Source organism: Euphorbia lathyris, chromosome 9, assembly GCF_963576675.1.
Source record: "Euphorbia lathyris chromosome 9, ddEupLath1.1, whole genome shotgun sequence".
NCBI lineage: Eukaryota > Viridiplantae > Streptophyta > Magnoliopsida > Malpighiales > Euphorbiaceae > Euphorbia > Euphorbia lathyris.
The window spans coordinates 7,866,483-7,938,571 of record NC_088918.1 but is presented as its reverse complement, the minus strand read 5'-3'; the positions used below and the strand labels follow the sequence as shown (position 1 = coordinate 7,938,571).

The window sequence follows — 72,089 nt, the reverse complement described above, 5'->3', positions numbered from 1 at the left end:
TTTTGTTTTTTAGTGTATAGTAGCCACTAAATTCTTGCTTGGTGGTCTATTTTTCATTATTTTGGTGTAACATAAAGATCACTACAAATTTGATACTTTTTTTTTATTATTTACAAAAATTACTATCATTAAATAATTTCAGTATTTATAGTATTTAATAATTAAAAAAATTAGTATTTATTTTGTATTTTGTTCATAAATTGAATATTTAAAGACTTATTAAAATAAAATAAAATTTTTATTATTCTTTGCCATCTAAATTATAAATTAAATAATACGCTTCAGAAATCAAATAAAAATTTGAAATAATTTAAATTGTAATTGGAACATTTTTTTGGGATTACCCAAATGTTTGCAACAGGAGCAATTTTACTACTAACATCTAAAGTAGTACAATTTTATTCCTAATATTGACACCCAAGAGCAATTTTACCCCCAACGTTGATAAGTTGGATCGATTTGAGAATAATTCATCAATCTGTTTTCTAGGTCATGAATCTCTTCTTAACATGTGTATCATTTTATCATTAATTAGTACCAGATCATAACGTGTTTAAAAAAAATTAAAAACTATACTTTATTTTGTACGAGTTGGACAAAAACAATTCAAATATTGCACCGAAATTAAAAATATTAACCTTCAATTGTATTATTAAGTCATAAAAAATATGAAGTCTTTTTTTTAGAACAAAATCATATGCAATTGGTGCAGAATAAGAAAAAAAATGTATCATTGGCGTTTGAAATTGATCTAATTTGCCAACGTTAGGGGTAAAATTGCTTTTGATTGTTAATCTTAGGGGGATAAAATTACAATATTTTAAACATTAAGAATAAAATTGATCTTGACATTAAATGTTTGACGTATACCTTATTATTTTTTTTTTTAATAATTGTAATTTGAAATATAAAACTATTATTTTATCTTATATAGGGTGAAAATTTTTATATTTATTTTTCTACATACAAGGAATCCTTACAAAATTTAAGTTGTACCCAAAATAGAAAAATGGGAGACATATCACCAACATCTAATTAATATTTTGTTAATTATTTTTAATAAATAAATAAGTATGGCGTAATTAAAAATAGGTAAAATGCATATTTGAGCCCTACTTACTTTATTTTTTATTAATTAAGTCCTTAATCTTTAAAATATATATATTAAGCACTTAATTATTTATTTTTAAACATATTAAACTATTAATCTTTTAAATGAATATACTACATCCTTGATAAATTAAATTTAACACATTAAATCTCTATTAATATCGTAAATTATGTGAATAATTCAAACTTTGTGTATCAATGTATAACTAGATCATTATTCTTCTTCTTCTAAATAAAGTAGTTATGTGAATAATTTAATTTTTTTAGCAATGTATAATTGTAAGAATAAAGTAAAATAGTTAATAAATTACCCGACTTAATAATCTATATGTCAATTGACATGTTAAAACAGTGACATACTAACCATTTTATTTACGTAAAATAAAGTTTGAATCACACACATAACTAGATTGTTTAAGAGGTTTTAATATATTAAAAAAATCTTTGGAGGGTTAAATATGCATTTTTCCTTACAAATAAAAAGATAAATAATTTATTAGTCCCTATATTTTTATTTAATACATAGTTTGATCCTTGTATTTTAATAATATATTGTTTAGTCATCAACTTTGATATATTTAATAGTTTAATCCCTCAAATATTTGAATTATTAAACAGTTCAATCCCTTTATAAGGGACTAAACTCTTGAATATAATAAAAATAAGATAAAGTACTAAAATAGGTCTAAGATTTTTGGGAAGTATCAATTTAGGCTCTACATATAAAATAACACAAATGTAGGCTTAAATGTTTATAAAAGAGCATCGATTTAGGTATCGATAACAGAACGTGACACATCATAGACTTAACACTCATTTTGATCCTTAAACTAAAACTTCAAAGCCAATTAAGACTTTAAATTATCAAAATCATCAATTAAATCCATAAACTAGAAAAACCAGAAATTTTGACTATTTGACATGAACTATAATGATATCTGCATTGGCTCAAAATATATTCGGGGAAAGACTTTGAAGCCTCAATTGATGATTTTTGCTTAAAATGAGGATTTAATTGATGATTTTTGCTTAGTTCAGAGATCTGATTGAAGATTTTGATAGTTTAAATTCCTAATTGACATTGAAGCTTTAGTTTAGAGATCCAAATAGGTATCATTCCTAAAAAAAATATAGGAATTAATAAATTATTTACTTAAAATAAAGACATTATACCCATTTGGATCCTCAAACTAAAGTTTCAAAGTCAATTACAACTCTAAACTATCAAAACCACCAATTAGACTCCTGAACTGAGCAAAAATCATTAATTAAGTCTATATCTTATCCTAAAATCAGAAAATGTAACTATTTGATATAAACTATAATATAACATGTGTTGGTTCAAAATGAGTTTGGGAAAAATGGTCTGAAACTGTTCAACCGAATGATTTTTTTTTATCAAACCTCAATTAATGATTTTTGTTTAGAATGAAGACTCAATTCATGATTTTTTATTAATTCAGAAATCTGATTAATGATTTTGATAGTTTAAGATGCTAATTGATTTTGAAGTGGTTAGTTTAGGAATCCGAATGGTATCATCGCTAAAAAAAAAGGAATTAATAAATTATTTATTTTTTTTGAAGCAAAATAAATTATTTACTTAAAATAAAATATAAGAGGAATTGAGGGACCACCTAGGCGTGAAGTTTGAGCTACACAGCCAATAAAAATAGAGAACAATATACATAAAATATTATTAATACATATTTTGTTGTGATATACCCTCTTTTTCACCAACCACTTTTTTATTTTATTTTATTTTTATTTCAACATGCATAAAATTAAATTAAAATAAAGAAAAGGTACAAAGCACACAAAATCTCCAAATAAATACAAAATCAAAATCCAACATGTGTTTATATAAAAAAAAAATGAAGCTTTGTTTAATAATTGATGCTTTGAAAAATAATTGTTTACGATTGTATCATGTCATAATTAATTTATTTAAAATGAAATATATGCAAATGAAAAGTCATATATGATAGAATATAAAAAAGCAAATGCTAGAAATCAAAAGTATCCAAGACTTTGATTATACTTTATTGAGTCAACAAAAATAAGAAATTAGATTATTCGTGAAGAAAAGTACCTCTAACATTTACAGTCAGAAGCAATTTTATTCATAATATCTAAAATGGTATAGTCACCCTAACGTTAGTAGTCAAGAGCAATTTTAGAAATAATTTATCAAAGTGTTTTCTCGATCACGAATTTTATCATCTACACTTCACATGTAAATAATTTTTATCACTCATTAGTGACATATCATAAACATATAATTATACGTGAAAAAAATTAAAAAAATGAAAAAATAAACTATCTATTTTACAAGTTGAAAAAAAAACCAAAATATTCTCTGAATTAATAAATATTAACCTCAAATTCTATTATTAAATCACAGAAAATATGAATTTTTTTAAAACGAATTGATATGCAATTGGTGCAGAATAAGGAGCAAAATAGTTGTGTTTTACAATGATATCTGAAATTGACCCAATTTGTCAACATTGAGGATAAAATTGCTTTTGGCTGCTAATATTAGAGATAAAATTGCATCATTTTGAACGTTAAGAGTAAAATTACTCCTGACTCCCAAAAATTAAATAATTTTATGACTACGAAAATACTCTAAAAAGGATTATTACATATAGTAAGACTATCTTCAAACATACTTTTTTCATGAAGTTTAAGAATAATAAAAATGGAGGCTAAATGTATAATTAAATCCTTGAATTTTCAGAGTTTTAATAATAGTTTTTATCATATATTTTTAAAAGTAAGCTCCACATTTTCATTTTCACACATTGGAGGAAAATTTATAAAATTGGCTTTTTAGACATATTTAGATTTTTTTAAAAAAAATATGCTATTAAACTAGACTTTTTCATTACATACGTTTCAAAAAATACCTCTAATTATATATAACAAACAATAATCTTCAATTATATTATTAAATCACAGAAAATATGAAATCTTTTTTCTTTAAACAAACTGATATGCAATTTGTGCAGAACATGGAACAAAATATATGTGTTTTATAATAATGTCTGAAATTGACCGAACTTGCCAATGTTAGAGGTAAAACTGTTTTTCGCTGAGGTAAAATTGCACTATTTTAGATGTTAGTAGTAAAATTGTTCCTAACCGTAAATGTTAGAGATATTTTTTACACATTATCCCATATTTTAAAGTAGATAAATTGGTTTGAGTTGTACCGTTTAATGTAAAAGGTCATGAAGTCTAATACTCTGAATCGAATCTATTAAATGCGAATCTAAATAGATCGGACGGATATCTAGACCCGTAAAGAATATCTCAAAAAATAAAATAAATAATTAGAGATTGGGTAGGGTCCCACAAAAACTTTATTTATACATGGATGTCTTTTGAAAAGAAAAAAAAAAGAGAACAATAAATAAAGAAGGGATGTAAGTTATGCACTTGGAGTTCTCTTATTGGACTTCTTTAGCTCACATTTCCAGTGGCTCTTACTAGCCAAACAAGTGGAAAATAAAAACCACAACCAAAAAAAAAAATCTACAAAATTTTGTTTTTTTCTTTTGCATTTTCTCACTCCAAATAAATATATATATAGAGAGAGAGATTTTTGGATAATTCCTTAAGAAAATGTCTCTTTTAAAAATAAATGTAGTAAAATTGTTTGCTTAAAAAAAGTAATTAATTTATTAGTCTCTATATTTTGATAACGCACACTGTTTAATTCTTATATTTTCAAAAACACACGGTAAGCTCTTTAATTTTTTTCTCGATGAACTGTTTAGTCTCTAACGTTTTTCTCGGTGAACTGTTTAGTCTCTGCCGATAGACTCTCATGAAGATTCTGTTAGTCAATTTGGATTTGAGTCAAAATCTATTTAAAATAAAAATGTAATGCCTTAACTACCCTTTACCATAAAATCAAATATATAAGACCATTATATTCATTGTTTCTCATCTCTGCGTTCTTCTTTTTCTTTATTTTTCTTTCCTTTAGACTCTAAAGCATCTGAAATCAACTTTGAGTGTTCTTCTTCTTGATTTACTTCTTAATCGTTCAGATTCGTAAGCATTGAGTCTGTGTTCTTTTGCTTGTTCTCTATACAAATAGCTTTTTCTTCTAAATTGGATTTTTTCTTTACAGGATTTCAGTAATAGTGCAACGAAATGGAAGAGAAAGGCAGTGAAGTTTACAACAATAACAAAATTAGCAGAAACATCTTTCGTCATCACTGAAGCAATTAGCAGTAAACATGAGTTGAGAATATGGAGGAAATTAAACTCACCATTGAGAGTAAGAGGATTTATTCAATTCGAACAGGAAGAGTAAGCGAGAGAGATTTGAGTCGATGTCTACCTTCAATTCAAACATGAAGAGTGAGCATGAGTGATTTGATTATGGGTAGGGATTCAACCATTTCTCTATTTTTTTTGTGAGCGTGAGTTATGAGGGAAAGACATAGAGGTGTGAATTGCTTTTGACTAATAAATAGTAAAGGGTAATTTAGTCATTTTCGAATTCATAAACGGTAAAAAATCTAACAAATAGACGGAAGGACTAAACAGTTCATCGAGAAAAAGATTAGGGACCTTACCGTGTGTTTTTGAAAATACAGAGACTAAACAGTATGTTTTATCAAAATATAGGGACTAATAAATTAATTACCCTTAAAAAAATTCTTACTGTGATGCTTTTTTTACTCTAACATAATTAAATGAAACTGATGAACAAATTACCGGTTTCCTTGTTCTAAAAAACCGATACACTAAATACCGGGTTAAGTGTTTTTTTAGCTGCTGCACTGCAGTAGGCAAATTAATTGTGACACCAGTGAAATGATCACCGGTGTCCAGGGCCGGCCCTGGGCATAAGTCCGGGGTACACCGGCCTAGGGCCCAGGGCTGGAGGGGGCCCAAATAAATTTTTTTTAGCCTTTATATGTATATATAAAATTTAATTTTTTTTAATATAAATAGTGATAAAATTATATAGGAGGATCTATTTATTTTCGAAACCCTATTGATAAAAAAATAAATTAAAAGACATATTTTGTTATGTATAAATTTTTTATTATTAAAGGGGCCCTTATTACTTATTTTACCTTGGGTCCCTAAATTTTCAGTACCGGCCCTGCCGGTATCAGGCCCATTGTTCGAAATGAAGGCCGCCTGGACCGCCTAGGCACTCGAAATCGAGAATCCACCCCGATTTTCTACAATTAGTCCCTCTAGGCGTTTTATTGACTCCTAGGTGATTTTCAGCCGCTTGGGCTCCGCCTCGGCACCACCTAGACCGCCTAGGTACCGCCTAAACGATAATGAACAAAAACATTTTTAATTGTGAATTTTTTTTGTTTGTTTTATTATATTTCACTTTTAAGTTGTTTCAATGATATTGTTGTTGAAATGTTGATGTTTGCACGATTTTAAAGATATATGTTACAAATATACGTGTTTTTCTATATTAAATAATTTTATATTATTATTTTTAGATACTATAATACATATTTTAATTGAATTATACAATAATTTGTTAATTAATAAATAAAAAATACAAAAATACAAATCTGATTAATCGCCGATTAATCTCCGACTAATCCCCTATTAATCCTCAAGCTGTCCGCCTGACTAGCGCCTAGCGTTTTTTCAAGACCCACTTAAAAAATAATCTATAGATATTAATTAAATAATCAGCTGTTGTGCTCCTATTAATTAAATCTGTTGAAGTTTTCTTTCCTGAAAAATTTGTTTAGTTTCTGCTGTTCTTAGTCTCCAATGAAAACCTTTGTTTTTAAGAATACTGCTACACACTAATTAATTGTACAAAATCAAATTTGACCCTAATTTTTTAAGAAGTAGAAATTTAGCGTCCGTTTATTTTGCATACTGTTTATTGTTAGAAAAAACTGTTTTCCAAAAAAAAAACAATAATTCTTTGCTTTTGTAAAAGTCTACTCTTTAAGTGTAAAAGGCAAATATGATTTCAGTAACCAAACACTTAAAACTCTCATTTTTTAAGTAAAAAGACAAACATGAGCATGAAAATAAGCAACCAAGCACTCTCTTAGTCTTAACTTATTAAATATTATAAATTTAACCTAACATTTTCAAACAAGATCAATTTTAGACATATGTTATCGAAAAATTTGAAAAAATGTTTTGAATGTTATTTAACTGTCACATCAGACGTTCCAAATAAGTTTGTCGGCGGAAGCAGTTTCATATATTTTTTTTGTCGGTTATTTGTAACTAGATTAGTAATACAGGAAACATTTTAAACATTTTGACAAAAAAAAAGATCTTATATGTGAGATATTTAGTAGTTCGAATTCTAACAGTACCATGAGAGAGGTAGGGGAAGCCCTAAGCAAACTTGGAAGATGGTGATTGTGAGTGATAAAAGTTTATTGGGGATTGAAGAAAATATGGTAGTCGATAGGACGGAGAGAATTTATGTCGATGACACGACTTGATTTCACGGTTTCGTATGATAATTCATATTAACTGACCCCGAATCATTTCGAAATTAAGATTTTGTTGTTGTTGTTTGACTAAAATTGATTATATTTGAAAATGTTAAAGTTAATTTTAGATCATTTTATATGTTATGACCAAATCTACATTTCACCGAAACGATTTTGTTAAATTTGATCTACTAATTAATTTAAGCCTCCGTTTCATCCATTCTTACGTTGATTACTGAACAAATCAATCAAAATAATATTTGCCATATTTATTTATATATAAGAATATGCTTCTGATATTAGGGCAAATTATTAGAAGTATCCGGTCTTACATGTCAAATGGAGGACCTCCCATACATATTTTGACACGTGTAATATGGACCCACACATATTATAAGAGGTCTCACTATTTTAATTATTACGTGAGATCATAATACATGTGTCCAAATGTGAATTGGAGGTCCTCTGAATAACATGGAAGACCAAATGCTTAGTATAAGAACCCATAAAAAAAACCTGATATTAGATATAAAAGTATCCAATAAAAATGCAATAAATGTTTATACTTATTTATATATAAATATGCTGGTTTTTCTCCTGAAAAAAGAGAGCAGCCAAAAAGAATGAAACCAACACTGGTTTCCCAACAAAAATGCCCGATGAATAATTCACCGGTTTCATTAACTCTGTCAGATTTAATAAAACATTACAGTTAAAAAAAATTAACTAAACATTTTTATTGAAATTATTTATAAAAAAAAGCATTTTTTAAAGGAATTATCCTAGATTTTTGGAAATTTACATAGAAATTTAGATTTCAATTTTTTTTTACAACTATGTCAAATACTAATTTAAATAATGGCAAATTAAAAAAATCATTGTTTTCATATATTTTAAGAACAATGTTTTATGAATTAGGGATCTAAGATAATTTTTTTAGGGTTTATGATTTATGAATTGAGCTCTAAAATTTATAAATTATGACATAAAATCATACTTTAGTTATGATTTATAAAAAATAATGACATATTGAGAATTAAGTTTTGTAATATGATTTAATTGTAATTTTATAATCAGATATGAGTTTCATGTAAATAGCCTTAGTTTTTTCAATATTTTAGAACTCATCATTTATAAATTATATAAAAAACATTTAGAATATATAGTAATAAATAAATCAATGACATTATTGGATAAGATGCAAAAATACATCTAACATTTAGGGTCCGGAGCAATTTTGCCTTTAATGTTGGCAGCTATAAGAGCAATTTTACTCCTAACATTGACAAGTTGGGTCAATTTTAGATATTACTATAACTCACATATATTTTGTTCCTTATTCTGCACTAATTGCACGTAAGAAATTCATATTTTTTGCGATTTAATAATAGAATTACAGATTAATAATTTTAAATTCGATGAAATATTTGATTTTTTTTATCCAACTCATACAAAATACAGTATATTTTTTTAATTTTTTTTTTATTTTTCACGTTTAATCATACGTTTGTGATCTGTTACTAATGAGTGATAAAATGACACACATATGAAGTGTAGATGACAAGATTCATGACCGAAAAGACAATTTGATGAATAATTTCTCCAATTGACTCAACTTTTCAACGTTGGGGGGTAAAATTGCTCTTCACTGCCAATGTTAAGAGTAAAATTGCATAATTTTAAACGTTAGGAATAAAATTGCTCATAAGTGTAAACACTAAAGGTATTTTTACATCTTATTCAATATTTTAAAACCCAACTTTAAAGGTACTTTTGCACCTTGAATAATGAATTGAATTCATATGCAAAATGGATATAAGAGTATTTCCAAGAGACTCTTAGTACAAATGTCATCATTGATAAACCTGTGGCAAAAAGCAGGAGCGGAAGGCCACCAATTGATCACTGAAGAAGAAACTTCAAACTTTGCCAAAACATCAGCAACTCTATTTCCTTCCCTGAAGATGTGAGAAAAGAGAATGTTCATTCTAGAACAAATACTGAGACAGTGCAACCATTCTTGTTGAATACTCCATGGAACGATGTCTAAGCAGATTAACTACGTATATTGAAGTCATAATCTATTGTCCATATTGACATGTTTGCAAGGGTCATTCCTTTCCGTTCTTATATGATATTTTTTCTATATAATCTTCCAATTTTAAAATATTTACTACACTTTGTGGTGATGTTTTTTCAATCAAATTCTAACTCTCCTAGAAATTATTTTTCTCGTGTTTTCCAAAATCTTTAATAAATCTATGAATTTGAAATAAGCATGTCTTTCTTTTTAAATTTTATCAGGTTTATATAGTAGTTTGGAGGTTTAAATATTGTGTTAATTATTACAACAAAAAATTAAATGTGTTATAAATTTTTTTCTTTAGTTATATTGGTTTTAATGTTATTCATCAAAGTTAAATGAATGGAATTTGAATGGATCTTTATATCCATTAAATATAAATATAATTTTAGTAATATTGGTTTAATACTATTTATTAAAGTTAAATGAATAAAATTTAAATGGGTCCTTATATATTTTTTTTGTCGTTATATATATATTTTTTGCATTGGGATATTTTGTAAGTTATTTTATTCTATCTATTAAATATAAAAATAAATTAGATATAATATTTTTAATTTTCGTTTGTTATTATTTTGCTCATAAAAAATGTCTCTAAAACTCTACTCATTAATTTCTCTTTGTTTCCACTATTATATATATATATATATATATATATATATATATATATATATATATATATATATATATAGAAGAGATCTAATGTGACAAATTTTTTTATGGTGAGACAAGTCTTAATGTGTGACAATGACCAATTTTGTAATTAAGTAGGGGAAGGCGGCAAATTTGTAAATAAAAGGAAAGAGAAAATTGTTTTTGTTTTTCTTTACAATGCATTTTCCCGACTTTTCCAACCTCGTTTTCCAAAAAATTTTATACCATTGGAATCATCTTAATTAGACGGTCATTTTAAGATCCCAAAAGCTCGGGTAAAAAAAATTCCGGTGAACGGAATCCGGCGATCTGTTTTTCTGTGAGACAAAAATATTCAGAAAATTTTCAAAAATTTCAGAAAATGTAAAACATTATTATGAGAAACTTTAATTCTTGACTCAAAGTGAGATTCCTTACGTTTTAGTCCCAAATCAACGGAATCCGGCGATTAGGTGGGCATTTTCCGGTGAGAAACCCGAAAGTTTCCAGAAAATTCTCAAAAAATTTCAGAAAATGTAAAACATTATTCGGAGAAACTTTAATTCTTGTGTCGAAGTAGGATTTATTACGGTTTAGTCCCAATAAAAAAAATTTCTTAATTTTATCAATTTTACATGCTTCAACAATTTATTGGGTCAAAACCGTAAGGAATCTCATTTTGAGCCAAGAATTAAAGTTTCTTAAAATAATATTTTACATATTTTGAAATTTTTTAATAATTTTTGGGGCACTTTTTGGTCATACCTTTCAACACTATTTGTTGGAATATTTTGTTGGAACAATATAACAATTCTGTTAGAACAATATAAGTATTCTGTTGGAACAATATAACTATTCTGTTGGAAAAATTGGTACACAGATTTATTATGTTGGAATAATATAACTATTTTATTGGAAAAATTGGTATGTTGATTTATTCTGTTGGAACAATATAAGTATTATGTTGGAACAAATGGTATACTGATTTGGAACAATTTCGTACATTGTCGGAACAATGTAAGTCAGATAAAAAATATGTACAGAAAATTATCAAAAATATCCAAAACATGTAAAATATCATTTTAAGAAACTTTAATTCTTGGATCAAAGCGAGATTTCTTACGTTTTGACCCAACAAATTGTTAAAGCATGTAAAATAGATAAAATTAAGAAAATTTTTTTATTGGGACGAAAATTTAAGAAATCTCGCTTCGACCCAAGAATTAAAGTTTCTCAGAATAATATTTTACATTTTGTGGAATTGTTTGAGAATTTTTTGGACACTTTTTTTCTCACCAAAAAACGCTCACCCGGATTCCGCTCTCCGGAATTTTTTTTACCTGACCTTCTAATTTAGACGAGTATAATAGTATAGGGGTGAGACCCAGTGCGACAAAGGGTCTAGATGTGGCAGTGCGGTTATACTATTAGACTCGTCTAAATTAGACGGTCATTTTAAGATCTCTGAAGCTCAAGTAAAAAAAATTCCGGTGAACGGAATCTGGATGAGCGTTTTCTTGAAAAAAAAAGTGCCCAGAAAATTCTCAAAAAATATAAAACATTATTCTGAGAAACTTTAATTCTTGGGTCAAAGCAAGATTTCTTACGGTTTAGTCCCAATAAAACTTGTTCCTTAATTTTATTCATTTTACATGCTTCAACAATTTGTTGGGTCAAAACCGTAAGGAATCTCGCTTTGAGCCAAGAATTAAAGTTTCTTAAAATGATGTTTTACATGTTTCGAAATTTTTTGATAATTTTCTGGGTACGTTTTTTTGTCCTACTTACATTGTTCCGACAGTGTACGAAATTGTTCCAAATCAGTGTACCATTTGTTCCAACATAATACTTATATTGTTCCAACAGAATAAATCAGCGTACCAATTTTTCCAACAAAATAGTTCTATTATTCCAGCATAATACTTATATTGTTCCAACATAATAAATCAGTTTACCAATTATTCCAAATCAATTTTATTATCTATGTTTTCAATTTCATTTTTGTTTCTTAATATTTAATATAGTATCTTATTTAGAAAATAATTTTAATTCTTATATTCTTCCAACAGAATAATTATATTTTTCCAACAGAATAGTTATATTGTTCCAACATAATACTTATATTGTTCCAACATAATTGTTATATTGTTCTAACAAAATATTTCAACACATAGTGCTGAAAGGTAAGACCAAAAAGTGTTCAGAAAATTATCAAAAAATTCTAAAATATGTAAAACATCATTTTAAGAAACTTTAATTCTTGCCTCAAAATGAGATTTCTTACGGTTTTGACCCAATAAATTGTTGAAACATGTAAAATGGATAAAATTAAGGAAATTATTTTATTGGGACTAAACCGTAAGAAATCCTACTTCGACCCAAGAATTAAAGTTTCTCAAAATAATGTTTTACATGTTCTCGAATTTTTTGAGAATTTTCTGGGTACTTTTTGTTTTCTCACCGGAAAACGCCCACCTAATCGCCGGATGCCGTTGATTTGGGACTAAAACGTAAGGAATCTCACTTTGAGTCAAGAATTAAAGTTTCTCAGAATAATATTTTACATTTTTTGGAATTTTTTAAAAATTTTCTGGGCATTTTGTTTCTCACAAAAAAACAAATCGCCGGATTTTATTCACCGGATTTTTTTTACCTGAGCTTCTGGGATCTTAAAATGACCGTCTAATTAAGACGAGTCCAACGGTATAAAAGTTTTTGAAAACGAAGTTGGAAAAGTCGGGAAAATGCATTTTAAAGAAAAGAAATAAAACAATTTTCTCTTTCCTTTTATTTATAAATTTGCCACCTTCCCCTGGTTAATTACAAAATTGATCATTGTCACACAATAAGGCTTGTCACACCATAAGAAATGTGTCACACCTGATCTCTACTCTCTCTCTATATATATATATAACTATCATTAAAAATGAGAAAGAAACTTAGAATGGTAATCATGACAAGACATGATTTATAATTGAAATAAATTTCATTATAAGTATTTCAATATCTCTTTAATTATTTTCTTCAATATATTTCTAACTTCAATAAATAACTATTGTGTGAAACTTTATATCTATTTGTACAAAAAATGCAATCCATATGAGTTAGATAAACCCAAATTAAAAAAAATCAGTGGAATCCACCAGGCTTTGAATTTGGAAAATTAATCTAACTCCAATTCAAACTAACAATTGAGTTCATATAAAGCCGAAAATCCAAATTTTAGTTAGAGTTAACAATCGAAATGATTACACCTAATAACTTATACTAAAAAAAGAATGAAAATATATAAAATCTTTATTTAGTCATTTTGAAAAAAAAATACAAATAAAAAAGAAAACATAAATAAGGCAGTGAGAGGAAGAACAAAATAATTACTACATATGAAAAAAATTAAAAACACCTTCGAAAATATAACGATTTCCTATAATTTTTGACACATTTGCTTTTTCCGATTTCGGTTGTCAATGCCTCTTCTATTTCCATCGGATTTCTTCAATTGAAGATATCAAAGTTTAAATTCTCCTAATTCTTGAAAAAATGTTATTAATACATTTTATCAATAGAAACCGCTTCTAAATAAATCCGAATCTCTGAATGAAATAAGAACAAAATTATAAGACTATATTTTTTGAAGTAAGAACAAAATTATAAGATTAAGAACAAAACTAATACATAATCAAAATAAAAGTTCGATGATGCATTTGATTTTCGATGGTCAATGAATATAATGATGAAATACTATATATCATGCTTTATATATAGGTTTATTTGTGACTTTTGGATTTCCTTCGCTTTATGTTTTTTCATCTTCCTGTAACTCTTACTTTCTTGTATTATTTTAATTAATAGGCTAGTAATTGATAATAAATAATATGTTAATATATTACTTATGATATAGAGATAATTAAAACTCATTAACTCATTTTTTTTTGCTCCTATAATGACAACTAAGCCAAAAAGCCAACACTTTTTTTTTTTTTTTTTTTTTTTTTGTAAATTCTCTCTGATTCTACTAGTATAGATAGGCAATATAGATTATCAAAATTGAATAATACTCGTGCTCTTTTTTTTAATTGATATGTTCGTTGGGCTTGAATGTTGGCTTTTAAATTGATTATTTTAATTGATATATTAAACAAATTGAATCAAATTCTAGAAAAAAAAAGTGAAATTGATTTTTTTTATAAAACTAGTATTGTTCCGCGCATTGCGCGAGTCGATTAAATTTTTGTACGAACATTTAATACTTTAATATTTTTTTAATTATATATCATTTACATATATTGATAATAATATTTTATTTTAAAATTATTTTTTTTTAAACAAAAAAAATAATGCATTAATGAGCCAGATCATGGCAAAATTGTAATAATGAAACAGAAACAGAATTCGGTAATAAATTAAAAACAGAAGGGCAAGTAGATAAACGAGAAGACTGTGCTAACACATGTGACATCCCATTCGCTTGCCGCCGTATCCATTTGACTGAGTAAGAGTCATTTGATATTAGAATCGATCGTATTTGAATAATTCTATCCCCAAATTCAGAATCATCAACAGAAGTAGAATTTATTGCATCAATTACTTGTTTAGCATCAGATTCGAAAACCACATTTCTTATTCCATCAACTTGTAGCCATTGCATAGCTTGTAATAGAGCTTCGCCCTCACATTCTCGTGTTGTCGGACAACATAACAGACCCGCACATCTCCCTATTACAAACTGCCCATGTGCATCTCGTACTGCTGCTCCTATCCCTGCACGACCATCAGTGTTAAAACATGCAACATCAACACAACACGAGAGAAATCCTTCCGATGGTGGGTGCCAAGCCGTGCAACCAGCAGATGAAATATTTCCTGCTACTGTACTTCCGATCTGCTGTTCTCCCGTACCAGTCCGATTTCTCAAGGCATTTGCTTCTGACCAATCATTAAGTACTGTGCAAGCTTGAGCCACTATTTGATCTGTTGTACGAATCTCATACTGCCAAAGACGGGTATTTCTAGCCTGCCATAAGCTCCAGAGGTGCATCAAAAATGTTTTCACAATTTGTTCCGGTGCTGCTCTAATCATATTATGAAACCATGCTGTCAAGTTCTCAGCCACTGCCGCCTCCGCATTAATTCGATCCAGAAGTCCCGCCTTCTGCCACACTCTTATTGCTCCTGTACATTCAATAAAAAGATGCCATCCATCCTCCCAAGGTTCGTTACATATCACACAAGTACTACATACCTGTAACCCGCGTATTTGGAGATTCACACGTGTTGGGAGACAATTGCGTGCTAGTTGCCAGCCAAAATGCCGGACCTTGTGTGGAATTTCAGCATACCATAATTTTTTCCAAGCACCCTGAACATGAAATCTCTCTCCTGCTTCCAGCGTTGTAGCCAGTCGGTAAGCACTTTTCACTGTGTAACGTCCTGAAGAATGGGATTTCCATATTAACCGATCCTCACTAGTCAAAGTACCAACAGACAGTTTATGAATTTCTGTAATATCTCTATGCTCGAAAATTTCCTCCAACAGCTCTTCATCCCAATACCTGGAATTATGGATAAACAAATCATTGACTTTCAAATACTCCAACCCTTCCACCATAGGGGTTCGTATATAGCCATCCTCCTCATCACGCAACCATCTCTCAGTCCATACATTTATTGATTGACCGTTTCCAATTTTCCATCTGATTCATTCTTTAATGATTAGTTGGGAACTCCAGATACTTCGCCATATAAAGCTTGGTGAATGCCCCAATGAGGCCCCCATAAAATCCCCTCTTGGATAATATTTAGCTTTGAAAACTCTACTAACAAGCGAAGATGGATTGGTAAATAACCGCCATCCCTGTTTTCCCAACATAGCAAGATTAAAGACCGTGAAATTTCGGAAACTCAGTCCTCCCAACAATTTTGGAGCACACAATTTGTCTCATGCCATCCAATTCAGTCCTCTCTCACCTGACTTTTTATTACCCCACCAAAACGAATTCAGCATTCGCTGTAATTCCTCCGCCGTCGATATAGGGAGCAGGAATACACTCATGAAATAGATTGGGATGGCTTGCCCTGCTGCTCGAATAAGTGTAGCCTTACCAGCTTTTGATATTCCTTTTCCTCTCCAGCGTTGTAGCCGCTGCCATAACCTGTCTATGAAGTGTGCAAAGATTGCTCGTTTCGTTCTACCCACCAATGATGGAAGACCCAGATATCTTCCTATATTCAACGGACTAGTAATACCCAAAATGCTAGAAATTCCCATAGCCAGGTCATTTGCCACATTTCTACTGAACATGATTCCAGATTTTTCAAAATTTATAGCTTGCCCCGAAGCTAATTCATATGATCTAAGTAATTTTTTTAAGACTCTACTTTCAGATATGCTAGCTTGACAAAATAAGAATGCATCATCCGCAAAGAGCAAATGTGAAATCGCAGGCGCCCCTCTCTTAACTCGGCAACCATGCAGTAACCCCCTATTCTCAGCTGCCTTCAATAATGACGTCAACCCTTCAACACAAAGCAGAAATAAATACGGTGACAGTGGATCACCTTGGCGGAGTCCTCTTTTTGGGCAAACAGGACCAACCAATTGATCATTTATTCTAAATATTTACAAAAAAAAATATTATTTTAAAAAAATAACTTTGTATAATTTTTTTGTTTGAATAATTAACGACAAATTTAATGCATGTGTAGTAATTGTATTGAAAATGATTTTTTTATTAATTAGATGATAAAGTAAAGTAATAAGTAGCTAATATTTTATTTTATTAAAAAAATGGAGCATAATGATTCGAACAACATTTCACTTCATAGATGATAAACTTTATAAATTCTTGCATTAAAAAATAATACAGTAGTGAGTTTTCATTATTTATAATATAATTGTTCACTTACTTTTTTTTTTAAGTAGTATACAATAATTTAAATGAACATACACTCTATAAATATTTTTTTCTCTTTTTAGTATAACAACTCATGGTAAAAATTGTTTTCAAATTTGATTTATATCCCAAAATTTTAACAATAGTTATATTTATTTTTTTATAATTGGATTTATAGTTAATTTTTTTTTTTAACCTTTATATAGACTCTATTAATGCTCTTGATGTTTTATTCTATATTTGTTTTTCTAATTTGATCTAAGTTAAATTTCATTTTTTATTTTCATTTATTTTTGTAATAATAATCTAATTGTTTTTACCAATTGTATTGAATAATTATACTAAGCTTTTTTGGTGTTATATATTTTATATTATGTATATTTCAAATTAATATATATATATATATATATATATATATTATTGATAATCCAAAAATTAAATTTCTTTAGTAAATTTTTATAGACCACGCAAACTGGTATTATTTTAATTAAGCGTGAACCATTTTTTATAAAAGAGACAGTGAAATTTGAGACAACAGATTTTCTTCCGGTCAAATTTATTTGTCAAACAACAGTTAAGACATTAACAATTCCTTAATTATATCTTATGTAACGCCTAAATATTAGGATAAGTATTAATGTAACGTGGGGGTATACTGTTGAGTTTGAAAATCCACCTGAAAGATTGAAGTTTAATGGTAATTTTTTGAGGTTTCATCATGACTGGATTGACGGAAAATGGATTCAAAACCCTACAAAGAAGGTGTGTTTTCTATCTTAAAATTGCAAATTCTGTGCTAGACATTTTTTCATTTGTTTTCGCTTCTTATTTGTAAATCGATTAGAGTAAATGTGGAATCAAATTGGTACTTCCATCTTGAGATTTTGAGGTTTCAATTTTAATGGAAATTGGAAATTCTTGGTTAGATTTTCATTTGCTTTGTTTGTGTTTTTTTTGGATAAAATTTCAAGAGAGTTTAATTGACTTAAAATTTGGGAATTTTTGGATTCTAAGTTTGGTAAATTTGGAATTTCTTTTTATTTGTTTCTTTTCTCAATTTCAGTCATAGATCATTGTGTCCTTAAAAATCTATTATTCCTTATTGGAAATGAGATTGATCAAAACCTTTGTTACTATAAGAAGAAAAAAAAAACATTATTAAAAAATTGTTTCAAGAACCACTAGGTTGTTCTTTCTTTTTAGTATGATCTGTTTGAAGTTTGATGTGGCAAAATTGTGTTTATGTCAATTAGTTTTGTATGACTAGTTGATAATTGTAAAAGAAGAAAAAGAAAAATTAGGGTTCATTATACTTTTTTTCATAAATTTTTTAAATATGTCCTTAATTAATTAGAAAGTTGAAGTAATTTATGGATTTGATTGGAAAGAGCATTGAAAAATAATTCTCATGCAAGAGAACTTTTGATAACCCTAATTATTGAAACGTCTTTGATAAATTATAGTTCATAACTCTTGATAAATTTATACATAAATTTGTTGGATTCTTTTTTCTTTTAAGTATGTTGGATTCTCTTGTGAGTTTCTAGTTTTCAACTATAATACATTTGTACATGTCAAAATTGTTAGATATGTAAATAATCCTATTAAATATTAGATTTAATAGATTTAATTTTCACTAACTGCAATTCTGAATTCATTAAGTTGAACTTGTCCTATAAATTAATAAATTAACCATGGATACTAGTATGGCTAATAGCCTCCATAAAAATTTTTACAAAGTTTATGATGTTGAAATGTTGTATGAAGCAAAATGTTGTACAAAGCGAAATGTTGTTCGAAATGCTGTTCGAATCATTATGCTCCATTTTTCTAATAAAATAAAATATTAACTATTTATTATTTTACTTTATAATCTAATTAATAAAAAAATATTATTTTCAGTATAATTACTACATATACATTAAATTTGTCGTTAACTATTTTTTTGAAGAACAAAAAATTATACAAAGTTATTTTTTAAAATAATTTTTTTTGTAAATTTAAATTATCTTAAAACAAAAAATTATTATCATTATATATAAATGATGTATAATTAAAAAAATATTAAAATATTAAATTTTTATACAAAAATTTAATCGACTCACGCACGCGCGAGAACAATACTAGTTAAATGTTTAATAGTGTTATTGTGTTTGGTTTGAGATAAAGAATAGTAAAGTTAAAATAAAATTATTACTCTGTCCTTATGATAAAATGTGTAGAGAATAAGGATGTAACCATACGAGGTAGGTTGTGGATAACATTCCTCATCCCCGCTTTTCGATCTATCAGATATTTCCCATTCCTAAAACGTAAAAGGGAACAATTTTGTCTCTATTTCCGCTCCGCGGTGAATTCCCGACCTTGTTGGAATCCACATTCCCTGTTTTGTTCTATTTCCATATATATATATATAACTTTTATTCTATTTTTTCTTCATCTTTTTGGCATTTGTAGTGTAACAAAGAAAATAAGATTGAATTTGATTTTAGTGGCGAAAAAAAAAACTTGAACTAATCTAATAACTCTAAAAAGAATCATAATATATATATATGAAAACAAAAAAAAATATATGTTAAGCGGAAATTAATCAGAGGATCCCCGTGAGAGTCTATCAAGGACAACTACGAGGATCCTCATGAGGTGTGGATACATATTCCTGTCCCCGTCCTGCAGGGATCCTAATTGGAGATTTCTCATCTTGACGGGAATAAGTAATTTCCATCCTGTTTGCAAACCTAATGGAAAATTATTTTTAATTTAAGTCAAAAAGGGCACTTTTTTAATATAAAGTTACATGATCATAGATTACCATGAAAACTCTCCAATTTAAAGTGTTAGAAAACTCAGTCATTTTAACCACCATTTTACCATAAAAAAAACATATCTATTATTTAACCTTCAAAACAAATATATATATTTATATATCATTTGCATGTAATGATATTAATATTTTGTTTTAAACTAATTTTAAGTTTAAAAATGGAATAGTTTTAAAAAAATAACTTTGTATAATTTCTCTATCGAAAAGTACAAACGTCGTAGAATTACTTAAGTCTTGAACTACTATCTTGAGCTTATATCTGCAGTTGTGAAAGAAAAATATATCCTTATTGTATTGTTTAATATTGAAAGACAAATCATTGTTATTTTATTATTAAGTTATACATTGGAATTGCAGTTCTTGGTTTTCGGTCACATTTCTCACACCAAAATGTATCATCTTTCGGCTTTACTTTCTTTCGGAATATTTCACATGCTAAATAGTATCAATCTGAATTTATAGTTGATACTTTTATTGTAGCAGCCACAATAAAAGTCATCTCTTGTCAAATTTTATAATTATTATATTATTTTATTTTATTTTTAATTAAATTGTATAAATTTTACATGCTCTTCAGATACTCATTGATTGTTTTTAATATCATCTACATTCACTCTATTCCTGAACTTTTTATTCTCCAAATCCTCATTATTATATTCATTGGGTATGATTGGAATAGATTCTTTGTTATGTTATTATATATAGTATAAATATGAGGAATGAATAAATGTCTTTTCAATTTTGATTCAACACTAATATACATGGTTATGAATTGAATTTATTATAAATTATAAATAAATATATATAAATCGCTATTCAATTTCCTTTGTTACTGTTTTGACAACTCATCAAAAATAAATTTAAAACTCTTCTTATTCATTTCTCTATGTTTCTATTATTCTATATAGTATATATATGAAGAATGAATAAATGACTTTTTAATTTTGATCCAACACTAATATGCGGAGAATCCATTCATTTTATTATAAATATATATATATATCGCTTTTCAATTTTCTTTGTTACTATTTTGACAACTCATCCCTTTAACACTCTTTTTATTCATTTCTCTCTACTTCTGTTATTATATATAGTATAAATATGAGGATTGGATAAATGGCTTTTCAATTTTAATCAAACACTAATATATAGGGAAATACTTCAATTTATTATAAATTATAAATAAATATATAAATGGTTTTTTAATTTTCCTTTATTACTATTTTGACAACTTATAAAAAGTACCTTTAAAACACTTATTGTTCATTTCTCTCTGCTTCTCTTATTATATATAACTACTACTGTACCCGCGCATTGCACGGGTGGATAATTTTTTTTACCAAAATTTAACATTTTAATATTTTTAAATTTTATATTATATTACATATAGTGATATTAATATTTTGTTTTAAAACAATTTAAATTTACAAATTGTAAGTAAATTAACAAACATGCCTTTATAATTGCTTGATAATAGTGTTTGGAAGTTGTTGAAATCATAATCTATTGTCTGTATTGGCACGTGTGCAAGGGTCTTTCCTTTTTGTTCTTGTATAATATTTTTTCTATATAATCTTGTAATTTTAAAATATTTATTACACTTTGTGGCGATGTTTTTTCAATCAAATTCCAGCTCTCCTCAAAGTTCTTGTTCTCGTGCTTTCTAAAATCTTTGATAAATCCATGAATTTGAAATAAGCATGTCTTTCTTTTTTAATTTTTTTTTGTTTATATAGTAGTTTGGAGATTTAAATATTGTGTTAATTATTACAACGAAAAATTAAATGTGTTGTAATTTTAACAGTGATGGTGCGAGTAAAGGTAATCACGGCCCAACATCGGCTATATGCTTGTTCCGAAATCAGAATGGTAGCTAGATGAGGGATATGCGGTGAACTTAGGCGTATGTAAAATAGTCTTGACGAAGCTCTGGGATATGTATTTTAGTTTAAAATTAGCTTGGGAGAGGGGCTTTCGACGGCTGATTTTTGAACTTGACTCTCTTAGTGTTATTCGCATGGTCATGGATGATGGAGTAAGTCGAAATCGGTTCTATTGGTTGATTGACAAATGTCGGGAAATATATAGGCGGGAGTGGGATGTGAGGATGGTACATGTCTTTTGTGAGGGAAATAGAGCGGCAAATTGGATGGCTAACTATGCAGGGCTTTTTTCCTTCGATCTTCACGAGTGTGATGAGCCTCCTGCAGGCATCTAGGATATTTTATTTACAAATATCAGTGATTCGTGTCTTCCTAGGATGATACAAAACTCTTTGTAAAGCTTTTGCCTCCTATTGATAAAAAAAATGAATGAAATTTGAATGTATTCTTATATATTTTTTGTCAATGTGTTATAATTTATTCTCAGTTATATTGGTTTAGTGCTATTTATTAAAGTTAAATAAAGGGAATTTGAATGGATCCTTACATATTTTTTATCGTTATATAATTTTTTTTTGTGGGGATATTTTGTAAGTTATTTTATTGTATCTATTAAATATAAATATAATTTTTTTTCAGTAATATTGGTTTTACTGCTATTTATTAAAGTTAAATGAATGAAATTTGAATGGATCCTTACATATTGTTTATCGTTATATAATTTTTTTTCGTTAGGATATTTTGTAAGTTATTTTATTATATCTATTAAATATAAATTAGAATAGATATAATATTTTTAATTTTCCTTTATTACTATTTTCATAACTCATCAAAAAGCCTCTAAAACTATCCTCGTTAATTTCTCTCTGCTTCCACTGTTATATAGAGTATACATTGTTATATTTACCAATAGTAGGAGAGAAACTCTTCAATAATAAATTATTAATAAAAAAATGAAATAAGGAGATAATAGTAAATCCTCAATAATAGAAAGTATAAACAGACTCTTCGTGATTTGAGAAGTCAGTAAAAAACTGTTGAAAATAATATAATAAATCTAAATATATAAACAGGCTTTTGACCCAGTTTTATAATTTTCCATTGTAAAATGAAGAGGAGTTTCTATTTCCTTCCAAATAGGGTCTGACTACGTCATCAAACAATATAATTTAATTTTAGAACTTTTTATTTTTTAAAACATCTGATGTAAGGGAAAATATAGGCAGGTTTGTGTTTGAAAGATCGACACAAATTTATGCACAAATTTAGCGTTGAATTGAATTATTTTATCGGAAAATATTGTGTAAGAAAATATTTTTCTGATTTTCCAATATTTATTTTCTGAAAAAATTTAGGTTAATTATAAGAAAATTATATGAAGAAAGTGAATTTTTGGAACCTTACTTCATTCATTCTTACGTTTTGAAAACAATAGTCAACTACCATTGCTTTACATTTTCGGTGTTATAGCCAAACATTGGAAAATACTTTATTTTCCAACACAAGTTCTCCTACCCCAAAATTTTCCAAAACATATTTTCCGCAACAAACAAGGCCTTAAACTAAGGATAGTTTTGTAATTTGCTATGTCTAACAGTGAGAAAGCTAAAAAAAATAAATGAAAAGACTAAATCGTTGATGGTGATAAACGTTAAGGATCTCATAATGTATTTTTAAAAATATAAGGACTAAACAACATGTTAATTAAAAATATTAAGACTGATAAATTATTTATCCAATAAATAAATTACACTTAATACATCATCTATACATGTACTTGATCCAAAACACCAATTGTCCCTAAACTTCAAAAGTTCCAAAATGATCCCATATTTTTATCTGATTACTTTAATAACCTCTTATTCTTAATCCAAAATTTCAACTGCCCCGTGAAATTTCAAAATTCCTAATTATTTATCTATTTGGTATTTTCTTTTTGATACTTGGCGGAAAATGTTTTCCACTTTTTATATCCAATAAATTCTATTGAAAAATAAAAAATTAAATGTAACTGAACAAGACAGTTGAAATTTTGAGCAATATATGTATTAGGCCAATAAATAAACACGTAACAAATCATGGTCTCCTAAACTGGATCCCAAAAACCGATTCAACTCTTAAATTTACACGATAATCTTTAACTTTCTTAATATAATCTATTAGTTATCTATATTTATAAAGTGACTTGTTGACCACCTGAACTTACAAATAACCAATTGAACTTGATTAACGAGACATACAATTCAATCTGTCCAAATTTTCTCATTCTTTGCCACATTGATCTAGAGAGTTAATGATGTCACTTTAAACAAGTTCAGTAGGCTAATGACGGATAAATTACACTCATGACCACTGAATTTTATTCATTTTTACGGTATGACCAATAAACTTCAAACAACATAAAAGTCACTCAACTTTACATTTTTAAATATTATATACACTGCACTTTATTTATTTTCATGATATAGCCACTAAACTTCAAAACGTAATATAAAAACCACTCAACTTTACATTTTCTAACAATATGGCCACTAAAATTACTAACACCTCAAAATGACCGTTAACAGCCTCAAAATGGAAACTTTCAAGAATTAAAGTTGCTTAAAACGACATTTACCATGAAACCACAGTTTTTTTTCCCAAAATCACCATTTATGGAGCTCTCTCTTTAAAAATTCACTTTCTCCCTCCTAACCAAACAATCACAAAACAAAATTTTAGAAGAATTAAAGTTGATTAGAATATCATCATCTCTTAAAAATTTTATTTTTAGATCATCGGCAATCATTTTAAGGGGTTGATTGAAGTTTAGTGTTCACAATTTTAGAAAGTGTATATTTGAGTGACTTTTATGTTATGTTTCAAAGTTTAGTGGTCATAACATGAAAATGAGTAAAGTTTAGTGGTCATGGGTGTAATTTACCCGGCTAATGACATACTGGACCAATTGATTTTTTAAGCCAAGTTCAGACATTATTCGAAGCATTTTTTGCAACATTCCAATTTCTAACTCTGGTAGCTGAAATTAGAGGTGGTAAAAGTACACACAACCCGATTACACGATACGAAATCGACACGCAATTTCAGTGTTTGGGTTTAGTTTATTAGGTAATGTATCATTTCTGGAAAGACACGAAACTAACACGCAAATTTTCGGGTTGGGTTAGGGTTGATATCTTAACCCGAAAATGACACGAATATTTAAAATTATTGTGATATTCTCTCGTATTTTTATATGCACTTTATTAATAAAGATAATAAAATTATAATTATTACATGCAAATACGATTCAAACCTCCTAAATTGTTATAAATTGTTATAAGCACATTACATGACCACCTAACATGATATTACTGGACTTTTTTATGGTTAGTGTTAACATACTAATCTAAAAATGACAAAATATTTCAAAATAGTATCATATCTTTTATATGTAACCTGAAAACACGACACGAAATTGACACTAACCCGAACATGTTAACACGATTGTGACACAAAAGTTTTTGGATTGGGTTTGAGTGTACTCTTTTTAACACGAACCCGAAAATGATACGACTCAAACACGAAATTGCCAGGTCTAGCTGAAATAGAAGTTGGATAAGATTATTATATAGAGAATGAAGCAAAAAAGAATATATTAAGTAATATAATCCACTAACAGCATCTATGAACATGCCTGTTTTGCTTCATAGCTAAGCCATGGGTGTATCTCCCTGTTCCTCCCAACCCGACTTTGCATTTCGACTGCCCCTTGAAATAACGGCCCCGAAAGGCTGCTAGATGGGCACGCTAAGCAGGTGGTACTGCATAAATTTTGAAATATTTAACAATCGACGCCATTTTCGTAACAAGCAAGCCAAAGAGGGGAAAGAACAGAAACATGATTTCGCCATACCTGTGGAAACAGACAGGGTGCACCTCACATACCTGAAGGATATGCCAATTATTAGAACAAGTGTGAAACAAAATATATGACAAGAAAACACAACCGGTGCGAGAAAGTGTATTACGTGTAGCAAAAACTATCCGTGAGCATTTGTAAAACATCTACACCGAAATCATTCTCATCCTACAACACATTTTCTGTTAAGATTGGAGTGCCAGTTACCTTAATGGACGCATGGCTGTTCAAGTAGAAGTCAAATTCTCTCTGATGGCACTTTTGTGTATCAACCACAGTACCTGAAATACTATGAAGCACGGACTCTTCCCCGGGGTCGCCGTGGCCGAGTCGGACTCGCCGGACTCGGGGACTCGGCGGGGACACGGCGGGACACGGCCGGAAAATGGGACACGGATGGGGACACGGCGGGACACGGGGGGACACGGCTAGGGTAAAAAAAAGTTAAAAATTAGGGTTTTTTTTTAAATTTTTTTTATAAAATTTAAGGATCAATTATGCAATTTGTCAAAAATCCTAAATTATAATCTCTATCGCACGAATTAGAATTAGGTCTTCTCTCCTTCCTGCGCAAATCGCGATTTCAACCCCTGTGCTGCGTACATCGCAATTCTCCTAACATCACGATTTCGTTTTTGTTTGGGAATAATCAGAAACAATTTCTTCTCTCCTGGGTTCTTCCTTCTCATGCGCTGCGATTCTTCTCCTGGGTTCTTCTCCTAACATCATGATTCCGATTTGTGATTTAACATGTTTTTTATATATTTTTATATCTAATATATATATAATTAATTATATAAAATTTGCCGTGTCCCCGCCGCACCCGTGTCTCATATTTTCTAAAAATGTCGTTTGCCATGTCCGCACCCGTGTCCGTGCTTCATAGCTGAAATAGAATACTTTATTAACATTTGGTTCCACGTGGGCGCTAAACAGGACAAAATTAACGGAAAATGAACTTCATTTGGGTCTGCCATTAGCTCTGAAGCACGGACACGCCTGAACCCTAACGTATCCGGTGTCGGATACGGTTCCGACACGGAAACGGCCGGACACGCCAGGGACACCGTGTCGGGGCCGTTTCCGTAAATTGGAAAAATTGGACACGCGTATCCTTCACGGATACGCGTGTCCCGGAGAAAAAAACCTCCGATTTGCTTCGCTGCTGTATAAACTCCGATCGATCGATTGTTATTCCACAGGTATTTGAAGAATCAGAAAGTTTCTTATTCCCTGGTAAGCCAAAAACTTATCGATTCTAATTCCCTGGTAATACAGAAACTTATCGATTCTTATTCCCTGGTAAGCCAAAAACTTATCGATTCTAATTTAAAGCCATTAATGCAAAAAACTCTCAAACTTCTCCATCAATCTATATAAATAGGGCTGCTAACAATCTTTCACAATTCATTCACATTAGTTCTTCTCTATTCTTGCGTTTCTCATCTCTTTCTCTGTTTTGCTTGGAGATTGAATTATGGATTCAGAAGGCGCAGGATCAGGAAGTTCGAATTCTAGCCAACCTATCGGGAGTAGTACTGATGAATCAAATGCAAAGGATCAAGATAAACATGCTCTGTGGAAATATGTTAAAAAAATTGGGAAATTAGGAGGAGGGGGCAATTGCAGATGGATATGCAATTTTTGTGGGGAAGAAAAGCAAGGCTCCTATACTAGAATAAGAGCTCATCTGTTGAAGATTTCTAATCAAGGGATTGGGTATTATAGGGCTGTTAAAGCTGAACATATATTTGAAATGCGAAAAGTGGAACAAGAAGCAGCAAATGCAGTTTTGAATGCTCAACATAAGAAAGTTCCTTTGCCTCCCTCTAACCTTGGTATGTCTTCAAGCCCTTCATATTTATCTAATCAAAACGTGTCTGATGCTATAAAGAGAAAACGGGTTGATGATTCTCCACTTGCAAAAGCTTTTGACTTGCAAACTAGAGCTGAATTAGATGCCCAGATTGCAAGAATGTTCTATACAGCAGGTTTGCCATTTAATTTGGCAAGAAATCCTAATTATTATAGTTCTTACATGTTTGCTGCTAACATAGTTATTAAAGGCGCGCCTGAGGCGCGCCTATGGCGCATGGCGCACCAGGCGCAGGCCTTAGCGCCATGGCAGCCCCATGGCGAGGCGCAATCGCCATGGCGCGCGCCTGGTGCGCCATTTTGCGCCAAATGCAATTGCCAAAGGCGCACCAAGGCGCGCCTTGGCAGTTAGAGGCAGTTATGGGCAGTTTTTTTATATATCTGGGATGAAGCACATGTTCTATTAACAAAAAGTATTAAAGAGGAGAGAGATTATACGTTTTAAACTAATTAGAAGACGAAGAGACAGAGTCATGAAGAGTTGAAGATGAAACTCTAACATGGGGTTTAGTTGGTAAGGCTGCTGGAGTTGAAGAGATTGCATATAACACTAGAAGAGTAGGAAAAAAGGCTAAAGTATCATCTTCCAAGGATCGAGGAAAAGCCCATGTAGTTGTTCGAGATGAGGAGGAAGAAGAAACTGAGTTTGTTGATGAGGATGAAGAGGATCAGTTTGATGATGACGCTTTAGATGAGGAGTGTGATAGTGATGATGAGGAGTGATGGATTTGGAGAGTTTTGATTAGGAGTAGAACTTAGGAATTAGTATTCAACTTTAAAGTTTGCTAATATGGGGTTTATTTTGCATTTTAAATTTATTTATGCTTAAGATATTTTCATGATTTAGTATTCATTGCATTTTTATGTTAGTTTTATAGTTTTATAATTTTTATTTTTGTCGGTGCGCCTTGTCTCGCTATGGCGCGCGCCATCGCCATGCGCCAAGGCTCCAGGACCCTTTGCGCCTTAGTGCGCCATGCGCCTTTAATAACTATGGCTGCTAATCATAGTTTGGGTGGATATGTACCCCCAAGTTACAATAAATTGAGAACCACCTTGCTTCAACAAGAGAAGGCAAATATAGATAGACAACTACTCTCTATCAAAAGTACTTGGTCTGAGAAGGGTGTTAGCATTGTGAGTGATGGATGGAGTGATCCACAAAGGAGACCATTAATTAATGTAATGGTTGTTACTGAATCTAGTCCAATGTTTTATAAATCTGTGGATTGCTCGGGTGAAGTGAAAGATAAAAAATTCATTTCTGATATTTTGAAAGAAGTTATTAATGAGGTTGGTCATGAGAAAGTGGTGCAAGTCATAACTGATAATGCCAGAAATTGTAAAGGTGCCGGGGAAATCATTGAAGGTATGTTTCCGCATATCTATTGGACTCCATGTGTTGTGCATACACTAAATCTTGCTTTAAAGAATATATGTGCTGCAAAAAATGTGGAAATTAATCAAGATACATATGAAGAGTGTCATTGGATAACAGTGATTCATGGAGATGCTATACAGATTAAGAATTTCATAATGAATCATTCTATGAGATTGGCTATGTTTAATAAGTTTAGCTCTTTGAGGTTACTTGCAGTTGCTGATACTCGATTTGCTTCTATTATTGTCATGCTTAAAAGATTTAAACTTATAAGACGTGCTTTAGAGTTTATGGTTTTAAGTGATGAATGGGCACAATATCGAGACGATGATCAAGAGAAAGCTAAATTTGTTCGTGAGAAAGTGTTGGAGGATGATTGGTGGGAAAAACTTAATTATATAGTTGCTTTCACTGGACCTATGTATGACATGATTAGAGTTTGTGATACAAACAAACCATGTCTTCACTTAGTTTACGAGATGTGGGATTCCATGATTGAAAAAGTCAAGAAGATTATTTTTGAGCATGAACAGAAGCGACTCAACAATTTTTCTAGTTTCTATGATAAGGTTCATTCTATCCTTATTGATCGTTGGACAAAGAATAATACTCCCCTCCATTGTTTGGCTCACTCACTAAATCCAAGGTGATTTTCTAAATTAATTCTCATATTTAGTTTTTCCTTGTTACATGTCGTTTTCTTATCTTTTTGAAATTTTATTTTTTCAAGGTACTATAGTGAAAAATGGCTTGAAGAGGGAGAAGGTAGAATGGCTCCTCATGTGGATCCTGAAGTTTCAACAGAAAGACTCAAATGTTTTCGCAGAATCTTTGCTAATGGTGATGAAAGAAAGAAAGCCAACGATGAGTTTGCTAACTTTTCTCTTAAGACTGGCTCATTTAATGATCCAGATTCTATTTCTAGCAGATATGATCAAGATCCTAGACGTTGGTGGGCATGTTTTGGTTCAAACGCCCCTTTACTTCAAAAGTTGGCTTTTAAATTGCTTGGACAACCTAGTTCTTCATCCTGTTCTGAAAGAAATTGGAGCACTTACTCATTTATTCATTCATTTAGAAGGAATAAATTAACCCCACAACGTGCACAAGATTTGGTATATATCCACAATAATCTTCGCCTTTTATCAAGGAGCAATGATGAATATCAAAGTGAAAAGACAAAAATGTGGGATGTTGGTGGAGATGAATTTGGAAGTATGGATGATGTAGGTGTTCTTGAGTTTGCTGAACTCACTTTAGATGAACCAGAGCTAGAATCCCTACTTGTTGCTGAAGATAGAAATGAAAACATTGGAGAAATAGGTTTTTAGTGTTAAGGAGGAAAGCTTTAATTATGTTTAGTTAAGAGTTTTATAATTTCGTTTATATGTATTTATTTAGTTATATTATAAAAAATCATATATAAAAATATATTTTTAATATTTATAAATGTGCCCCAATATTTTTATTATTTACACGTATCCCCCACGTATCCGTGTCCTGTGTTTTATAGAAATGACGTTTCCCGTGTCCGTGTCCGTGTCGGATACCGTGTCGCGTGTCCGTGTCCGGGCAACATAGGCCATTAGTAGAGTCTGAAATTGCTTTATTTACAACATGTTAGTGCTAACATTGCACGGTTTTATATGTTGTATGAAACCGTGCAATGTTTTGTTGATGGAGTAATTTTAGACTCCATTAATAGCAGTCAATTTCGTGTTAATTTGGTTTCATGTCTAAACATAAATTTAGCCTATAGTTATTGGGAGTGAACAGATTTCCACTCTAAAACCGTGCAATATTAGCAGTGACGTTTGATTCCACATAGCCACTAATTGAGCTCAGGTTAAATACAACACAAAATTAACAGAAAATGGACTATTGTTGTATCTGTTGTCAAAGGAGTCTGAAATCGCTACATCTACAAAAATGTGGTTCGTTGCTCGAATAACCGTAGGCCTAATTTTCTACCTTATTTCAGGAACTTGGACTGGTTCTTGAAGGGCGAGACAGTTCCTATTACAAGTAGTAATTCAAACCAAGAACAGCATCCTCTGAAAGCAGAAAGCACCAAATGTGATGAAAACATGTATCGTTACAGAGAAAACCAACACCTTGATTCAAATTCATACATGAGTTTAAGATCGGCTGAATGATAATTGCAGCTTATTACTAAGCCCATAGCCAATCAAGCCCCTCTAGTAAACACAGTTACCTCTCAATAATTACTGCCTATGAAGCACGGACACGGGTGCGGACGCGGGTGCGGACACGGCAAACGGCATTTTTAGAAAATATGAGACACGGGTGCGGCGGGGACACGGCAAATTTTATATAATTAATTATATATATATTAGATATAAAAATATATAAAAAACATGTTAAATCACAAATCGGAATCGTGATGTTAGGAGAAGAACCCAGGAGAAGAATAGCAGCGCATGAGAAGGAAGAACCCAGGAGAGAAGAAATTGTTTCTGATTATTCCCAAACAAAAACGAAATCGTGATGTTAGGAGAACTGCGATGTACGCAGCACAGGGGTTGAAATCGCGATTTGCGCAGGAAGGAGAGAAGACCTAATTCTAATTCGTGCGATAGAGATTATAATTTAGGATTTTTGACAAATTGCATAATTGATCCTTAAATTTTATAAAAAAATTTTAAAAAAAACCCTAATTTTTAACTTTTTTTTACCCTAGCCGTGTCCCCCCGTGTTCCGCCGTGTCCCCATCCGTGTCCCCATCCGTGTCCCATTTTCCGGCCGTGTCCCGCCGTGTCCCCGAGTCCGGCGAGTCCGACTCGGCCACGGCGACCCCGGGGAAGAGTCCGTGCTTCATAGATTACTGCACTTTTTCATTTTCCTTACCTCAAGCTTTTTCGCAATGAGTCTACCTAGGAAGCTTTTTTGGGTTTGATATTACTGTTCACGTCCATAGCTTCAAACTTATTAACCAGCAGTCACAGGGCTCCAAACGTAATCAATGTCACGATTAGGGATTTCTGACAGAAGTAATTAGGGCAGAATAGAGTTTAGGGAAGATAAGAATAGAGAAGAAGAAGAAATAGAGAGATAGGGAGAGAATCACAGAGTTTGGAGAAGAGAGCAAGAAGGAAAGAGAAAGTATGATTTCTTAATATTCATCTGATATCCATACACTGCTAAGGAAGAGACTAAATAGGAAAAACTGGTGCTGACGTGGCAGCAGTTACAAATCACACAGCTGTTATAATAAACTCCTAATAGGTAATAACAACTATTAAGGCAATAAAACAAGACAAATAACTATCTAAATAATATCTCATAATCCGCCTTTAATTCCTACTCTACGTCATGACAGCATAATCACCCTGTATAGACGTTGACTTCAACTTCGTTCTCTACAAGATCAAATCAATTAAAATTTATTGCTCTCTTCACTTTCTTTGATTTTATAATCTCTGTTTGAACTCTTCTCTCCTTTAGTTTGCAATCGAATTTCCCCCATTTTCTTTATTCTTCATTGCAATAGCAAAAGTCATCAAAATGGTCCTCAAATTGTGATTTAGTTTGATTTACTGATCTGGGTTTTGTTTGAAAGGATTGACTGAAGAAGCTGCAAATGGGAATTCATGGGCACTAGATACTCATTTTTAAACTTGATGATTATCGGAGAATTGATTAATAAGTTTGAAGCTATATGGATGTGAAGGGTAACATCAAACCCACAAAATGACAGAGTGCAGTAACTGAGATGTTAACGGTGTTTACTAGAGGGGGTTGATTGTCCATTTAAAAATAGGGTAGGGGCTTGATTGGCTATTTTAAAAGAATGGGGATCCAATTGATTTTGATTGCATAGTTTAAGGGCTAAATTGAGCCTTATGCCTTAAAACATAGTTGAATAGACAGACTTTCCAATGTACTCAATTTGTTTAGCAATTAAAATCTTGTCCTACATCCATTATAGCTATTATAATAGCATGGTTGTTTAAGCCTAGCCTATAAACTGCCATTCCCACTATCTGCAATTGAACAATGAAAATTTTGTGCGGAACATAAAATATTTTCCAGTGTTTGACAACACTGAAAAACGAGAAGAAGTGGTGGGTAGCTACTATTTTTAAAAGGGTCAAAAGGAATGGGGTAGTATTCCAAAAGCTTAGGAAAATATTTTACTCTCAAAAGTGTAAAACATTTTCCTCACTTTCTTCATAAATTTTGCTGTTCACCAACCTAAAAATTTTCATTGACTTATTTTCCTAAGCAAACTAACACCAGAAAATCAGAAAAATATTTTACTGCACAATATTTTCCAGCAATCAAATGGGGCCTAAATTTAACATTTAGGATTTCAATACATGAGTATTCATTCATTTCAATCAATCTCTTGCAGAAAACTACCTGCATGAATTGCTCGGATTTCAGAGACACTGCAAGAGAAAGCAGAGGAAAAAACGAATTTACCTGTCATGGGTGGATAGGACGTTGCCAGCCATGGTGCTTCATGGTTTCCTATGGTAACATTGGTAAGCTATGAAGAGCAGCTTGCAGCTTTTGGATCTGTATAATTTTAACAATCCATAAGATGATTTAATAAATTAAAAAAGAAAAAGAATCAAAACTATGAGAATTCAGAGCCAAAGATGGAACTTGTTAATTATTATTAGATTATTGCTATCGCTCTCTTCGTCTCTTTAATGCATTAGACACTTCCTATCAATAAATTTACACCACTAATACAATTTTTCTTCTCTAAGAATTGATAAGTTCATACAAAATGCAAGGAAAAAGTTTAAAATATAAACATTAAGAAGACAGAGGTACCTGACCCGGATGTATAATAGTTTTATACAATCTTACAAAGTGAGGACATGCTTCTTCATTGATCTACAGAACAAGTAACCAAATAAAGCTATATTTAATTAGTATAGTGATGAATAAAGAGGGGGAAGCAAGCAATCTTTATTCATATGATACTACCTGTGATATGTGCTCTGCTGCATCAATCTAGATAAAATAGAAGAAGACAACAAATAAGCCGAGCAAGAAGCTCCTAGACAATATTCCGCAGACAACTATATTATGCACTGAATGGATAGCAACATGAAGAAGGCTGAAAATAGAGCATTGGTCCATAATAAAACCAGAGAATTAACTGGTGGAAGATAACCCTCTTCAAACGATGAACAAGCCTGGAAGATACCGTCTCAAAAAGTGACCAATAATTCGGACTGCTCATGCTGAATTTGTGTATTTCAGTTATCACTAGGAGGAACCTACCCAACTTAATGCTGCTTCCTTCTTGATATTATTCTTTTCCATCATTGTTCTTATGTTTGATGCATTTTCCCATTGTCCGACATCAACGTACATGTTGTATAACAAGACATATGGAACTGAACTGTCGGGTTCAATTCTCATCAATGCTTTAGCAGCAACTTGAGCCATCTCTAAATTGTTATGGACCCTTGAAGCATTCAGTAATGCGCCCCAAACAGTCTTATCAGGCTCAACTGGCATGCTATTGATTAAATTTAAGGCATCTTCAAGCTGTCCATGCCGACCCAAATTGTCTACAAGGGATGCGAAGTGTTCAATCCCTGGCTTAATACCATATTCAGCCATGGATTTAAATAGCTGACAAGCTTCATCAACTAGTCCTACATTAGAACAGGCATTCAAAACTGATATAAAGGTTATATATGTAGGCCGTACATTGAAACTTCTCATCAATTTGAAGAGTTCAAAAGCCTCGGTAGCGTAACCATGAGATGCATATCCTCCTATCATTGCATTCCAAGATCTTACTTCTTTATGACTTCCCATTTCATAAAAAATGGAACGTGCCACTGTTATTGCCCCGCATTTTGAATACATGGTAATGATAGCGTTATTTAGAGGGACATCCGGAATAACTGTCTTTATGACCAACTGGTGAATCTGCAAGCCTAGGCGCACATCGACGATCCCAGATGACACGCCGAGAAGGGAAGATAAAGTATGTTGATCAGGTTTCTCTCCTTCCATTTGCATCCTAATGAAGAGCTCAACTGCCCCTTCATAATCCTCATTCTTTTCGTACGCAGCAATGATGGAATTCCATGAGATCAAGTTCTTGCAAGGCATCCTCTGAAAGAAATCATGAGCACATTCCAAATTACCCTTTAGGGCATACCCAGAGATCATTGAATTCCATGAAACAGTGTCTGGATTTGGCATTTCAGAAAAAAGATTCAAGGCTTCCTCCATATTTGATGAGAGAACGTAACCATTAATCATGGTATTCCACGAAAAAGTATCTCGTTCTGTCATTTGATCGAACAGTTCTCTGGCAGAAACAATATCCTCAGCCTTTACATAGCACATCATCATGGTATTCCATGACATTAAATTTCTCTCAAACCTCCCACCGCTCTCTCTTCCCTTGTCACCGTAAAATGGAATCTGATCGAAAAGACTTCGAGCCTCATTAACCCTTCCTCTCTGACCATAGCCAGCGATCAAAGTATTATAAGCAAGCAGCTTCCCAGAATCGTTTTCCCCATATTTAAGCGAAATTCTTGCAGCTTTATCAAGTTCTCCATTCTGAATAAGACCTGCCACGAGTACATTTAGAGATGAAGCATTCCTCTCTGGCATTGTCTCAAAAAACTCAATTGCACGAAGCACATTGCCATTCTGTAAGAAACCAGTAACTATAGCATTGCAGGAGATAGAATTTCGCTCCGGCATAGAGTTAAAAAGCTGCAAGGCCTCCTCCATCATCCCATTCTTACAGTACCCGCTGATCATCGTGTTCCAAGAAACGCAGCTCCTCTCAGGCATGTGATCAAACAAGTACCGTCCCACCTCTACAAATTTCCTCCCACGACACGATAATACATATGCTGAAATCATCAAATTCCACGAGACAACATCTCTCTGAGGCATTGCATCAAACAGTTTTCTGGCTTTGGTTATCTCTCTTCGATTGACATAGCTGGTAATCATTGAATTCCATGTGACAGTGTTTCTTCGCTCCATCTTATCGAAGAGAGTTCTTGCATCATTGATTTGTCCGATTCTAGCGAAATGCACAATCTTTTTGTTGAGAGAATACAACTCCATGTCTTGAAAAGAACGCTTTGATGTTGCAGTGGAGACGAAACAGCGATTTTCCGCCCTTGCAAAAAGCTGCAATCTAGTTCCAAGTTTTCGATTGCATGATTTCATAAACTCCAAATTCAATCGCCGGATCATTGTTTTAATACACCTAGACAAAGATATTACTATTAGAAATACAAATTGAGAAATTTTGTACCACCAACATTTTGCAATTTTAATTTTAGTAGTTATAAAGGAGAGATAATTTAGATCATTGATATTTAGTTTACCCAAATTAATATAACAACAATATCTTGAGGAGCACCACTAATTCAGCATCCCATAAAGAAGAAGAGATAAAAACATAAAAATAAAATAAAATCAACCATGAAAAAAAACAAATGTTTATTTTTGAATGATTTTCTTCTATGAACTTATCCTCTCATCAATGTTCATTTTAGATTTATATCTAAACATAAACTGGAATGGAGTAAAATGCTAATAAGCATTCACAAAGCAAAAGGAACAACTATTGATTTCTTTTATCTGACAAACGGATGTTTTTTCAAAATCTGTTCCTTGCCAGATTAGTTATATTTCAAGTCATTCCAGTAATGTAATTATTACTACTATTGGATCTCAATTTGAGGCATTTAATTTTATCAGGGAGAGAAATACTAGTGTACATCTATTCTTTATCCACATAATAAAAGGAAAAAAAAAGATCCACCTCCATTTATGGATGATCTAGATGATGATTGAAGAGGAAATACAAACACAAACAGGAAACACAAAACAAAAACATGTGCTCAGAGGTAGTAAATTAAAAATGCAAATCAGAAACCTGTGATTAAGAATCAGGAAACAATAAACATACCTCGGTTAGTCCTTAATTCAGTTGTCTGAAATTTTGAAGAGAAGGAGCAAATTGCTAATTCTTAGTAATTTTTCAATCTGATTAATACCCAAGGGACAGGAAACTGAAGAAGAGAAGCAAAAATTGAGAAGAAGTTAAAGAATTAACAAGAAGTAAACTGAATATCAGTGAGTCGTAAACGCAGGTCTGAGGTCGCATAAGAAGGGATTGTGTTTATTCCTTTCAAGGTTCAGTTTGCTTCTTCTTGGGCGCATCACCGTCTTCAACAACAGGAGGTAGCATCTGCAAAATTAAGGTCATTGAGACAATTTATCAAACACTTCATAGGCATGATGAAGCAACAACACTACAGGATAAAATCGTGAAATAACAAGTAAAAGCAACTGAAATTCATTACAAGGTTAGGCTTATAGATGTTGTGAACAACGGAGGCGCCGGCGAGAAGAGAGACGATGACAACAACACACGAACATCCCAGCGACGATGCGCCGGTAGGCTGCTTGGCTGCTCTAAACCATATTGGAAAGTAATTGGGCTTAGGCAAGGGTTGGCCCAGAGGTACAAGGCGGAACCCGAAATTTTGGAGGTAGATGGGCGAAGTAGTAAATAAATACGATAAAAAAATAAAATAAAAAAATCAAAAGAAAATTATTTGAAACTAGTACGTGGATTAGTGAAGATGTGGACATATCTTAAAGATGCCGCAACATTAGTGCAGACCTTCAAGGATTACCTCATGATTTGATCGGGAAAAAAAATCTAATAAAAACATATATATCAACGGATTTTGCTCCAAAATGGGACTTACAATGAAAATTATTCTTTATTAGGAGTCTAATTAAACATTTTACCCACTGTAAGACTTGTTTAACTAGGCTCAAAATTAGAAGGCTAGCTTCCGGTTTCAATTTGCAAAGAAACCGGAAGCTAGTCTTCCAGTTTCTCTGTTTTTATTTTTTTTATTATAAAATTTAAGAAATTGGAAGTGCGGGTTTGTGTTTTTAAAATATTTTTTTTTTCAACTTTGAAAAGGTTGTTTCCGCCTTTTCAAATTTTTAACATAAAATTTCAAAAAAGTCTCAATAGATTTTTTAAACTTTTAATTTAACTTCAACCTTTAACTATTTATGTTTAAATTCATTATTTAAACATTTCCTTATCAAATTAGTTAGTAGTAAACATCTAATTCGGTTAAAAAAGTTTTATTATTTTAAATATGAGTTTGAAATTATAATTTTGACAGTTTAAATTACGATTTTTATGCTGATCAAAAAAATAAATTATAGTTTTTACAGTTTCTTTATAGTCACATTACAGTTTGTACTTCAAAATTTAATTGTCACTTCGAACATTTAATTGTCATTTCGAACAGTTTAAATTACAGTTTGAAATGGTTTAACTGTCACTTTGAACCGTAATTTTTTGGTGACGTCCATAATTATGTTCAAAGTAACAGTTAAATAACAGTCAAACCATTTCAAACTATAATTTAACCTGTTCGAAGTGACAGTTAAATGTTCGAAGTGCAAAAACCATATTTCTAACTATAATATGATTATAAAGAAACTGTAAAAACCGTAATTTAAACTGCCAAAATTATAATTTCAAACTCACATTTAAAAGAATAAAATATTTTTTACCGAATTGGATATTTACTACTAACTAATTTGGTAAGAAAATATTTAATTAATGAATTTAAAAATGAATAATTAAATATTGAAGTTAAATTAAAAGTTTAAAAAATATATAGGGGCTTTTTTGAAATTTTACGTTAAAATTTTTGAAAAGGCGGAGACCAACTCTTTGAAGTTTAAAAAAAATATTTTAAAAACAGAAACGGGAACCTATAATAAAAATAAATAAAAATAAAGGAACCTGAAGACTAGCTTCCGGTTTCTTTGCAAATTGAAACCGGAAGCTAGGCTTCCGGTTTCGAGTCTAGTTAAACAAGTCTCACAGTGGATAAAATGTTTAACTAGACTCCTAATAAGGAATAATTTTTATTATAAACCTCATTTTGGGGCAAAATCCTACATTAATATAAGAAAAATATTTTATTTCGCTTTAAATATACAGTTACTAATAAAAAGACATTGTATAAATCATTATACATTAACATGCTCTAAAAGTAGCATTTTCTGTATTATTATTTTTAATAAAAATGTTAATTATGAGTCCTCCTTCTCTTGGATCGTGGATGTATACCGTGATTGTTTAGACATAAAATTATTGTCATCGCATCGCATCTGTTGAAATGTATTCTATATACTTTTTTTTTTATAAAAAAATATAACTTTTGAACACTCTCTCCCTTGACTTTGAGTAGGCGTCCCTTTTGCCTAAGCCACAACGACCTGCATAGGTACCATTTTACTGTAAAAGTAAGGGCTATTTATATAGATTTAAGTAAAAATATAAATAGAAAAATTCAGTTTTAAAAACTTATCTACGGTTATAACAAGTAATAATTTAAATTATATCAAACTAAATAAATTATTATTTTTAATATATTTTAAAGATTGAAGTTTATAAATTAGGGGTCTAGGATATTCTTTTTTTAGGTTTAACATTTATGAATGGGGGTTTAGAATTTATGAAAAATAGTGACATATCAAGAATTAGTTGTTATAGTATGATTTAATTGTAATTTTTATAACTAATTATAATTTTTATATAAAACGTCCATTATAAATATACAATATATAAATGTGCAGTTTTATTATTGGGGCTTGAGCAGGTCTTATGTCTGATTGTGCTAAATATATACATGTCGAAATATATCTTATTCATATGATAAAAAAAAAAATTGATAGCGTAAGGCGATTCTTTCTATTTTTATATCTAGGATCCGACTTATATCATCAATACTAATAGGAAGTGCAAAATTATGGCAAGAAAAGGAGAATTAAAGAAAAAAATTGGAACAAAAATATCACTTGATTCATTAATCCTAAAAAAAATATAAGCAAAGTTCTATCCTTGAGTGATAAATGGAAAATTCGTGAAAAGTTACCATGAAATAGTGCACCGACACATCTTCATCGACGTTGTTTTTCGACTCGAAGAACGAAAACTAACTATCGAGATTTTAGGATATTTAGACACATACTTTGTAAAAGGGTTCATGCATGTTTGTTACGGGAGGAGCAACAAGATTAATTTGGTAAGAATGAAAAATTTTAATCCATTTTTCTAGATTGCAGGCTCATGAAGATATATATTCGGTACCTTTATATTTTATCCCTTACTTTATTATATTGTTGGCCTATTTGAATCCAATGGTGAAAACCACACCAAGTAACGGTACTTTGTAAAAAACAAAGTAACCATAGCGGGCACCTTTAGTTCATACTATAAAAATTATTTTTTAGAAAAAAAAATTAATTTTTAATGTCACTATTTTCTATATATCATAGTTAAAGTATATTTTTATATCTTGATTAAAAAGATTTAGACCCTATTTTATAAATTTAAACGCTAAAAATATATCATAGACTCATAATTTATAAATTTTAATCTTTAATTTGAAATAATTCAAATTATTATTTAATAATATTTTTTTAAATTGAATTTCTCTATAAACTTCTCTTTGCATTTTTCGATTAATTAATTATAAAGTTAAAATTAAATCGAATATATTATATTTTAATTTTAAAAAAAAAACTCCATCTTTAAACCTAAAAAATATCCTATACCCCTAAAACCTAGTCTCTAAAAATATATTTAAAAAAAGTAATGATTTAGTTTGCCCAATATTTATATGGGCTATCCAGCCCATTATATATGGGCCAAGACACGTCCCAACTTAAATACTAATATTAGTCCGAAAAAGAACTAACCCATATAATCTACACCGGGAAACACGCGCTCACAAACACGTGGCGGGATCTTATTGGGTTATTTATCGGTAGTTTTGTAATTAAAAGGCGATTCTCAATATAAATAGAAGCTCTAACTCAAACCCTGCAAATTCAATTTCTTCTTTCAAATTGGAATTAATTCTACAGAAACCTAGATCGTCCGTTTGCGCTCTACAAACTTATCAAGGTATTTATCTGATATGCTTCGATCATCTGCTTTGATTTTGCTTTCTTTTGTTTTCTTTAGGTGTAATCGTAGTAATTTTATGGAGCTTTTATTGTGATAACCATGTCAATTAGGCATATGTTCTTTAAAGAAGACGAATAATCGTAGATCCGTTCGTTCGTTTGCTCAATTTTGATTGATTTGATTGGTTGCCTTTGTTATTGTTGTTGTTATGTTATTATTTGCAGTAGAATCAATCAAAATTGGATTAGGGTTTTGCATCAGCGATTAACTTCTTGGAGTCCGATTTAGTATTGATGATGGCTTGAGATTCGGTTAAATTTTGTTTAATTTTGTTCAGTTTAGGGTTTTGCATCAGCGATTAACTTCTTGGGGTCCGATTTACTATTGATGATGGTTTGAGATTTGGTTAAAGTTTGTTTAATTTTATTCAGTTCTTAGTAATGGCTGTGTGATCTAGTTTATCATTCCCTTGATCACAGGGCTTTCAATTTCTGACGCTTATAATATGATTTTTGTTTGCATTTAAATCATATATAATCAGGATATCTCGGTTTTCTTGTTATCATCCTTTAAACTTGTGCTTTAAATAGTATTTTCTTTAACGGTTTTAGGTTGTTGCTGAATGCCACAATTGGTTGTTTAAAGGGATTTTATATTTGATGTGCTTAAGGGGATTTTGTGGGTGCTTTCTCTACCAAACAAACACTCTGACTTTGATAATCATTGTTCTTTTTTCTTTTTTTTGGACTGAATTGATAATTATTGTTCTTATTATCATTGTGTTTGCAATGTTTTCTTATGTTGTGTGTGTAATAACATTCACCTGTTTTAGTCTTTCTAAATTGATATGTTTTTTCTCTGAACAGATGCAGATCTTTGTGAAAACTCTCACTGGGAAGACAATCACCCTTGAGGTGGAAAGTTCAGATACAATTGACAATGTTAAAGCCAAGATACAGGATAAAGAAGGCATCCCACCTGACCAGCAGAGGCTTATCTTTGCCGGAAAGCAACTAGAGGATGGACGGACACTTGCTGACTACAATATCCAGAAAGAGTCCACCCTCCATTTGGTTCTTCGGCTCCGAGGTGGTATGCAGATTTTTGTCAAAACTCTCACAGGGAAGACCATTACTCTGGAGGTTGAGAGTTCAGACACCATTGACAATGTGAAAGCCAAGATCCAAGATAAAGAAGGGATCCCACCTGACCAGCAGAGGCTCATCTTTGCCGGAAAGCAACTAGAGGATGGACGGAATCTTGCTGACTACAATATCCAGAAAGAGTCCACCCTCCATTTGGTTCTTCGGCTTCGAGGTGGTATGCAGATTTTTGTCAAAACTCTCACAGGGAAGACCATTACTCTGGAGGTTGAGAGTTCAGACACGATTGACAATGTGAAAGCCAAGATCCAAGATAAAGAAGGGATCCCACCTGACCAGCAGAGGCTCATCTTTGCCGGAAAGCAGCTAGAGGATGGACGGACACTTGCTGACTACAATATTCAGAAAGAGTCCACCCTCCATTTGGTTCTTCGGCTTCGAGGTGGTATGCAGATTTTTGTCAAAACTCTCACAGGGAAGACCATTACGCTGGAGGTTGAGAGTTCAGACACTGTTGACAATGTGAAAGCCAAGATCCAAGATAAGGAAGGCATTCCCCCGGACCAGCAGAGGCTTATTTTCGCTGGAAAGCAACTCGAGGATGGACGGACACTTGCTGACTATAATATCCAAAAGGAATCAACCATTCATTTGGTGCTCCGTCTCCGTGGTGGGATGCAAATCTTTGTGAAAACCCTTACTGGAAAGACCATCACCTTGGAAGTTGAAAGTTCCGACACCATTGATAATGTGAAAGCCAAAATCCAAGACAAGGAGGGCATTCCCCCTGATCAGCAGAGACTTATATTTGCTGGAAAGCAACTTGAAGATGGTCGTACTTTGGCTGACTACAACATTCAGAAAGAGTCTACACTCCACTTGGTGCTCCGTCTCCGAGGTGGCATGCAGATTTTCGTCAAAACTCTTACTGGAAAGACCATAACTTTGGAGGTTGAGAGCTCAGATACAATTGACAATGTGAAGGCTAAAATCCAGGACAAGGAGGGAATCCCACCCGATCAGCAGAGGTTGATTTTCGCTGGGAAGCAATTGGAGGATGGACGGACATTAGCAGATTATAACATCCAGAAGGAATCAACTCTGCACTTGGTTCTCCGTCTTCGTGGTGGGTTTTAAGCTTGTTCAATTGCATCTGTTACAATTCGTCTGCCATGTCCTTATTCGAGTATGTTTCTGTCTTTATGATATATCTTCTATGTTAGTGTGTTTTTCTCATGGTTAGCTGCTGCTCAAACTATTTTAAACGTGATTATTGTGCTTTTGCATCATATTTTAATGCGTTAAAAAGCTCTAAGACAATGTAAGAATATGATTTAATGATTGTTGGAGCATGATTTGTGTTTTAGTCTTTTTAAACATAATTCTGATCCTCCATTTAGCTAAAAATTGTTCAAAGTTTGCTAACGAGATAGTTAATTGTGCGCATCAAATTCGGTTATTGTGATTATTTGCAAATAGAAGAGCCCGCATCAAATTCGGGTAATGTGATAATCCGCAAATAAATGAGGCTTTATATTTTTCACAACCGTTTTGATGTGCACAACTAGCTATTCCAGTTGCCAATGGTTTAATGTGTTCGATTATAATTGATTGAAAGGTTAATCTGGTTATTCATATATATAACTGTTATTACGAATGACTTAAATTCTTATTAAATCGAAGTATTTGAATCTAAGAATTTATTTCGGGTCAAGTCATAGTGTTAGAGAGACCAAAAAAAAAAAATTGAGTTTTGGTGACATCAACTATTTAGAGACATTTGAAATAATTTCTTTTTCTCTACAAATATAAACTAAATTAGTCGAATCACTTAAATAAATATTATCTTTTAAGTTAGTGCACGGTGAACACATGTTTAATTTAAGAATACTCAAATAATATTAATTTAGCACTCATAATTCACTAGAAACAAGCCTTTTAAATGAATAATATTAATTTAGCACGTATAAATCACTAGAAACAAGCCTTTTAAGTGCATAATATTAATTTATCACGTATAAATCATTGGAAACAAGCTTTTTAAGTGAATCTTGGATGTGTAGCTACTTTCAGTGTAATTAAGGGTGGCATTATAGTTAGTAAGCAACAATAAATAGAATGTGGTTTGTAGATAATTTAATATAGGATTAAAATTGATCTTTTTGAGAAACGGTGGGTTAAATTTGTATTATCTTTCATGTTACAGCTAAATCTATACTTCCTTTAAAACGTTAGAGCATCTCCAAGAGACTCTTAGTGAGCTCTCTAAAAATAATATAAATAATTGACTCTTAGTGATTTAAGAGTCATTAAGATATATCATCTCCAACAATACTCCTTATATTCACTCCTTATTTATTATTTTATTATTAAAATTATTTTTTATTGTTACATTACCAATAGTGTGAGGAGAGAGACACATCAATAATAAATTATTAATAAAAAATGAAGTTAGGAGGCACTAAGAGGTGGAGAGAGGAGGATGGAGAGGCTCTTAGTGATGAATTTTCATTCTCCCTCCTCAAATTTTCATTCTCCCTCCTCAAATTTTAATTTAAGAGTCAATTTAAGAGGCTGTTGGAGATGCTCTTAGGATTAAATTTGGCTATTGTACATCTATTCTATTTTAATTCTTACAAATATTATATGCAAGATTTCTTTAATTGTTCCAAATTCTTTAGTTGGATAGTTTTTTTTTTCCTTTTATAAGAAACTTAGAGCTCTGGGGCATGATTTCTGGCATCCAAATTGCTCTCGATTATGGAGCAATTACACTTGATGTGGAGTCGGATTGAGCTGAAGTTGTCTCCTTCATAAATAATCTTGTCTGTTTCATCACCCAACTCGCTTTCTCATTAGGCGTATCCAGCTCCTCTTGGATAGATTGGAGTTTGCTAAAGTTTCTCATGTTTTTTTAAGAACGTAACAGATGTGCTGACTTTCTAACCATGATAGATGCTTCCATCGTAATGGGTTCCATGGTCCTTCCTCTGATAGGCTGAAACTGTTGAAAGATGAGTTGCTCTCCTCCATCTGCTTACTATCTAGTGTAGCCGAGTTGCTCTCCCCTTTGCTTACTACATGTCAAAAAAATCGGAAAAGGCAAAAGATCAAAGATTAACCATATCAATACAATTTATACTAAAATGATGAGATATCCTTTAGGGATGTAAATGGCTGAAAGCATAGAAACTCCAAATTGAGAAGTTACTAGAAATAACCCATTTCTAGATTCAATGGAAGCCCAAAGTTCAAAGAGGTGCTTGGGCATCAACACAGGAAGAATCAATTCCAGATTTTATTTTTATTTTATAAAAAATAAAGAAAATAATAATAATCCACGATTCATCACTTTCTTTTGTAATACCCTATCCTTAGGAGAAGTCAAATCTCCATGCCTCATTGAAAGAGAGATGCCCCTAACCAATAGATGATGGGGACACGTTTGCCCGACCGCCAACATACTATGTTCTGTATACTTTTGTTGGGTCTGTTGCTACTGCGTGCTGAAGAAAAGATCTAATTATATTAGTGTCTAGAATTGATTTCTTCTATGTAACGAGCCGGAACGGAGAATGCATTTTCCATCCCCGTTTCCCGACTAGGGGATTCACCATCCCCCATCCTTGTAAGCTAAATGGTGACAAACTTATCCTTATCCCCACGGGGAATCCTATTCCCCGTTTACAGATGTTCCAAAAATGTTATTTCCATTCTCCACGAACAATCATTGTTTATGTTTAAAAAAATCAGTAAAGACAAAAAAAAAAGACGTTTAAGAAACAATTGCTAATAATGCTAAGTATTAACAATAATTCTCAAAATTTTCAAATCATAAAAAAATGAAAATGAAAACAACCAAATTATCTAAAAAAATCAATTCTCAAGGGGAATAATTGGGGATCCCCATCAGATATTAACGGGACGGGGATCCCTGTAGGGTGGGGATACCTTTCTCCATTTCCGTCTCATTCCCGTCATGGGGGATAAAACTAAATTTTACACCAAACTAAATTGTTTTGCATGTCTTTCTTTATATAAAATAGGCCTAATGCTCCTCCAGTCCCATTGACTTGTTCAAATTGGTCATTTTATCCCTCCAACTCATCGAATGTCCTATTTACCTTCTTAACTCTATAGAAAGGGTATTTTCCACCCCCTTAACTTGTTCAAATTATTCATTTTAGCCCTCTTCAACTCATCGAATGTCCTATTTACCACTTTAACTCCATAAAAGTAGTATTTCACACCCCTAATGATCATATTTACCTCCCTTAACTCCATAAAAGTGGTATTTCTTACCCTTTTATAGTGCAAAATTAATAGCACTTAGTCAAATGAGTTTGAAAATATATATTTTTAATATCAACTTTTTATTTTGTTTGAATTTGATAATTATATCGATCCTTCATGTGTTTATTATAATAATATTGTATTACAATAATTAGATAATTAAAATTTAACCAGCAAAAAAAGTTGAAAAGAGAAAGAATGAATAAAAATACAAATAACAAGATTTTTTTTTTTTTTGATAAAAAAACAAGAATATTAATATAAACAAGTTAAAGACATTATATGTAGGGAAAATGTACCAAAATAGGTCTATGATTTTGGAGAAGTATCAATTTAGGTTCCACGTACAAAATATCACCAATATAGGTTTAACGTTTAAAAAATGTATCAATTTAGGCCTCGATGACGGATTGTAAGGGGTGAGAAATACCACTTTTATGGAGTTAAGGGGGTAAACAGGACATTCTATGAGTTGGAGAGGGGGTAAATGGACAAGTTGAGGGGTGAGAAATACCACTTTTATGAAGTTAAGGGGGTAAATATGATATTCTATGAGTTGGGGGGATAAATGGATAAGTTGAGGGGATGAGAAATACCACTTTTATGGAGTTAATGGGGTAAATAGGACATTCGATAAGTTGAGGGGGTAAAATGATCAATTTGGACAAGTTAAGGGGGCTGGAGGAGTATTAGGCCTATAAAATATTATTAAAAAAAATCAAACCAAACTTGTTGACGAGTGTGTTCATGAACATTATAATTGAATATGTTCATGAACTTATAAACGAACCTCTTTACGAGCTTTCAAACCGAATTTTACCGAAAAATACTCGTTTATATATCAAGTCGAATACGATCGAACTTTTATAAAACCGAACGCGAACCGCTCGGCTCATTTATAGCCCTATCCATAATTTATGTTTGCTTCAATATAGAAGATTATAAAAATATATTATGAAAGAAAGTAAATATAGAAAATATCCACTCATGAAAAATTGTCAAAATGGAATTCTATAAAAATGATTTCTAAAGGGAATATGTATATGATTAAGCAATATAAGAGTGCACATAGGTCAACGTTGAAATCAATTGCAACTTTAGAATTTTCCACCCTTTTCTAGAATTTCATTTTCTTTTATTTTTCTAAAATGTTTTTTTTTTTTTTTTTATTTCATCATGTGAGTGCTTTATTTATTTTAAATAAATAAATAAAATCCACTCATATCATTTGATTTTTTTCTATTGCTTTTGGAGATAGATTAGACTATGAATGCTCCACTTTTCAATTATATTTATGATAAGTATATAGTATATGATATAGAAATGATTGGCATATAGAACTATTATAAGCACTAATTCTCTTACCTATTTTATTATTATTATTATTTATCTCTTTTAGTGCAATAATTAAAAGGTAAATAATTTATGAGTAAATAGTTTAAGGTAAATTTCAAATAAAACTCCGTGATTTTATTTTATTTTATTTTGCAGATATCGGTATCTTTGGTTGGTAAAATTTTTATTTTTTTAAATTTGACTGATAACGACTTTAAAATAAAAATTTTAAAAAATTAAATAATATTGTAAATAACTTTAATTCTTCTACTTTTAAGTTTGAAGTTATTTAGGTTTACTTTAGTTTTTGAACATTTTCATTTTGAGATTTTACCAACCATAAAAACCGATCTGCAAAAAAATATGAAATCACAAGACATTTATTTGAAATTAGTTCAATAATTTAGTAATCCTCTCTTTTTACCTAACATGATTTCTATATTTTGAAGTACATGTTATAAGATATCTATCATTTATCACTGTTGATCTTTTGTCATTATTTTTTATTTATTTTTACATTTTTAATTCTTATATTTGGTATAAACACACATACATAAAATAACTTGAATAACATAGTCATCACATTATAACTCTTCTGAAAGCTAAGATATGTTTAGTTTAAAATCTAAAAAAATATAAATAAAAATACCATAATTGTGACAAAATATATGAACTTTATAATGTGTTTTATAAAATAGGGGACTAAAGAGTGAATGTGAGGATTGATAAATTATTTATTCATAATTTATTACTGTCTATATTTTAAACACATTGTTTAGTCTCCTGTTTAGTTTTTTTATTTTTATTCAATTGTACGGTTGAGCATTTCAAATATTTGAATTATTAAATATTTTAATCCCTCTAAAATCAACTAACCTGCTAATAGAATAAAAACTAAAGAATAAACAGTGTGCTATTAAAATATAAGGATTAAACAACGTCTTAAATAAAAATTTAGCGATTAATAAATTATTTATTCATATAATTAAATGAAAAATGCAATTAGTGTTAATCACATCATTTCATATGCCCCTTGAGGACTACTTAGAAAAGATTAGGATAAAAAGTATGCACTCAAAATTACTAGGATAAAAAGTATGCACTCAAAATTACATACTTTATAATGTTTTTTATTTTAAAAAATATATAAGTTTGAAAGCTTGAGAGTATTTTTCGAGTAAAGCTAACGAACAAAATTAAGGAGATGCGCGCGAACAAAATATTGTGATTGAGCTCATCAATTTTCTAACAAGCCGAGCATGAGTAGGCCAAATCTCAGCTCAATGCCAGTGACGAATCCATGATTCACTGGAAGGAAGTGTTTATCATGATTTATGGGTGCTAAATTGATATATTATTTTTAGTGTTTTTATATAAAAAAAATTAAAACCTCATTCATAGTCAGTCTCCTAAAATTTTTAACGGTTTCCAATAATCAGTGGGTGCTCAACCTTCCCCTAAACTCTCTAAATCTGTCACTGACTGTGGCCTTACTTACAACTCAAATCAATTTGAATTGGTAATTATTTCTTAATCATATGATATAACTTAAAAATATTACTTTTTTACGGAGTAATTTACAACACTAGACCTTAGGAGAAGTCCATTCACGGACATGCTATCAAATTAGACTCTTCCAATACATTTTTTTAAAATACCCTTGCAAACCCCTCATATTCTTCAACCTCATCTTTTTTAATCCATTTTCTTCCACCTCGTCTTCTTCCCAATCTAGTAGACAATTTAAACTAAGGAAGTGCAAACAACACTTTAAAGGACCATGTTTCAATCTAAGAACAACGAAAAAAATAAAAACAGAAACTAAGAACAATGAAGAACAAGTAGAAGTAAATTTTAAATGTTTAAAGTAAATTTCTTCAACCTCATCTTCTACGTGATTTTGAATGTTTAAAGTAAATTTAATGGTTCACATTTTATGAAATAAGTTGAGATCTCATTTCATAAAATACGAACCCCAAATGGATTCTCATTTCATAAAATGAGAACCCAAATTATAAAATGAGAACCTCAAATGAGTTCTCATTTCATAAAATGCGAACCAACATGATAATTTACGAACAATAACTTTGCTTCTTCTACATGAAATCCATTGTCTAAGTTACAGATGACTAAAATCGAAATTACCATGCATTGGAATTAGCTTAACATGTGGTATACGCGTTGAAAGTTGGAGAAATTCTTGCAGAATTTAAAGATTTAGAAAGTTTGGGAGAAAAGAAGTTGAAGAGTCTAAGAATATTTTGAGTATAAAAATTAAAAATATCTAGTTTGGTATCCTATGTTGAAATAGGTAAAAAAAAATATAAAGGGATTTCTCCACAAGTGTAGTTTTGTAAATTATCTTTTTTACGCTAGTTTATTTATTAAGTGACAATTTGAATAGATGATCTCCAATTTCTTTATCAAGCTAATAAAAGGAAAACTATTAGAAGTATCCGATTCTCCATGTCGAATGAGCAATCTTCCATATATATTTGGACAAATTTAAGGAGCTGGTAATGTATTAGGCCTATTATAAGAGGGACTAATTACAAATCTAGCCCAACTAAAAGGGTCCATTTACATATCTAACCTACTTTGCTTCCATCTCATCAAATTGGACACTTTCATCCACTTTGGACAAGAATACCCTTATTTCAATTCACCTTCTTCCTCACAGTCTCAACGTCTTCTTCACCATCTCAAACCGACGAAAAGACGGTGGTTTATAGAGAGAAGAGATTATGTTCGTTCAACCTTTGAAGAATTAGTGTATGTGGAAGAGGATTAGAATGGAAAACTCAAAAAATGAGAAAGAAAAAAAAATATAACAATTGAACTGCTGCGATGTCGCATTTGTGACGAATTCGTCTCAAATGCGACAAGCATTGTCACATTTGTAACAAAATGCGATAAATTTCGTCACAAATGCGACAACAATGGAGGAAAATGGTGGAAAATATAGGAAATTGAAACGATACCATTACAGATGAAGAAGGAGGCAAGACCAGAGAGAAAAGCATGCGTATAAGCTAAAAACATACCATTTCTACGGAAAATTGAACATAATACTTCAATAAATTCAAAAATCGCTAACAATTGGTATCAGAAATTGAAGAAGATGAATCGAAAAAGAAGTTGAAAAGAAGAAGAAGAAGAAGAAGAAGAAGAAGATGAAGCGGAAGAATAAGAAGCATGAGCAGATGGATCGATCGAATAAAACTAAGGGTAATTTTGTCCAAAGTGGATGAAAGTGTCTAATTTGGTGAGATGGAAGCGAAGTGAGTTAGATATGTAAATAGATCCTTTTAGTTGGATTAGGGCTAATTACAAATCTAGCCCAACTAAAATGAGAGGTTCCACTATTTTAATTATTAAGGCCTTGTTTGGATGATAATATTTGGAGGTAGATGAGGATAAGTGTAATTAGTTAACCTTGTTTTGTTTTGAGGTGTAATTAAAGAGTATACTAAGTGAGGGTAAGTGAGGTGAATTTTGACTAATTTTTCTTACATCCCAAATTGGAGGGTAATCATGGTTAGGATCTTTTTCTTCCAAAATTACTCTTTTTCTTCTATTTTATTTATACAAATGAAATGATATAAGGGTCCGTTTGTTTTACCTACTGTTTGCTGTTTTCTGTTACGGTTTGCTGTTGATGTTTGCTGTTGCTGTTACGGTTTGCTGTTTGCTATTGGAAAAATCTGCTTTTCCAAAAAGCAGGGATTCTATGCTTTTGTAAAAGGCTGCTTTTCGGGTGTAAAAGGCAAACAGCATATCACTAACCAAACACATAATGCTGCTTTTCAAATGTAAAACGCGAACAGGAGGTCACTAACCAAACACCTAAAACTCTTCATTTTGAAGTGAAAAGACAAAAAGGAGCATGAAAATGAACAACCAAACACCCCCTAAGAGTAATTTTATATATAATTACATTATTAAACCATCACTTATCTTATTTTCCATCTAAATACAACAAGTTATTTTATACATATCACTTACTTCACCTTCCATTACCTTGCTTTAATTACACTTCATCCAAACAAAACCTAAACGGGATCCTAATATACATGTCTAAATATGAATAGCAGGTTCTCCAAATCACATGTAAAATCAGGTTAGTGATATGTCAGGTCCTCAGTATAAGAACTCCTAATAAAGACATTGTCTTCTCAAAAATCTAATGAAAGATTAAAATAAGAAAAAGTAACTAAACTAAAAATTAAACTATTTAAAGGGACAATATGCATCATTATTAAATAATTTAGAAAAAGAGAATAATAAATATTAAGAAAAAGAAAAGAAAGACAATAATTGCAGGGTTTGACGTTTCTCTCTTTCTCCTTAAAAACCTCTTTAACACCCACACGCAATCTCCTTTGACTCTCCCAATTTATTTATTTTATAATAATAAAATAAAAAGAAAGATATTATAAAAATAAAAAAAGCCAAAAAATCACAGCCGCAATTAAGCTTTACGAAACCAAAGTTTTATTTCTATACTTCTTCTCACACAAGTGGGCTGCCTTTCAAGGCATTTGCTTGTGGGAATCTCAATCCCTTTTTCTTTTTTCTTTCTCTTTTCCAATTATACTTTTTTTTAAACTAACAATTGTTTTTTTTTTTTTTTAAATTAGCGAATTCTCAAAATTTTGAGAAAATAAATTGTAATTTTAAAAGTACCGCCCTTTTACTTATTACCGTCCCCCATTTGACGTTTTTGTCCTTTCCATTTTTTCAACAAAAACTTCCCATTTTCTCTCTAATCTATCTAAAAATCACAAATCCCTACAAGAATAATGGCGGAATATACGTACAGATGTGACATCTCAGAGATAGCCTTCTACACTTTCAAAACATTCAATGATTCGAGTATATCTCTCAATAACATCCTGCCCGACGCCAACATCTAAAACTAGGCGCAAGAAAAATCAACAAAGATAAGTCTTTGAGCTAAAATTTATCAATCAAATCTCATCCATTCATTTTGCAATTAATGGTTGGGATGCATATAACTCCACCAACTCTAGAGGTTTTTCAACTCTAGAAGATCTCTACCCCTAATTCAACATCATAAGCCGTGAGAAAATCAAAAGATATGCATAATAGTGAGATTCACATGTCAAGTCAGGTATCTCTTCGATTCCCAAAAATGTTCAAATACAAAGTCATTCAAAAATAAGAGTTACACTGCAACCTAACTACACAAAATAGCAAAAATAATGCGGAGCACATCAAGGCAACCTCGTCAAAGCACTTCATCGCAGAAGCTCGACCCATAATAGCATATGCCCTCGTTTGCAACTCGACCACTTTATTTTCTTTCTCCTTAAGTTGTCGGTGTAATTCAGCCTCTGAACCATGCAAGACCGCCAACTCAGCATCTTTCTTCTTATTTTCCTCTCACAGCAAGCGTGTCTCCAATTTCTTCTCTTTCAGTGTCATCACCCTTTCCACCAACCAATTCTCAGAGTCCATGGGATCCATGTTCTAGTCTACCCTGATGAGGGAACTAGCAATCCCTCAGAGACACCTTGAGGAAGTTTATCAGTCAATCCCCCAATAAAGTTGAACTTCAAATGGATGAAGCTCACATGTTGTGACCTCGAGCCCTTAGGAGGTTTAAAAAATCTGCAGAATACAAGCCTAGTCGCCCAGAACCCCACCGCCCATCACAAGGAATAAAAACCAACCATCATTCGCCATCCATTATGTTGTATCTGGCATGTAGAGATCAAACTCTCACATCACTTTAATAAAGAGCGGAAGTAAGAGAAGTCTCATCCCTGCCTCAAATTGCTCCTCGTAGACTATCATCTCACCCCGCCCCATACGACCATTCACTCTTGCCTCCTCAAGTAGTGCCACTAACTCATACGACAACCTAATCCGATAAGCGATAGATATCCCACCCAAATCCTTATGGCCGATGATCGACCAGGCCTCCTCTAACTATTTGTATCCAAGCGTGTTATATCTTCCTACCACATCATAATGCACACTGTTAGATCCATACGCCCGAGCCCCGCGCGAACACACCTTTTTATGCATTCGCCCGTAAAAATCTATGAGAGTCGACCCGTTACTCAGAAGCTCAATAGGAACCTTTATTGTCACCTTAAAGATACCCGACCTAACACTAGTGGTCGGACGAGCAATTGAAGCCGTGTGTCTCACCACTGGTGCATTGTGCACACACGTTTTCTTCATAGATGGGGCACCTTCTTCCCCACCTCAACCATCTTTCGCTCTTTATTGCATATGGCTTGTGTCTACCAACATAGAATCTCACAGCTTCACCCCGCTAAGACTTACCACCTCAGAACGTTTTGACACCCCAAGCATACTTAGTTACAAATTGTATCTCTCCCCCCCCCCAAGCAAAAGCAATAAAAAGAAAAGCACCTCTTAAAATTTAAAGATACAATCAGGAAGAAGCACTGAAATCTAACACTCGCATCCTTCTCACACGACCGAGACAATTACTCCCAGTGTCCTAAGCTAGAAAGAAACTAAACTCCATTAGCAAAAGGAAGGAAGTCTTTAAATAGAGGAAGCAAATACTTTTTTGCAAAAGTTCCTACAAATTCACAAAGGAGAACCTTTTATAAAAAAAAGCTGGGGCCAAAAGGCTCTAAAGGCGCGATAGCCAGAGAACCAACACTTGTCACTCATAACTTCCAAGCCATCAACACGCAATAATTGCTTGCCATACCATGATTATGCATGAAAAACCAAGGAGAAACCCTTCAGGTTTCCAAACAACTGGCCCGCCAACACACTTTGTAAACAGTTGCCCCCCGCCAATCGCATAATCAAACCACTCCCCGACAACCTCTATCAACGATCGTCTAAGCACTCTGCAAAATCATCCATCTAACCCATCACCCTCCAACCTCACATAAAATGGTTCGGAATGCATAACTCAGAGGGCAGGGGACTAATTGATGAGGTATATATTGAAACATAATTTTCCACGAGTTTTTGAATCTGACAAAAATAAATTAATCAGAACCCCTAAATAATCAACCTAAGGCTCAAACTCATTTATTCACTAATCTTGTGTGTTAAGTGATAGGGGCGTTTCGTCCCTATCTTTTAGCGTGATTTACGGTTTAATTTTAGATGAAATAAATAAGTTTAATTGAAAAAATAGAGTGTTTTAATAAAATAATGAAATAAAAATAAATTCCGTACTTTCGGTTAATTTTCCTTATTTTTGATTAATTTAGAAAATAAAACGTCAAGCTAACTCGGCTCTCGAGAATTGTATTTCAGGTACGAGCAAGGAGCGAAAATCCACCGACATAAGCGGGGCGTATCACCCTTCACGCGGGGTGTGGAACACTTGGTCAGAAATAATTATTCAATCCACAGGCACCACGTGGGATCTACTCACCGATACGCGGGGCGTATTAACCTCCACGCAAGGCGTATGACATATGTCAGAAATGATAAGCCTAATCCTGAAAGTCAGACTGCATGGTCTCCCAGAGTCAACTGCTCCTATGCGGGGCGTCCCACCTTACACGCGGGGCGTGTAAGGAAGTTCTTCGACCTAAAAGACTCAGAGACTTATTTACGTGAGGCGTGCTTCAGCTACGCGGTGCGTAAAAGACCCAATTCAAGCAATAAAATCTCAGAAACTCAAACACGCGAGGCGCATCCTAGTCTACGCGGGGCGTGGTTGAGACAACAAGATCTGGATTTGGTCCACATGCAGGATATTTCTGACGGAATGGGCAAATACGCGGGGCGTCACCCAACATACGCGAGGCGTGTCATGGGAAATCTGTAGAAAATCATGTTCCTCCATGCTTGTATCTTATGAAATTACAACTCTGCCCCTAGCTTGATGTGTATAAATAGGAGTGACTATCACTCATTTAAGGACCCCAAGCTTTTGATATACAATTGTTACTATAGTTTAAGTTCTTGTTATATAGTTTGAGATTTTATTTTTCATAGCAAAACTCTTCCACCTTGAGAGCTTGTTCGTTGATTCCGGCATTCCGTCAAAGTTCCGTTCCATCTCCATTCACCAAGCTCGAAAGCTCCACCTCCAAGTCCTAAGAGACAGTCTTGAGTCCGGTTAGCTAGTTCCGAGGGTGGATTCTTCCCTTTTCACTTGCTAATTAGCTTGTACTCTTCCTATGTACTAGGCTTGGTTGTATTTCATATTTTCATTCTCCATATTTATAATTCATGATTAATAATCTCTTTTTCTATATATGTGTTGATGTTTGCTACTTGTTTTGATACTCGTAATTGATTATTGTGTAGGAGAACGCGATTTCTGATGCCATTCGGGCTATCTTTAGGGATTCATATAGGTGTTGCCTTACCAGAAGTGACGCTCCGGAAACCGTAGGAATTGACAAACCACGGAACTTACTGGCCCTAATTTCTGGTCCCAAGCATTAGACACGCCTTGACTAGGAACCACGTAGTCTAAATACTTCACGAGTCGGTCACACTACACATAGTCGTCATTGAAAGAGTAAATCATTAACCGTATATATATTGGGAGTCATTGTTTGTCATATTTATAACTTATCGCCATCCATATCATTTCGTAGAGTTTTGTTATATAAATTTGTCTCACCCGTAGTTATGAGTAGTTTGTAGTTGTTCCCCGAATCAACTCAAAGTATTCATCGCTTAGATAACATATAAAACCGAGTCGTTTAATACTTGTAGTTATAAATCCCGTGGATTCGATACCCGGTCTTAACCGGATTATTACTTGATACGACGGGGTACACTTGTCCCTAAGTAGTGGCATCTAGTAGAGATAGAGCATTTAGAAAGATTACATCCATAGTCGTAACGCACTTATCATAATATATATTTCGTTTTAGAAGCTCTACCCGTACGTACGCCCCATCAAGTTTTTGGCATCGTTGCCGGGGATTTATAATTTCTTGCAATATTAGACAAAAACGTTTTATTGTTAGTCTAAGCATTATTTTTGTATAAATTGTTTATATATACTTTTCACTAACAACATTCTTTCTTGTTTATAATTTATTTTATTTATTTATTTTATGCACACCCGATCCCGGAGTGATACTCTCGTTCCTATTGATCTTGAAATTGAACGTACTCTTTGTAGGATTCGGAGAGAGAAAATGGCAAACCTCAATAATGAAGCTAACCAGCCCGAGGTCAACCAAAGGCCACCGGCGCAACCCGTGAATAACAACCGCAACGGTGGAGACAATGACATGTTCTCGATGATGGAGATTCTTGCTCCGCATCGTCCTCAAAACCGCAACGGAATCGTTGCCCCCACCATTCCGGCCAACACATATGAAATCAAGACTAGCATGATCCAACTCATCCAACAACTTGGCCAGTTCGGAGGAGAACCTAATGAAAACCCTAACGAACATTTAGATAAATTTCTTATATGTGCCGAAACTTCTCGGCAAAACGGTGTTCCGGTTGAGGCCGTCCGACTAAAGTTGTTTCCTTTCTCTTTGACAGGACAAGCGTTGGAGTGGTTGCACTCATTGGAGGCGGGTTCGATTACATCATGGGTGGAACTTAAGAAGGAGTTCCTTTCTTACTACTTCCCGCCTTCCAAAACGGTTAAGTTGAGGAACGACATCACTACCTTTCGGCAGTTCGAACACGAAGCCCTTCATGCGGCTTGGGCAAGATTTCGGAAGTTGATTCGAAGCTGCCCGCACCACGATATCCCCAAGCACGATTTGGTAAGCACTTTTTATCACGGATTAACACCTACTAATCGTGCCACCGTGGATTCCGCAGCAGGTGGGGACCTGTTTAGGATGTCGGCCAGTGAAGCATATGAGCTCATCCACGAGCTCGCAAGGAAAAGCGTACAGTGGCAAGAAGATCGGCTTGCCGGACCTTCGCGACATCAAACGTTCGCCGTGGAGAAAGAGGCTCCGAAAAGTTCCATGGCGGAAATGAATAAAAAACTTGACGCTTTGATAGCCCAGTTGAGCTTTAACAAAGTTGCACAAGTCCTGATGTGCAATCATTGTGGTGGAGACCATGACGGACTTAATTGCCAAGCCGGTAGCCCTTTCGCCGGCGACACCGAAAATGTAAGTTACATAGGAGGCAATCAAAGGTACAATCCTAACTCGAACTCCTACTCACACCACCACAATAATAATAACAGCGGATGGAGGCCTCGGTACCAACACCCTAACTTGTCGTATGGAAATAATAATAATGTATTGAGGCCCCCATCCGACTTTGATCAAGAATATCGGGAAAATGGGCTAGGGCAATCACAAGCCATGCCCGGTAATCGGAACGCTCCATCTCCCGATAATGTGCATTGCCAGTCCGTAACGTCCTTGTTAAAGGATATCTTAACCCGTCTTGCCGATAGTGAGGTGTTTTGCAGGGACCTTAGCCGCCAAGTAGCCCACTTGAATCGTCAGCAACAGGAGAGGCCATTAGGAACTCTTCCGGCAAACACCGAGCAGAACTCGCGGGGCAAAAACAGAGAGTTCGGACAGGCAATAACTCTCTTAAATAGTAGAAGTTCGGACCCGTCGAGTTCCAATTCGGACAGCCTGCAATAAGCCGCCGCAAGAGAAAGTTGAGCTGCTTCGACTCTAAACGTAGCATCGGTTTGAATTTCTCGAACCCCTTGTTTATATGTATCATAATCTTTGTTTAGTTTTATTTATTTGTATTTTTCTCTCTTTTATGTTATTTTTATTTTTATTTTTATTTTTATTTTTCTTTTTAGTTATTTTATCCCGTCTCATAAATTAAAACAAAAACAAATCCCATGTTTAATCCAAAAAATATATAAGCCACGCGGGGCGTATACACCTGTATGCCTCGCGCAGTTGTATGTCTGTCCCTTTTCCGAAATAAAAGACGTGTTACGCTGGGCGCCCCTCCTACCACGTCCCGCGTAACCTTCGGCAATTAGCCCCCTTTCAAATAAACGCCATGTGTTGGGACACGCGGGGCGCCCCATAGGGCACGCCCCGCGTATCCTAGGGGAGTTGCGAATTGCAACTCCCTATGGCAGCCTTTTTTCATTCCATCCTTCCCATCACTCTCCTCTCTTCCCCAAAAATCTTTCCCACTTCTCCACTCCACCTCTTCTTCCCTCCAATCATATCCCACCTTTTCAAATTCAAATTCCTTCAACCTCCCTCCATCATAAATTTTGTCTTAACCACCCTCTTGATGACAATTTAAAAACCATAAAAACATTAAAAAAAATCATAAAAACATTAAATAATAATTAAAAACCACGAAAAAATTCAGTTTATCCTTTTTCCACGCGGGGCGTACCCCCCTGTACGCCCCGCGTCCTCGCCTTTCTCCCACTAATTTAGAGCCAGGAGGTGCGATACGCGAGACGTGCTTCCCCGCACGCCCCGCGTATCGTGCCATTTTCGTGTCAAATAATGATCAGGAGGTGGGATACGTGTGGCGTGGCCCCTTCACGCCCCGCGTACCCCTCCTGGAATTCCGAGAATCACTTGGAATTCCACTCCTCCCCTATAAATACTCCCCCTTTTTTCCCTTCTTCTTCCTCACAACTCACTCTAACTTCCCACACTCTTCCTACACTCTCTCTCAATCCCTCACTAACACCATGGCAAGACGAAAACATATTGCCGACATGCGCCCCCCGCGGTCCATCGGGCCCGTACTTCTCATTCCCAACCACGCCAATCACCACCACCCCCCGAACGAGAAGAAACACCACCACTAACCCACCAATACCGGGCTCCTTTCCATCTTCTCACCGAAGAAGAAGCCCAATCCTACCAAACACTCTCCGCTGCCCACGTAATGGAACTCCCGTACATCGAACGTAGTGTTCTTGATCGCTACAATGTTGGAGGTGCCTTCGAGGACCGCCTCCGTGCTCTAAATTGGCTCGATCACTATCGGGCACGCCACCACGTTTATTCTTCATTGGTCGTGGAGTTCTACACCACCCTAGAATCCAATAATGTTCCCGGAGCCGCCCTCTTCAACTTCCGCCTTCACAACCACCCTTTCTCCATTGACACACAATGGCTCCGCAAACATTGAACCCGTCAAGCGGAGGATGGGATTGCACACTGGCCCGAGGGTGTCTCCCCTCGTGATTTTTCGACCTCCATCACCAGGTCCGACGATTACGATATCTCCAACCTCCGCCCGGCCTGTATCCGCGATCCAATCCTCCAACTTCTCCACCGCTTCATCTCCTTCTACTTGTCGGGGAAGTCCGAGTCCACCAAGGTCAATAAGCACGAGCTTTTGGCCCTTTATTATTGTGCAAACAGCCTCACCTATGACCTTTCCTACCTCGTGGCCATCCAACTCAACCACATGCCCACCCGAAAACGTGGCAAAATCGGGTTGGGCCATCTCATCACCATCTTAGCCACCTCTGCTCTTGGCGAAGCTGCCCTTGACCGCCTTCCCAGCTTGGAGCCGCGACCCTTGGAGAAAAATGCCTTCAAATCACTCAAGCGCCCTACCTCCGGCCCGGGTGAGAGTTCGGGGGCAGCCCAACCCCAAGACGACGAGGACGAGGGATCGGACTCGGACATGGGCCTAAACTTTAGTCCACCGCCCAACCATGACTTCAACTCCATCTACGCTCGGTTGGATATTTTGGAGGACAACCAACGACGTGATCAGGCCCACTTCGACTCGCGCTTCGACGCCTTTGATGCTCGCTTCGATGCCACCGAGGCTCAAAGGCAAGTGGATAGGGCCAGCTTCGACGCCTTCGCCAACACCTACTTCACACATTTCAACATCCACGACAATCCTCCTCCGCCTCCATCCTAGTCCTCCTTTCTTTGTTTTCCTTTGTTTTGTGTTTTCTCTTTTCGTGTTTATTTTCTTAGTTCGTTTTGTTTTATGTGTTTCTTTTGTTGTTTTTGTTATCTTTTTGTGTTTCTATTGTACTTTCTTTTTTTATTTTAATATATTTCTGATTTCCCTTTATGTTTCGTTTTGTTTATCTTTTCGTGTTCATTTTTCTCTGTTTATGCATTAATAAATCCTCTTCACGCGGGACGTACCCCATTTTACGCCCCGCGTGCACGCCGTTTTACCTATATAACTGGCCCGAAGCTCGGAACACGTGGGGCGCCCCTCTTAGTGCACCCCGCGTATCTAAGTCTCTGGCCAAAATTGGTTTAAAACGCACCTCCTACGCGAGGGGCCCCCCTGGGCACGCCACGCGTAGGACCTGACCTTCAAGGGTCCTTTTTACATTCCATCTTTATTTTTGTTTTTGTTTTTGTTTTTCTTTTCTTTTGCGATGTCCTTGGAATAGACGTCATTTTAATAACGTGGAGGACCGTGCAACCCCGCACTCACCGTTTGTTTTGCACTAACAAAAACAAAAATAAAAATCAAATAAACAACAAAATAATTAAACTAATTTATTGATTCTTAAATTTTTCCGACACACTACCCCCCTCGGAAATTAATTAAAGTTTCGTTATTTGTTCTTAAATATAAAGACGTTAACACAAAGGATCGGTTTTAGTAAGAAATTTTAGTCTTAATTCTGAAGTTATAGAATTTATGCAAAGCCTAGGTTCGTACTAAACAAAAGCATTGAGTCCTAACCCACAAGTTATCTCTATAATGAAATTTAAAAAGGCAATAAAAACGGGATAGTTGAAAATTTGACGAGAACTTGAAAGTACACCTTTTAAACCCGAATTCTTGTGAGATAATTTTGAGCCTAAAGGAGTTCGTACGAGAACTTTATTTCTTTCACAATTTTTCGAGAGCTTTGACTTCACTCGACTCATAGAGTTTGCACCTAATATCGGGTTAAGTACACTTATTTTGGTTAAAATGGCAATAGATGATAAAACGAACCCACTTAGTCTAATTCTTTTCTTAAATTATTTTTCTCGTTTTCATTAACCTCTAGGAAACCCCCTCGAGCCTATTAACCGACTTTTTTTGTTAATACCTTTTTAATATTTAACCCTTTTTCCTCTTGTTTAAATACCAACAAAATCAAATCGCACCAGAAACAAGCCAAGGCCTTGATAAGTAAGCACCATAAGCTTTCGAAATCGTTTTTGTGCCGCTCTCAAAATAAAAAGAAAAAGAAAAACACAATAAAGATCAAAAGGCATTCTCAACCTCCACCCGAGCAATTTCGAGTTATATTTTACGAACTCGCCAATGCCAATATAAAAACACGGTGCGATCATCAAAATGGTGTTTGAACTCGAGTTTCTAAAAATTAACCACTAAAAAGCCACCCACATTACAACCCCCCTCTGGGTTCATTTTTAATATTGCCTAGACCATAACATAGGAGGAAAAATCCGGATAAAAATGCAAACTCAAAGTGACTTCGAGTAAGTTCAAAGAAGAGTGCAAAAACACCGACCCACCAAAATTTGAGCGTAAGAGTGAAATCCCTTGGTGAGGTACTATCGGGTTCTGAAAAGATAATCAACCCCCGTTAATATTGCCTATTAAATTTGATCATGGAGGTTTCAAACAAGTTTTGGTCACTCATTTGTTTGCGTAGGTACTTGCCGAAAACTTTGCATAAAACTTTAGCTTCGCAATCACGCACTTGGTAAAACCAACCGACGGTTTGTTTCTTAATAATCTCAATCCCTTGTCTTTCGATTTCTTTTACTTAAGGACAAGTAAAACTTTAAAGTCCGATGAGGTTTGATAGGGGCGTTTCGTCCCTATCTTTTAGCATGATTTACAGTTTAATTTTAGATGAAATAAATAAGTTTAATTGCAAAAATAGAGTGTCTTAATAAAATAATGAAATAAAAATAAATTCCGTACTTTCGGTTAATTTTCCTTATTTTTGATTAATTTAGAAAATAAAACGTCAAGCTAACTCGGCTCTCCAGAATTGTATTTCAGGTACGAGCAAGGAGCGAAAATCCACCGACATACGCGGGGCGTATCACCCTTCACGCGGGGCGTGGAACACTTGGTCAGAAATAATTGTTCAATCCACAGGCACCACGTGGGATCTACTCACCGATACGCGGGACGTATCAACCTCCACGCGAGGCGTTTGACATATGTCAGAAATGATAAGCCTAATCCTGAAAGTCAGACTGCATGGTCTTCCAGAGTCAACTGCTCCTACGCGGGGCGTCCCACCTTACACGCGGGGCGTGTAAGGAAGTTCTTCGACCTAAAAGACTTAGAGACTTATTTACGCGAGGCGTGCTTTAGCTACGCGGTGCGTAAAAGACCCAATTCAAGCAATAAAATCTCAGAAACTCAAACACGCAAGGCGCATCCCAGTCTACGCGGGGCGTGGTTGAGGCAACAAGATCTGGATTTGGTCCACATACAGGAGATTTCTGACGGAATGGGCAAATACGCGGGGCGTCACCCACCATACGCGAGGCGTGTCTTGGGAAATCTGCAGAAAATCATGTTCCTCCATGCTTGTATCTTATGAAATTACAACTCTGCCCCTAGCTTGATGTGTATAAATAGGAGTGACTAGCACTCATTTAAGGACCCCAAGCTTTTGATATACAATTGTTACTATAGTTTGAGTTCTTGTTATATAGTTTGAGATTTTATTTTTCATAGCAAAACTCTTCAACCTTGAGAGCTTGTTCGTTGATTCCGGCATTCCGTCAAAGTTCCGTTCCATCTCCATTCACCAAGCTCGAAAGCTCCACCTCCAAGTCCTAAGAGACGGCCTTGAGCCTGGTTAGCTAGTTCCGATGGTGGATTCTTCCCTTTTCACTTGCTAATTAGCTTGTACTCTTCCTATGTACTAGGCTTGGTTGTATTTCATATTTTCATTCTCCATATTTATAATTCATGATTAATAATCTCTTTTTCTATATATGTGTTGATGTTTACTACTTGTTTTGATACTCTTAATTGATTATTGTGTAGGAGAACGCGATTTTCGACGCCATTCGGGCTATCTTTAGGGATTCATATAGGTGTTGCCTTACCAGAAGTGACGCTCCAGAAACCGTAGGAATTGACAAACCACGGAACTTACGGGCCCTAATTTCTAGTCCCAAGCATTAGACACGCCTTGACTAGGAACCACGTAGTCTAAGTACTTCACGGGTCGGTCACACTACACGTAGTCGTCATTGCAAGAGTAAATCATTAACCGTATATATATTGGGAGTCATTGTTTGTCATATTTATAACTTATCGCCATCCATATCATGTCGTAGAGTTTTGTTATATAAATTTGTCTCACCCGTAGTTAGGAGTAGTTTGTAGTTGTTCCCCAAATCAACTCAAAGTATTCATCGCTTAGATAACATATAAAACCGAGTCGTTTAATACTTATAGTTATAAATCCCGTGGATTCGATACCCGGTCTTAACCGGATTATTACTTGATACGACGGGGTACACTTGCCCCTAAGTAGTGGCGTCTAGTAGAGATAGAGCATTTAGAAAGATCACATCCATAGTCGTAACGCACTTATCATAATATATATTTTGTTTTAGAAGCTCTACTCGTACGTACGCCCCATCATTAAGTGTATCAAACTAAATTGTAGCCAAGTAAAATAGAAAGGGCTTGAGATAGAGAAAGCTTCATCGTCCATCTAGAAGGCCACATCCATATCCGGAGTCCACAAGACAGAGGGGATAAACAGCTAACACGTTTATTCCTAAGGCTTGATCGAAAAGTATAAGTGGTACAGTGAACACGTCAGGTCAACGTACCTCTGCCATGATTAAAGACAGAAAAGGTGGCAGAATTACACAGCCCAAGACTGAAGTTCTTTAAGTGCAGCAGACCTTTTCACATACCAGAAAAAAAGGTGTCAAGAGCGGACAAGATAACTTCTGTTTGATCAGAACGGTAACTTCAATTTCAAACGGATCTCTTGACTCCTCTGCCTATAAATAGAAGCTCACAAGCTTCAATTGAAGTTGACGAAATCCAAAAGCACTTAAGCAAAAATCAATCTTCAAAAGCAGAATACAATATTCAAATATTCAAGCATTGTTCTTATCTTGTTCGTCCAAGGATATTGTTTAGATCTTTATTGTATTTCTTGTAAAAGAAAAACCATTGTTCATAATAATTTTCATCAGAAGCTCTGTTGTTTGCTTCGGTAATAAGCAAGCAATAGAAGTATAGATAGTTGAGTGATTGTAGAGGAAGGTACTTTACAAAGGCTCTATCTATTTGTATAAGGTTTGTGCTCTACCTCTGAAAGAGTGATCTAGTGGATTAAAGCCCAGAAGAAGGTATTCTGGGGACTGGACATAGGCTGGAGGCTGAACCAGGATAAGTCTACTGAGTAACTATTTTCTAATCTCTGACATGCTTCCTCTGATTATTCATGTGTTATAACTGATCTTGCATAAACTGTATAACTACATCTGTCTTGTTATTTACTTGTCTAAGTATAGCGCAGTGTGATTTGTCCTTTGATAAGTTTAACGCCAAGCTCAGAAGCTAATAATTAAGATCAGAACTGTTAAGCTAAACAGATTCCTCTGTCTATCTTAAGCCAGCCTTTGATGCTAATTATTGTGCATTGAAGAATCTTGTGCTGGCCAAGTGAGAATTTATTAAAAAGTTAAAATTACCAAATAGTTCCATTCACCCCTCTTTGGAATTAATATTATCTCACTAAGGACCAACAGTATATGGGCCAAACCTACCATTACCATCTAGCAGGCCCAACCACCACGTAAGCAGACCATCCTAGATCCGACCTACACTACATTGCCTATATATAAAGTAAGCCCCCTTACAAGAAAGAGGTCTGATCCATTACTCTTTCTCTCTATCTTTTGTAATATCAATCTAACTTGAACATTAGATTGTTTTCATGGACTGATCCCAGCATAGGAGGAGCCCGAAACCAGAAGGAAGCCCCTAAATCTCCACTCCCCATCTCCATTAACATATTCGCTTAAGATTATATTTCGAAAGATGGGGTTGGGAGAGATCAATCTCAATGCAAATACGAGCAAATTTACCACTTTCCGTTAAGGAAGAATTCTTATCAACACTGTGAACTATATACATAAATTGAAAGAAATGACTTTATGGAGATAAAATGTGAAATTGATTAATTTTTAATTATCTTACTAGATAAATTTTTCAAATTATTAGGGCTCATTTAGTTTACCAGCTTTTTGTTGTTGCTATTATAGTTTGTTGTTTGCTGTTGGAAAAAACTGTTTTTCATGTATACAGAGCAAGTAACAGTTCTCTAGTCAAACACTTCAATTTTTTATTTTTAATATGATATTTTTAATATGAAAAAGCAAACATGAAGAGAAAATAGAATAAAAATTCACCTTTAAACAAGTTATCTATTCCCATAAAAAAAAAAGTTATCTATTCATGTAATTTTTGGATATTTCATCAATTTAATGCAAAAAGAAAATGTAAAAATAAAGTACATAAGAACCTAATGATGGAAAAAAAATCTAAACATTAAAAGACAAGGATTAAGCTAAAATATTTTGTCAAATTTTGTGTCTCAACATTTATTTATTAAAAATAATTGTGAAAAAAAGAGTTTCCCTTCTCTATACGGAATTAGGGTTCTTCATTTGTCAATGTTTGAGGCTCCATTTTAACTAAATCTCAACTGTCCTAAGCTACCCCAATTTTCAGGGTTAAATGCATTATAAGTCCGTGAATTTTGAGATAAGGTGTAAAAATATCCTTAACATTTGTATATAAAAATAATTTTATCTTTAATATCTAAAATGCTACAATTTTACTTTTACCATTGACAGTCAAGAGCAATTTTACCCCATAACGTCGATAAGTTTGGTCAATTGGAGAAATTATTCATCAAATTATCTTATCAGTCATGAATCTTATCGTCTATACTTCATATATACGTCATTTTATTACTCATTAGTAACAAATCACAAACATATAATTAAACGTGATTTTTAAAAAAATTTAAAAATATATACTATTATTAATCAAATTATCTTATCGGTCATGAATCTTATCGTCTACACTTTATATATACGTCATTTTATTACTCATTAGTAACAAATCACAAACATATAATTAAACATGATTTTTAAAAAAATTTAAAAATATATACTATATTTTGTACGAGTTGGGAAAAAAATTCAAATCGGATTTAAAAATATTAATATCCAATTTTATTATTAAATCACAAAAAAAATATGATTTTTTTAGAATCAATTTATATCAATTAGTATAGAATAAGGAACAAAATATCTGTGTTTTATAATAATATATAAAATTGGCCCAATTTGCCAACGTTAGGAGTAAAATTTCTCTTGGTTGCGAACAATAGTGGTAAAATTGCATCATTTTAGACGTTAAGGGTAAAATTGCCTATGTCTGTAAATATTAAGGGTATTTTTGCACCTTATCCCATGAATTTTCATGGTTAAATATTCGTTCAATTTTAATTTATCTCAATAACATCATTTAACTTTAAATTTTCTCTTAATAAAATCACTACGACAACTTTAAGAGTAAAAAAGAAGTATTGGAAATATGACGTGATATTCATATCAACACTCACGGATGATCGAAACAATATGCGACTATTTTGATACAACCACGAAAGTTCAATGGTCAACGATGCATTTAACCCCGAATTTTGGGTTTTTATTTCCCTCAATTATCCCTACTCCTCCCCCATTTTACATTTATGCCATTGGATTTAATTACACCTAAATCAATATTTTTTTAGTTCGTCCAATTTCTCGGTTCAAACCTCATCAGACACCCATTAGGTGGATCTTCTCCTAATTAATGTTTTTTACACACGGTAGGACTCGAGATCTAGTTTAAACGACTTAGAGGGTGTTTGTTTCAGCTTTTCGGATGAGCGTTTAGCGTTTCACTCCAAACCGCAGGAAATATAGCGTTTGGTTAGGTTTATATAACCGCAACGTTTAGCATTTTCTCTGGAAACTGCAGCGTTTTGGAGCGTTTCACGAAAAGCTCCTATTTGGAGCTTTTCATAAACAGCTGTTTGTAGTAAGTTGTTATTAACAGAATTATCCGTCTTATTTCCACAAAATATGTTTATTCTTTAACATTATTTATATTTCTACAACATAATTACCGGAAAAACAAGGTTTTGTTGCGTTCAATAAATTTTTTATTTTTTATATAGATTATTTTTATTAATTTGTGTAATACATTTTTTATTTTATAAAGGATAAGGTGCAAAAATACTCCCAACATTTATAGCTAGGAGCAATTTTACCCTTAACGTCTAAAATGGTGCAATTATACTCCTAATTTTGGCAGCCAAAATCAATTTTACCCATAACATTGACAAGTTGGATCAATTTGAGAAATAATTTATCAAACTGTCTTCTTGGTCATGAATATTGTCATCTACACTTCACATGTGCACGATTTTATCATCGTTAGTAATAAATCACAAACATATGATTAGACATTTAATTTTTTTTTAAGAAAATAAAAATATATATTGTCATTTGTACGACTTGGACAAAAAAATTTCCAATATTTCATCGAATTTATAAATATTTATTTTCAATTTTATTATTAAATCACAAAAAAAAAAATTGAAATCTCTTTTTTAGAACCACTAGTATGTGCAATTGGTGTATAATAAGAAATAAAATATCTATATTTTCTAATAATATCTGAAATCGACCCAACTTGCCAATGCTAGGGGTAAAATTGCTCTTAGTTGCCTGCGTTATTGGTAAAATTACACCATTTTAGATATTAAGAGTAAAATTAGTCCTAGTTGTAAATGTTATTGGCATTTTTTCACATTTTTCCTTTTATAATTTTATCGTTGATTAATTTAAAACATGTCCATTTTAGACATTTTAAATCCGAACAGCAACAGTTCAATATAATTTTACCAAACACTAGTAATTAAACAACTAATAACAAACAGCTAACAGCTTACTGCAACTACTAACAGCAACCGCAACAGCTATTAGCTAACAGGCTGAACCAAACAGACGTTAAGGCTCTTAACCATTCAAGACTTTCATTAGTAAATGAATATTTTATTTTAGATGTTTTAAAAAAACTATTTTTTAATCAAAATTAATTTGGAAATTTTGAGTCTCATACACGTTACTATCTTACCATTATTCACGGTATACTAATTGATCAAATCAATTATCCACTATATAATTCCTTTATATTTAATAATTATAAATAAAAACTTAAATTGATAAGATAAGTATATTTTTTTAATTAAATACTTCATTTTTAAATTATAAGCATGGCTGGAATATTTGAATTTTCCTAGGCACAATGGGGATAAAACTAAGTTACAACAAAAATACAAAATTTTAGACTTTTTTATACTTATAATAATATTTTGAAGTATTATACTCCAACGTCTATATTATGTTTTTTTTAATAAATTTAAACTATTTTTTTTTTATAAAATTGAGTTTTGAATATAAAACTATATTTTATACATAGAAAATTAAGTTTCATCAAAGATTATAGTCATATCAAAAAATATTTTCCTGATTTGTCTCGATTTGTTTGTTTTAAAAAAATAAGTTAACAGGTTAGCGATTTACGCATGATCTCTACCCTTAGGACATCATGAGTGTGATGTGTCTCTCGCAGGCATCCAGGAGATTCTGCGCAACGACATCCACAGTGTCAGTTTAAGTAGATTTGTTTCTTCTTAGTTTTTGTTCTTTTTGGGGATTCCCCACGTAGTTTATCAAAAAAAAAAATTAAGTTAGCATAAAATTTTAGGTTAATAAAAAAAATTATGAAGAAAGTGAGGAAAATATTTTACCATTTTGAAAAGAGTAAAATATTTTCCAAAACTTTTACTCAATTTTCTCATCATGTTTACATTTTCATATTAAAAATAAGAGTTTCAGGTGTTCGATTAGGGAACTACAGATTAAAAACAAAACATCAAACAACAGGTAAACCAAACATACATTTACTCTTTTAAAAACAGTAATTATTCACTACTTCTTTCTGTTTTTCCGATGTATATAAAAAAATGCCAATAATATTTATATTTTATTATTAAGTGTGTATACTTATTTTGACATATGTTCACGGTACTTAGTATTAGTTATAGTAAAACAACAAAATCTTTGGGGGCCCTAAAGAGAGGATTGACAATTGTTCTTTCCTTTGGAAAGGGCTCAGTGTTGTGTTTGCTGAGTTCTGCACGGGGGTTGGCCTGGAGGTGGGTAATGGTAAGTCCATAAGCTTCTGGTATGACACCTGGATCAGAGATAAACCTCTTATAGAGGTTTGCTGCTCTCCCCCGCCTAGCAATTTCCGCAACTGGAGGATTGCCGATGTGGTGGACTCTGATGGGGACTGGATTTGATCTATGTTTGATTCCTTCTTGAGCCTTGATTCTCTCCTCAGAATCAGGGGAGTGAAGATTAGTAACCTTGAGGAGGACAAGGATAGGCATTGCTGGGCCCTGACAAAAAATGGAGCTTACTCTTGCAAGTCTGCCTTTGAAGCTTTTACTCTTGACAGATCCGACCCTCTTTCGGACACTTGGAAATCCATTTGGGCTCTGAAAATCCCTTACCGAATGAGGAGCTTCCTGTGGCTTGGAGTCAAGGACAGGTTGCTGACTAATTCGGATAGACATAGACGTCACTTGGCGGATTCAGGTGCTTGCAGTAGATGTAGAGGCCAAGTTGAATCTTTGTGCCATGCCCTTAGGGATTGCCCTAAGAGTAAGGAGGTTTGGCAGAAAGTTCTTCCGCACCACATTCTCCCCTCCTTCTTTGCCTACCCTGAGAATGACTGGTTCTCCAATGGAGTTAAAGGTAGGTTAATGGCTAGCATGGAGCAGGGAGACATTTTATTTGCTATTATCTGCCACCACCTTTGGAAGTGGAGAAACGAGGAGATCTTTAGTGAGAAGACTGTTTTTATTCAGAACTTACCCGAGTTCTTCTCTAAAAAGCTCCTTACCATTACGGGGAGCTTCAAAGGGGACCCCCTTGCCAATTCTACCCAGAATAAAGAGGTTCAACTCGTTGGGTGGTGTAGGCCGAAGGATGGGGTGGTTAAGTTGAACACGGATGGCTCCTGTCTCAACAATGGAAAGATCGCGGCTGGAGGCGTGCTCAGGGACGCGGAAGGTGCCTGGTTGTCTGGATTCACCCATAACCTGGGTTTGGGCTCATCCTTTTCAGCGGAACTTTGGGGTATTCTTTCTGGAGTCAAGCTTGCTAGAAAGCTGGGTATTAAAAGGCTTGCTGTGGAGTCTGATAATATGGAGGCTATTAGTATGATCTCTAATAATCATGCTTTTTGTCTTAGTAGCCAGAACCTTATCAAAGCAATAAGAAGTCTTGGCTCCTCCTTTGAGTCCTTAGAGTTCAGCCACATCTACAGAGAACAAAATCGAATTGCGGATCGCTTGGCGGCGGCTGGGCACGAGGGGATGTTAGGTGTTTTCACCCTTTCTGATCCTCCTATCTATCTTTCTTCTCTCCTTTTAGAGGACATAGTTGGGGTTAGCTTTCCTAGGCTGATCCCAAGTTAGCTTTTGTCTCGGTGTTGGTTTGTTTTCTTTCCTGTTTCTACCAAAAAAAAAGTTATAGTAAAACAACAAAAAGAACTACAGAAACGAGAACCAAACAGAAAGAAATAGGCTAAATCAGTGGTGGATTTAGAAAATTTCGAAAGGGGCCAATATAAGATAAGAAAAAACACAAACGATGAGAAGAGAAAAGGGGAGATAAGATCTTTTTTAGAATAGAGTTTTTTTTTTTTTGTAAATTTTGGAGACAAATATATCAATTTAAATAAATTTAGGAGATCAATGTATCACTTTAAATAAATTCAAGTGACAAATATATCACTTTAAACAAGTTCGAGGATTACTAAAACCCCAATAAGGAGGAGCGGGGGAGCAGATGACCTTTTAACAATAACGGGGCCACGAGAGCAGCGCGGCAAGGGATGCAACTGCTCACCTGTGGGTCAGTGCTTCGTCGCTTGAGAGAGTTTCTCCGATGCACGAAACAAGATAGAAAAAGGATCAATGCGAGGCCGTTGATCGACGATCACACTTCGATGCCTAAATCAACAAAATACGAGATTAGAACACTAAGCAGTTGAGAATAAATTACGTTCGATATGTATATATATCTTGACAATGAAGTCACATTCTATTTATATGGACAAAATGAGCAAAACCGCCAGTCAGTGTTAAAACTTACCTTAAATTCCTCGAAGGCGGATTGAACCCCGTATGGACCTCTATACAATAGATATATTGAAGATTCAGATAAAAGATTATAATGAATAATAGAAGAATGAGATGAAGACTAGTTTTTGATTAGTGGACATATTTTAGGTAGTTAGAAATATACTTGAATCG

At 33.2% G+C, this 72,089-nt stretch overlaps 2 protein-coding genes across 5 annotated transcripts; one reads left to right on the top strand and one right to left on the bottom strand.

Annotated features, from left to right (window-relative positions):
• Positions 1-23,842: 23,842 nt before the first annotated feature.
• LOC136207026 (pentatricopeptide repeat-containing protein At1g62260, mitochondrial) lies at positions 23,843-37,549 on the bottom strand. Of its 4 annotated transcripts, XM_065998269.1 has the most exons (8): positions 37,387-37,549; positions 36,990-37,271; positions 34,010-36,281; positions 33,854-33,916; positions 33,494-33,589; positions 25,999-26,677; positions 25,786-25,817; positions 23,843-25,693 (listed from the first exon to the last, which is right to left on the bottom strand). In XM_065998269.1, exon 3 carries the CDS (start codon positions 36,266-36,268, stop codon positions 34,295-34,297), a length of 1,974 nt encoding a protein of 657 aa, XP_065854341.1. In that variant the 5' UTR covers positions 36,269-36,281; positions 36,990-37,271; positions 37,387-37,549; the 3' UTR covers positions 23,843-25,693; positions 25,786-25,817; positions 25,999-26,677; positions 33,494-33,589; positions 33,854-33,916; positions 34,010-34,294. The 4 variants fall into 4 exon arrangements, with proteins under 4 accessions (XP_065854341.1, XP_065854340.1, XP_065854342.1 ...); XM_065998268.1 differs by lacking the exon at positions 25,999-26,677 and having other exon boundaries at positions 23,862-25,693; XM_065998270.1 differs by lacking the exons at positions 23,843-25,693; positions 25,786-25,817; positions 25,999-26,677 and adding an exon at positions 26,684-31,101.
• Positions 37,550-40,933: 3,384 nt separating this feature from the next.
• LOC136205902 (polyubiquitin-like) lies at positions 40,934-43,524 on the top strand. The gene is made up of 2 exons (XM_065996751.1): positions 40,934-41,036; positions 41,906-43,524. The coding sequence occupies exon 2, from the start codon at positions 41,906-41,908 to the stop codon at positions 43,277-43,279; it is 1,374 nt and encodes a 457-aa protein (XP_065852823.1). The 5' UTR covers positions 40,934-41,036; the 3' UTR covers positions 43,280-43,524.
• The last annotated feature ends 28,565 nt before the right edge of the window (positions 43,525-72,089 follow it).

What these genes read in the sequence shown, in the direction of transcription:
- LOC136207026 (XM_065998269.1), bottom strand. Translation starts at nt 36,268, where the DNA reads ATGATCCGGCGATTGAATTTGGAGTTTATGAAATCATGCAATCGAAAA.
- LOC136205902 (XM_065996751.1), top strand. Translation starts at nt 41,906, where the DNA reads ATGCAGATCTTTGTGAAAACTCTCACTGGGAAGACAATCACCCTTGAG.